Genomic DNA, 71,030 nt, shown 5'->3' on the forward strand with positions numbered 1-71,030 from the left:
ATCACTGCTCCTTACCTAATCAGGTCTCCCTTGTGATTCACTGGGGTAATGTGCAAAGTTTTTACATTTTAACTATTATAAATGACAGTGAGCTTTAGGGGCGTTTTTTTTTTTTTTAAGCTTGCAGATTCTAGTCTTTATGCTAAACAGGCAGCTGCAGCCTTACATTTAGGTCACACAGACTTGTTTACATGTGGGTTTCAGGATTCTCAGTTTCTCAGACTGTCATGTGCACTACAAAAATAAATTTAAGATTAATGCTAACTAAAATGGACTGCTACCCCAAAACACAAGTTTACTGCAAGAGTGCTAATATTCGCCACCATATTGAACCTAAAACGGCCTTTTCAGGTGATTTGTGAAGAGGGAAATGGACTGGTTCCTATATAGTGCTTTTCTACTCTACCTGAGCCCTCAAACACTTTATACAACATATCTTCATTCACCCATCCATACAAGTACTTTTTCTACACCTAAGTGCTTTCTATCTAACATTAATAATTAATAACGTATGAATGTGATCGATTGGGTGAATGAGACTTAATTTTTTTTTTTTTAAATATACAAGTGCCAGCCAATTTAAACTGGCATAAATGTTGCCTTTTTCTCAAAATGTTCAATTACTGTGTTTTGAAGCTGTGTAATAAAGTGAATATCCACACTGCACACTGGAGGTTGAGCCCATCATTTTTTGTCCAGATGTTTCTGCCTCATTTTTCCTGCATGGCCTCCAGTTATCGTGCTCAAACATGCACATAAACCTACTGTGTGTTCCACAAAATTTAACAAAGCAAGCCAAGTGCAGTTGGGTTCAGTCTACTCCGCAATGATAACATGTCCATGCAAACAATGCTGCCTCCCACCTTTTGATGTAGTGCCACTTTGTCCTGTAAAAACTAATGACTGCCAGCTCAAGAACAAAAACACACACCAACGCCCTGTATGCTACCCAAGAGCTTTTATTGATGGTTAAATGAGTGATAGCTGAGGCCTGAAAAAAGGAGGGGAAAAAAAAAAAAAAAAAAAAAAAAAAAAAAAAAAGGTCAGAAATTGTTAGGAAATCAAACTCGAGCATATAAATGAGACAAGCACAGCTGTGTTACTGGTCAGACAGTCATCTTGACTAATTTCAAGCATTTACTATGTTGTAACTGAAAAACAGGAAATGGATCAGTCTGAATTAATAATTCAAAACTTTCCTCATTACTAAAACATTGTCCTGCTGTCATATGGAACTGTAGCTACTACTGGCTTTCAGGCTGTTTTCAGAGAGGAGGCGGCTTGTAAAGGAGTTCATTCATGGCTGTTTTGTTGCGATCTACCAGAGCTCACAAGGGTGCGCTGGGTGATCTGAGGACAGAGACCTAATTATCCTCACCGTCACTGGCCAAAGCATCCTTCAACACAAGGACCATCACGTGGCGAGCAGATTTCAGTTGAACACATGAAGTAGATCTGAGAGGGAGGAAACGTAGAGCAGGATTTAATGTTGTGTCCAGTCTCCAGAGTGTGCAGTGTAATATTACAAACAGCTGCTGGCAATTGAGATGGGGTGAGAATTTGCAGTTTACAAAATGGCTCCTCCACATCTCATTAGGAATGCTGTCTAAGAGATTTAGAGATCTAGCCACAAATGGTCTTCAGACAATATGTTTCCACTAAATGAAAAGATAACTCATCTGAGCAGGCACTAATGGAAAGTCTGCAAAAACAATTTCACATTTGAACAAAATTAAGACAGGAAGCGTGAAAACAGTACTGAGCCACTCATTTCTTTGCATGTCCTTCAAGAAGCTTGGAGAACTATTCCTGAAGTCTGTTGAAGAAGAAAGGTGGTCATACCAGATACAGACTTTTGAGCTCATTAGAATTGCACAAACTGATTGTGCTGTATATACTGTATGTACATGATTCAGTAAATCCCTGCATCCACCCCCCCCCCCTTTTTTTTAAGCAAAATATAAAGAATGAGAGGTGGCTCCAGACTTTTGAGCACTACTGTAGATGTTCACTATGAACTTCCATTACGACTGTGGCACAGTTACCCCCATCGCTTGATGCAAGAGCCTCTGTGGTTGTGTCACTGTCTAACATATGGACCTAACTCTATACGAGAAGTGCGAGCTTATTCTTAAATAACAGTATAAACCAAAAACAGACTGCATATCAAGTATATACACAATCACTGTGATGTCACCCATTAGGTTATGGCCAACTACTTTGAAGTCTTATGATTTCAAGTTTGGGATTTTAACATGCTAATAAAAAATCACTTGTCTACAGTAGCACCACACCATTATGTGCAGAACTCAGAGCCTCCGTTCCTTCTTACCTCTTCATTCGGGTCCTTAAACTCACCATCAGGAAGGAACTGGAAGGTTCTGATGGTGAAGCGACGGGTCTGAGCATCAGGAGAGAGCGGCTGAGGATGAGACAGAATGGCCTGTGGGGGGACTGGGTCCAAAGGGTTGGGACATCTGTGGAATAAGCGTGTCAATGTTAGAACAAGAGATTTTACTTTCCATGTAAAAAACATTTGTGAGAAGAAAATCTTCATTTTTGATACTCCTACAGACCTCTCCTCCTCCTCTGCTGAGCACAGTTTTGTACCCCCACCCCCCCACCGTGTTCTTTTCACATTTTTCAACATACCCATTGTACAGCAGCACCCACACAGCTTTTCCAGAGCGGGGGTAGGCCACACAGAAGTGTACCAGCAGAACTAAAGTAGGATCTGGAGAGTTGAGGAGCCGCACTTCCAGATTGAGAGGCTTCCCCAGCATCATCTTCAAGGGCTGGTGATACTGTGGGTAGTAGCTTTTGTACTGGTCATCTGCCGTGTAGGTGTATAGGAATAGCATTTCACTCTTTCATAAGCATAAAAGACCTCAAAGCTGAGTTGGATATATTCTAAAGATATTTATACAGCATGGTGCTTAAATACTCAATTTTATCATTTGTTATCCAAATATATCTTATCCAAACCAGCACAAACTCGTTTCTTATTCGATTTGACTGAAAAGCAATCGCGTTGAGATGAATACCACTTACCTTCAGCAATCCTTAGCTGGACTCCAAACGCCCCGTGAGACTGAATTTCAGGACCGAGGGTGGGAGTTTTAACCATGTAGCTCACAGTCAGAACCGTTCCTGGCATGTACCTGCACTCCACCAGCAGCCTGAGAATGATGACGATAAGAGGCATGATAAATAACAGCTACACAGTTTAATTATTCATTTATTGTCATTTCTGCACCATTGTTGGTGGATGAGTAACATGTGGCAGACTGTAAATCATGGAGCCATTCACTCCATCTTTCAGTGTGACAAATGAGCTTGGGCTGGACTTATAATGGCAGCAAATTGCCTCCCTAACATGGCAGAAGCTTTCCGTTTCTATTTATTATCATCATCATCATCCAACTTAAAGAGCACTGCTGAGCAGCTGTTTTGGATTTGTACCCCCCCCCCCCCCCCCAAAAAAAGTGCTGAACAAGTGTGTGAAGCTTGATGGGAACAGTATGCATCCACGGTGTGAATCTGAACATCCTAGGTCACGCTGTTCGAGTTACGGCCAACGTTAAAGTTTTTGTGGAACAGACGGCGGTCGATAAGGCTATGACAACAGCGCAACTTTTTCTTCAAAAACAGCTGATCTAAAAATGGTAAAAACATGTTCTAACCTGACAGGAGAATCTCTTGTGATGGTGCCGTAGTTGAGGCTGATAGTCTTAACCATGTTGATGACTTCTACCATGTAGACAACAGTTTTCCCCAACATCTGTTTGGACAAGTGGAAAAAGGATTTTTTTCTTGTTTTTTTGTTTTGTTTTGTTTTTTTCCAAAAATGCAGATTAAAATATTTTGGCTGTCGGTAATATAACTGGACTTACTGCATATTTTTCTGATCATCTCTATAATTAGTTTTTTGTTTTTTTAAAAAGCACCACTCTATGAAACTGTATGAAACATTGCATTAAATATTTGAAGTAAACGTTTACACTCATCAAGTCTCACCACTCTGCGTGTCCCACAGCCATCCATCGGGATCTTAAACAAGGCGTAGTCAGAAGTCACTTTCTGGGGTTTGCAGGTGGAGTTGCTGGCAGCGACAAGCAGGGCGGGGGAAAGAGGGGGCTCCGTGATGGAGGCGGGCACAGAGAAGACAAAGTGCCGGTCAATAGTGCACTCTGGAGGGGGGGTACAAACACAGACAGATACACATGCACAGTTATGTAAACGTCAGATGAACCAAAGGTCAGAAATCTCAGGAGGCAATTGATAATGAGACCCAAGGTATCTTATACCCTTTTCACATTTTGTGTCACTGCCAGCTTGAATCATGCTGTGCTGGCCCTGAATATGCCTCTTCACACATCCAGCAGCTGTAGTGCTTACATTTCTGTATCCAAAACATCTCAAATGTACTCAGCTAAGTGGCGTGAAAAAGCCATTGGGGACGCAGACAGCAGCTCACCATCCATGGGGTAGTAGCAGGCAGGGGGGTGCTTGTTGAAGCAGCAGCCTATGGAGAGGCACTGTGTCTGGGATAGAGCGCTGGATCCACAGGGGAGATGCTGTTCACGAGGAAGGTTGCACTCTGAGGGACAGCACGACAAATGTCAGCCGCACAGTTAAAATAACTCTGAATGGCCAGGAGAAAACAACCTTTGGCAAGTTGAACAGCCTTTCAGAGGAGTAAATATTAAGCCTACCTACCTTGCCTGGGCCCCGGGATGGCAACTGGACAGGAAAACTGAGACTCCCTTTTCCCATTTACTGTCATGTAGATGACAGTGATGATGTACAGCTTATCCTTTTTAGAGAAAAATGTTTATACGGGAGTTAATAGGCACATAAAATAGTCAATTATACAAAAAGGTCATATGCTCAGTGTGAAATCCAAGTCAATACTTGCCTGCACACTCATGTGGCAGCGTGAGTGCAACTGCAGATTCAAATGGATTTTGCCATCTTTGCCTTTGCTTGCAGAGTACCCACAATGCTTTGGGACATCCTTGAGGTTCTTTTGGTTCCCCTTGATATCTGAAAAATACATTTGGAAACACACAATAACTTATTTTTGTGTACACTTCAAAGCAGCACAATTATAGATCTCAGCAGGCCGAGGCGCTCAGTTAAAGTGCTCCCCAGTCACAACAAAAACAAGCCTGCCACCCCCCGTCCCCCTCCCCCCTCACAGTAAACCAAAGCCCCTGAACCATGTTAGCATTCACCTCATGCAGAGATGATGGGAAACATATGCACCTGGAACATACACACCATGATACACAACTGAGCGCACACACACCTTTAACAACTATTTCTGAAATGGGACCAGAGGGGAGCGCCACAGTCATCTGATGAGAAGAGCAGAAGACTTTAGTCCTTGAAGTAACAGATGGGCTGATCCTATCCTTGGTGGTGCTTGGTGGGGTCGGTGTGGTGAGTGAGGTAACTGTAGCTGGATTGTCAGAGGTGCTTTGAAACGGGCACTGCAGGTCCAGAGTCCTATACTGCGCCATGGAGAGATCCCAAAACCTTATAGGTAAGGAAATTGCTGTGGGAGTCTAAAGCAAGGAGAAAAATCAATAAAAATCAGTAAGCACATCCACGCATAGTTTCAAGCTCCTGTATTCAAAAATAAAGTCTGCCAATGGAGGTCATCTCACAAAAAAACAGTTCTCACCAGTTGGGTTGCACAGAATATTTAAAAAGCCCCACACACCACCACACTCCATCCAGCACAGATGCATGCAGAGCAAATGCTGCTTACAGTCCTGTATATGGGATTCAACATAAATATCAGCTGCTGACTAGGAAGAACTGCCCGGCTGTGTTCATTATGCAAGCAGGACTTGTCATAGATACCCAAAAAAAACAAAAAGGGTACAAACAGCCATCATCAGCAATCCAAAATAACTATACTTTGTCATGTTGCTGGAGAGAACTTGTTTTGAAAAGCATTTTTCCACCTATCCATTTAAACAGTAACAAAAATTGAAAATATAATAAAAGACAAATTGAAAGCAAAGCAAACACAGGAGAGGCTCAGAAATTAAGTTTAACACTAATAATTTTCCCATCAGTCTGTCATTGTGATAGTACTGAATATTACAGTACTGAAGAACTTCTTTTGAGCTTATTTGTTTTCTTACATATAGCATTTCATCCTCCATACAATACAATCATCCACAACAAAACTGCTGACAGGTGAAATAAATACCAATGATCATTACAATCCAATGTTCTGCTTAACTTGGACCCGGCAGCGGGCGCCCGGGTGGCTTAGTGGTGAAGCTGTCGACCACATACGTATGCCGCGTTGCGGTGGGGGTTTGAGTACCGGCCCGTCGCCAATTTACCCGCGTAACTTCCCCTGTAACTTTCCCCCCCGATTTCCTGTCTTTCTCCACTGCCAATAAAAGCCGCTGTGGCCAAAAATGAAAAAAAAATTAAAAACTTGGACCTGGCACCTACATGGCTGTAATGACTCATACCACCACCTAAACGTGGTTACAATCTGAGCAGACACCCCCATGAAAACAGCACTACCTGACAGCAGCAGTCTCCCCCAAGCAGGACAATGAAGCCACAAAACCTGCTTGTAGTGTTTTGAGAAACACAAAGAGCCAAACCACCAGGTCCCAGTCTGAGTGTGAAAGACCATCCCACAGGACCAAAAAAAAAGATCCACTGTGCCCAAGAGGTCCTGTCTCAAAGCCATGACAGGTCAGAGCTGTTCCCCGTATAAATGGTACCTACACAATACTTGGGAGGTGGCTTTAATGTTTGGCTGATGTTAATGTGGCATTCTAATTCAGTGTCTGCATGAGTGAAATCACTGCACATTGTATCATCAGCGCCATTAAGTAATTAAAGACAGAAGTGCAGAATGAGCGCTCCATTTTCTAAGGCAGAAATTTGATGCCACAGAACTTTTTGGAAACTGAGCATCTCAAATGCTAAGGGTTATGTACCCATCACACACACAGTTAAAGAAACTACACAAAAACTGCAAGAATGAGACTGCAAAAAGCACCAAGGAGAATCCCACCTGTAACTGGCTGTGGCAAGCAGGCAGGGGAGAGTGGAGAATTACCCCAAAACCTTCAGTCATCTGTAGCATGTACCCACAAAGTGGAGACACACTGGAGAGAAACAGCCATCTATCCGTTCGGTCTGTTGTAGGAAATGATATTAGTTAAATATTTGTAGCATAAATGATCCTAAATTCTCACCTCACCATGGTTAATGAGTGCAACTCCTGCCAAATTAAACCATTACAATAAAAATGTACAGAAGAGTGTTTCATTGTGTTTGAAAGGTGGAACAGTTAAAACATTTAAAAAGGCCAGAGGGGTCTGCTTAGAAAATATATATTTCTAAAGAAATTACACAAGCCAAAGCTCCCCCCAGTTTGCAACCTAATGAACCCCAGTTTTTAAAAAGCCAAAACCTTTATATAAAAAAAAAAAAAAAAAAAAAAAGATTTTGTTGTGCAGTTTTCCTTCTGGGGATTTTTTTTTTTAACTTTCTATAGATAACTATAGATAACTTTAACTATCTATGGATGGAATAGTTTGTTTGCTTTACAATTTAAAAAAGGTAGGACATTTCTATTAAAACAACTTTAAAATGTAATTATTAATTATGTAGCTCAATAATGCCTCAAGTTGATTTAAAAAAGGGCTGTGAAGAGTGTCAGATATTAAATACTGTTACTTGGCAACACAAATCACTAATGGTTTTTTGGGGGGTAAGTGTGGGAAAATATATAAATTATGCTTATATCTGGCTTTAAGGATTTTTTCTTTCCTTCAAAATAGGCAAATATAAAATAAAGTGTCACAGCTAGCCTCCTTTAACACTTGCTAACCAAGAGCTCTTCTGTTTGCACTCGCACTGACCTCTGACCTGGATGGAGTCTGGGTGAGTAAAAGGCAGGAAGACAACCATCCTCCCCGTCATACACTGGAGATTCAGAGTCTGTGGAGAGCGCCAAGCTTGGGTTGTAGAGCTTGTGGTGGGGGGAGTAGCGGTGGTGGTGCTGGTGGAAGGCTTTGGTGTTGTCACTGGTGGTTGAATCTCTGGATACTGAGGCAGAGGGGGGTAGGGTGGAATGTAGTGTGGCGGGTAGAGTGTATGATAAAGATAGTAAGGATAAGAGTAATAGCTACAAATGGTGTGACTGTAGGGCAGGCAGATGTCTTGTGGAACTACTGGTTTCTGAGGTGTTGGAGATGCAGCTGGTTGTGAGTAAATGGGTCTGTGGAAGTTAAACAGACTCGAGAAAAAGCCGGGACTGTCCGTGGTGGTTTTTGCCGGACCAAGTGGTGGAGCAGCAGCAGGATGTAAAGCAGAAGGTTTTGGGTAGGACACTGGCCAATAACCATAATAAGAGTCGTAAGAAGCAGCTGGATAACCTACAGGCTGTTTAGACTGAGGGGAAGGAGGAGGCGGCGGGACAGGAGGCAGAGGAGCAGGTGGCTGGTTTGCTGGTTCAGGATAGTAAGGCATCTGAAGATAGTACTGAGGGTAAAAAGCATAAGATGGAGGTTTGGCTGGTGTTGTAGCTGGAAGAACAGTAGTAGTAGTAGTAGTGGTGGTGGTTTGAGGTGGAGGAGTTGGCGCTGGTGTCACTGCTGGGTAGTAGAATGACATGTGGGGGTAATGTACACCAAATGGATACTGTGGAGGTAATTTAGGTACTTGATGGGGAGAACGATCCTGCGCTGGACCAAGATTGGGGTCAGGTCTGGCCAGTGTCGTGACAGGAGACTGGTAGTGAAAAGGAGGATATTTCCAGGGGATGCCAAGAGAGTAAGGCAAATTTCCAGGTTCCCCAGGGTAGAGGAACTGCTGGTGCCCAAGAATATCAGGCTGGGGTCCAGGAGGACTGTCACCAGTGGGCTGAGGTGGCTCTTTGGCTTGTGGACCAGGAGGGTAGAGCTGGGGAAGCTGTGGGAACTGTAGCCCAGGATAGTTGTAGTGGGGATATTCAGGAAATTTTGCAATCTGCTCCTGGGTTGGAGGCGGAGAAGGGGTTGGCAGAGGAGCGGAAGTGGCTGCAGGTCTAACAGGATCTGGGATGTAGGGGAACTGAGGGTTGCCAGGAGACAAAGGAGGAGACCAAGGTGTAGAGGGGGCGTAGGGAAACTGAGGACTGACTGGGCAGGAAAGAATGTATTCGTTATCATCCAATACAAGCTCAAGCTGGAGACCATCCTGTTTTAAAAAATAAAAAAAGAAAGAAAGAAAAAGTGTTGCAAATGTTACTGCAAACCAGCAGCCTGACAATAATCCATTTAAATAAAACAACCTACTCCACTGGTGAAACAAGGAGCACTGGAGTAGATGAAGAAGGTAAGATCCTGAGACTGGGAGTCGACATAGTACGCACACTGTTCAGATACAAACTGATGCAAAGCCCCATTCACTGTAAGACATCACACACATTTTTATATTCTCGGTCCTTTAAAGATCAATTTAATTTTCTCATCAACCACTGAGGCGTTTCCCCCGGCAGCAAAGTTTACGATCAGCAATTAAAAACCAACCCATGCTGAATATTGCATAGATTGCCTCTATACTTCTGTGTCAGCCAAAAAAACCCCAAAGGATTAGCAGAGGCTTCAACAAAGCATTTAGATATCTTAACTGATAGACTAACTTTATTCTCTGGTTATAATTTCTTTTGTTGAGCTAACTTACTAAATGTAATAAATTTCAATCCAAAAGACACAAAAATATTACATTTCTCCTCTTCTTCAACTTACTTTTAACCTCTTTGGTTAAGTTTTACTGTTTGTATCCTTAAACATCTTTTCAAAATAACTAATCTCCAGCTAAAAGAACTGTGTCAGAGCTTTGCCGCCTTCACAAAATGATAAAAAAGGATCAAATTACATTAAAGTGGCCCTTTTATCCGGCAAAAGTAAGTTCTAATTTCAGCTTCAAAGCCATCTGAGAAATTCTATTGGGGAAAGTTTTCTCTCTCCATTCTTCTACAGTACACAAATTTCAGGAAAACAAATACATCACTGGGTGAATAACTTGTGTTCACAGTGGTAGCTACATCTCAAGTGAGACTTAATGGATTTTAAAGTAAATTAAATTCAGCTAAAGTAGTTATTAATGAAGAAAAAAAAAAAAGTCTAATTTGGAACCACTGAGGATTGAGCTACTGTTAAATCTGGTGTACCTTTCACTCCCAGTTGAGGTATGTCCTTCTCCTGCGCATGTATCTGCACTGCCATGCCATAGGAGGAGCAGAAAACTGAGGGTAGTGGAGGAGGGAACGAGGGGGTAGGAGTTGACGTCTGAATCGGGCAGGAGAGCTTCAGCGGGCTTCCCCACCACAGCAGGGGCAGAATGTAACTGCCATTCTGACAGAAAGAAGCACCAATCAGGGATGGAGAACACTGATCACAAGAGACACTACTGACAGACCAGAATGCTGCTGCTGGTACCTCCTGGGTAATGTAACAGGCCTCATATGGTACCATCATCTCAAGGCCACTCCATGAGGTCCTCACAGAGTAACCACAGTATGGAGGCAACTGAAACACTGAGATCGGAGAGGCTCCCCCTGTACAAACAAAAGATTTCCACTAAGATGTTAAGAACTCGTGATTTTTGGGTTTGTTTTAGATAAAAATGTTTAAAAAGTGGACAAATTTTTTAAAATGCACAAGTCATTTGCAGAAATCACATGTGAGAGCTCTCTGAATAAAATCAAGTAACAGAAGCTTGGGCGATTCAACAAAATAGCAATGGTTGGGAGGAGATAAAGCACACTGTACTGGTCCCACTGCATTCTGAAAGGAAGGCCTGATTCAGACTGACACTGGCTGTGACCCCCCCTGTACTGTCTTGCAGAAGGTAAAAAGACAGATATTCCAGGATCCCCAGCTAGAAATTTTCCTTCCCACACTTGATTATTGTATTTAGGCCCGTTAAAATATATTCTCACAGAGCCAGTACAGACACCATCTTACCTCTGTCCACTAACAGGTGTGTGAATCCTTGACTGGAGGCAGTGAAGATCATGGCATCATGGTCGCACTCCACCAAAGGCCTCATAGCCTGCCACTCAGAGACATGCGGACTGGATGATAGGCCCAAAACTTTCCCCTGAAAACCTGGAGGACAGAAATCAATGAGCAAATAAAGTGCTCCATGTCAGAGCTCTGCGGCTTGTCTTTGGTATTCCCACAAGTTGGCATTGCAGCCAATTGATGTGCTGGGTCTTTTTTTAAATGATCAAAATGTGTGAGTTTTAGTCTTCATCCTAGCTGCTTCCTACATTACCCAGAATGCAACGCGGTAACAGCTTAGTTTTCAAGTGTGCGATAGCAGCCACTGAGGTATGGTACACTTACTTCTTACTGCACATGCGGATTTTTGGTCTTCACACCCAACCCAAACGGACTCGAGTAATGCAGCTGAAGCAGCAAAAGGCTTCATAAAGCACACAGTTATAAAAATCACATAAAACATCTTAAAATAAAATAAGACAGCTGGAGTTTAACCTGTAAAATCTGCTTGATATCCATGTACAGACTCTGGAGCTGAGGACTTTGATTCCACGTTAACGTTCCCAGTAATCCACGAAAAACTCTTGGACTCAGAGTTGAAGCCGGACTTATTAAGTTCTGGTGCACTGACAGGTGGATGTGAGTCTTGGGATCCAGGCTGAGGCTGGTGAAGACCCGGGTCGTTGGATTCGCGCTGATCAGGGCCCCCGATAACCTGCCCAACTTGTTCTTCGTCCTGTTTAATCCTTTCCCGTTCTGCAGAGGCTCGGTGTGCAGCAAAACCATCCTCCCACTGTCCTAAACTTACTGAACAACACAGCTGAAACATGTAAAAATAAGCACTTGCCACAAATAAAAGTATACTTATTCGTCTTTTCTGTTTGCAAGACATCGCCGGAATGGACCGTTTTTGCCCGCGTGAGAGCAGAGGACCTCACCTGAACACGAGGGCGACCAATTAAGTCATCAAGCACGAGCCAATTAAAAATCTATGACTGCATAAAAAAAGTTAAAAAAAAAAAAAAAAGCACCAGCTTGATGGGATATGGGATAGCATTACAGTCTTTGGGTGACTCCTCGTATTATTTTAATACAGTAATAATACGGTATATTTAGTAATTTATCTGAATTATATATATATATATATATATATATATATATATATATATATATATATATATATATATATACATTTGCAAGGATGACCACTTTTTCAGGTTTCTTTTCTCTTTATGGGGATGTCCAAGACAAGATTGGGAACCCCACACTGAAGCTCAGATGTATGAAAATAAAATGCTTAAAAGCTGCAGAATGTTAATGAGATGATGCACTAAAAGGTGAAGGGCATGAGAAGGAGATTCACGAGCACGATAATGGTGGAGTATTTCTTGTCTATTGTATTGCTGCTTAAGGATGGGCCTGCTTTAAGCCTGGGAATTAATCTGAAAAGTTAAATCCTGCAGTGATGGCTGTGTTAATAGATTGAACATCATGTGCTGTGACAGTACTGCAGGGAGCTGGGGAGTGTGGCCTAAGTGGAGCTATGTGAGGTGGGAAGATGGGTGCTGCAACTATTTCATCACATTGCTGCTGTTTTAGTTGGACGAGAAGAGGCGGGGGCTTTTATTGGTCTACTAAAATAACAAACAAAAGACTTTATGAGCTGAACACCAACACTAGAGGATATTGAACTGGGCTTTAGAAAGATTTGTAATTTTTCACAATACTCTGATATTTATAAGGACAAATAATAAACTGATCAATCAAGAAAATAACTGACACATAATTGCAATAATCTTTATTTAGATATGTTTGAAAAGACTGATGGTTCAAAATTTTGCACAAAATACACCCCAGTGAAAGTTAAAGATAAGCTCACATCTATTCCTTGGGATTTTAAATTAGAAGGCGCCACTTCTGCATAATACCTTTTCAGTGGACACCCACTGCACAATGGATGTTAGACTGCACATTCTGCAGAGGCCCACATGTTGTGACAGGAATAGAAAACTCCACTGACTCAGAAGTGGCATAAAATGGGAACCAGCGCTGCTGCGCACCCACTCACCATTTACTGTGAGGATATGACGAACCGTCAGGGGTCAGATATAATGGTTTTGACATCTATTCAGACTTACTGCCAGGAGAAAATGCTTCTCCGAGTTCATTCCCACACCCTCTGACAATAATATAGCTTTCAAATGATTTTCATCTCAGCAGTACTACAATAAAAACAGAGGCCTACACTATTAGCTCTATTATCACCCTGACGGCATTGCAAAAGGTTATGTAACACAGAGCCCGCGAGAAATGTGTTCACTCCAAAGGAGATATTTGGGTTGAATGGCTCTGATCGATGGATACTAGATTTTAGCACTTGGACTTTGTGTCTCTCATGTGTTTAGGGCTACAACTAATTATTATTTTCTGGCAATTATAATCTCAATGAATTAAATGTTCTACAAAATGTCAAAAAGCAAAAATGTCCTACTGACTGATCTATCAGCATCAGTCCAAAATCCAAAAAAATATTCAGTCCCATCTCAAAACTGTAAACACTGAAATTTGTGAAACTTGAGCCAGCAAAGGTCTGGCATCTTTGCTTGAAAACTGACTGAAACCCCATCTGTCATCCACTTTCTTAACATCCATCCATCCATCCATCCAACCATCCATCCATCCATCTTCTTTCACATATCCTAATCAGGGTCACGGTGGGGCAGGAGCCTATCACAGCTGCACACCCTGGACAAGTTTCCAGTCAGTGACAGGGCCACTCTCAGTTATCAGTTATCAGTAAAGAGACTGGTCCAAGAAAGAGAAAACATCCAATGAGCATCAGTTCTGTGGATAATAATGCCTTGTTGATGTCAGAGGTCAGAGGAGAATGTCCATACCGCTTTGAGCTGACAGGCAGGTAATAACCACTCTTTACAACCAAGGTATGCAAAAGAGCATCTCTGAATGCACAACACATCAACCCTTGAAGTAGATGGACTACAGCAGCAGAAGACCACACTTAGTGTCACACTGGGTGACTGGGTACTATCAGCTAAGAACAGGAAACTGAGGCTACAATTCACATGGGCTAACTAAAATTCAACAGGACCTGGAAAAATGTTACCTGATCTGATAAGTTGCCTGATATGCTGAGTCTCCATTTCTGCTGCAACATGTGGATGGTAGGGTCAAATTTTGACATCAATAAGTAATTAGGTTTTATTTCTATAACACATTTAAAACCAAAGCACTTTACACTAAAATCAACAACATTTTTAACAACATGAAAGCATGGATCCATCCTGCCTTGTATTAGTGGTTCAGGCTCCTGCTGCAGCTGCTGGTGGTGTAATAGAGTGGGGGACATTTTCTTGGCACACTTTGGGCCCCTCAGTGGGCCCAAAGTGTTGTTTAAACCCCACAGCCTACCTGAGTATTGCAGCCCATCCCTTTATGACCACAATGTACCCACGAATCTGCAGCAATTGTGTGATGCTGTCATGCCAATACTGACCAAAGTCTGTGAGGAATGTTTCCAGCAGCTTGTTGAATCTAAACCGAGAAGAATTTGGGCAGTTCTGAGGGCAAAAGGGGATCCACCTCTGTGTTAGACACTCATACCTAAAGCGAGTGTATGTATGCAAGTTTCTCCTCTACTCATGAACATGCTGAAAAATTTTCATCAAACTTGGCACAAATGTTTGACTCGGGGCTCAAGGCTGAACTGATTAAGCGTTCAGTGTTGCTCCATGGCAAACTGCATAAAAATATGTCCCCCTCCTGCTCTACTGTAAATTCTCAGCTTTCAACACACGAGCTGTGTAAACTGTCTGAGTTAGGCTGCTCATACGGACCAAATCTATACTGTCAACAAATGAGGGAATAAGTGAAAGAGCAAAGGAAGTAATTATTGTATCTGTCTTCATCGCGCCTCCTGCAGGATAAAGCAGCCGTTGTACTAAGACCAGAACCTCCTCAGTCTGAGTCTGAGTGTGGTCTTTAGTGAGTGACCAGAGCCTGAGGGGAGATAAGACGCAAGCAGATGTGAGCTGCGGCCTGCCAGGAAAACAAACTTCATATATAGATAAAAACGTTCTTTCATAAAGCTATTTTTGTGAAAATGGGAAAATCCATAACCATTTAAGCCTGCTTTAACCCGAGACAAATGAAAGCTTTTCTAGATGTGCACTGTCTGACAAGTAATCCCCTAATTACACGGCTCTATTTGACCAGAGCCAACAATAACAGCTATCTGACAATGTCAGTTTAAAATATGACAGTTTGTCTATAACTGAAGCCTCATGTATGTTAACAAAAGGCGTTATTAATATTCATCAGTGACATTTATTCTCTGCTTTACTCCCACCCTTTTGTTTTCTTTTTTAACAAAGGCCGGAGTATAGAGGAAAGCTAAATCTATCAGCAACTCATGAGTTCATAAAGGTCAGAAAAGGTTTATATAAATTGCATTTCTGATGGAAGCTCACGCTACTGCGTGCCTCATTAAACTACCTGAAAATACCCAGAATTTGAATGTCAATTCTTCAGTATTTTTAGGATTTCGCTGCGTCGTCTCTGTGTCTGGGATAAATTAGTGTCTATCTCACTTCCAGCTGCTTTCTGAAGCAGCTGGTTTCTTACCGGCTTTAGCAAAGAGCAAAACATAACCCCAGTCTGGGCTTCTCTGCACTGGCTTCCTACATGGTTTAGAATTGATTTATTGATTTTAAACATTTTACTGGCCAGTTTTAAAGCACATCCCTGTATGTCACTTGGGGTCTCGAGCCCCTCTGCAGCCTTAGCTTATTTTGGAGCAACTTTCCTGAAGAGATGAGTTTGCAGAAGGGAGTCATTTTCTGTAAATGACTTAATAAAACGCAGTGACATAGACATAAAGATTTGCTTTTATGTATTGCGGTCTTTTATTGTTCTTTTATCATTTTCAATTATATTTTTATTGTTATTTCTTTTATTGGTATATTTATAGTGACATTTTCAGCATTTCTGCATTCTTTTCCTCACACTGTTTTAACCCTATCTTTACTTTCTCCTCATCACTGTTTGCTGCCATTACTGTCTGGCTTTCTGTTTTATTTACCCCCTGAGTATCCTGCTTTTGCTTGCCTGTCAAAGCACTTTGTGCCTCTAAAACTAAACAAATTGAAACAGAAGGGAACATGGAGGGGACAACATAAACTCCATAAACACAAACTAGAACTAAAATCTAACAACTAAATGCTTGCAGCATTGGAGTAATTAAAAATCAAAACCTCAGCTAAGAACATGAAGCCATGAACATGAACATGAAGTCTCACAATGAAGCCAAACAGAAAATACTTACTGATAACCAAGAATTCAAAACTTCAAACACCAAAATACAAAGAATTAACAAGGAATTAACCTCACACACACACACACACACACACACACACAAACACACAAACACACACACACACACACACACACACACACAGCATTGTCACCAATCTTCACAGGTTGGGCATCCCAGCAAACGCAGCCCAAGGTCAGACCTTGCAATGCTCAAAGAAACTGGCCTCAGTTAGCATGTTAAATGTTAAAGTTGACGACAGTACAATGTCCTGGAACAATGTCCTTTGTACAGATGAGACCAAAGTGTAAATGTTTGACCATGATGCACAGTGCCATGTCTGGTAACACAAACACAGCATATCAGCCCAAAGATCTCATACCAACTGTCAAGCGTGGTGGTGGAGGGGTGATGATGGCTGAAAATGAAAATAACCCAGGTGTTGCAGTGGCCGAGTTAAAGTCCAGACCTCAAGAAACTGAAATACTGTGCATTAACACACACACACACACACACACACACACACACACACACACACACACACACACACACACACACACACACACACATGTATATATATATGTTGTAGTAGTACTATTTCTTTGCAAAAACACTTGTGTGAATATAAATTCCACATGGTACAGATGAGTGCAGTGCTAAAATATGGCCTTAGAGAACAATAAAGTGGGCTGGATGCTGATTATTTTTCAGCTGTATTACAACGAACCTAGAGAAACTCTGCATGGCTTTAGTTTCCACTGGAGTTCGTCTACATTTGAAAACCCATCTTTTCCTCTTTGTTTCTGACTAAAACTCAGGGAGAGGGGGGGCAGATGCTTTTTCCAAAACACACTGTGATGTGTGTAAATCCTAAAGTACCGACTGGCTGCTTATGGGATAAACAGAGCTTTTCCAAAACCATGACACAGCCTGGCCCACTGAGAGTTCAAGTCTGTGTGACAGCAAGTAACACGACCTTTCTCTTCCTTTTTTCTTTTCTTCACAAAGAGGTAACAATGTAGACTCTTAGTGAAGAAAGTATCCATGTATTGGAGTCGAGAACCAGTTAAGCCCCCCACCCCCCAATGTTTCTGCACAGTTTCTTCAGCTTTCTGGCAGTGGCACACGAGCCATCTAAGTGTATAGTGTGTGTAGACTGACTAAAGCTTTGGTAACGATCTATTTTTAACTTTTTATCAGTAGAATGATCTTTCATTTCCTTGCACCAGTCAAAAATGCATCTACATGAGCTAACACTATTCTGGTTTTCACTTGCTTGAAGATAAGTCTTAACCATTAGTGTGTAACTGCTGCTGAACATAAGATGAGCTCCCTGGGGGCTCACAATGACTGCAATACTGCATCGCCTCTTAATGTCCCACCTTTGGAGAAGTCATTTTAGGTACACAATGAAGCGGCAAGTGGGTGATAGCGGCTCTGCAAGACTTGTCAGTTGCTACTTTCCCACCGCCGAGGTTCCGGAGCCGGAGCAAGTTCCCGTGCCGATCCCAAGGAACCGGCGAAACGCTTAAGAACGGGCCCGCGTTCCTACCGCGTTTCTGTGAACTGCTCCTTTACTTATGAGCGTGGGCGGGTCCGCGTCTGGACACGGAAGCCGAAGGGAGAACACGCTCCCCTTTCTTGTGCTGCAAATACGTTTTACGGTCCAAAGCAAACTACTGCAGCATCTGTGTGCAGCACAGAGGTAAACACAGACACCGATTAGAGCAAGACGACAAGTACGCACTTTGTGTCCTTTTATCTGTGATATGAGCTGATACAAAGCAGCAAGTTCAGCCTTAGAGTCCAACCTAATCACAGCCGTGAAAATCGCTTCGCTTTTCTCATGTAATACACATGTAATATGGTAGAAAACTTGATGTTGAGACGGCAGAGTCACGCCCCTCTGCCGCTTTCGGCACGCGTTCCTGGTTCCAGACCAGCTAGTTTGCGGGGCCGTTATTGAACCCGTTTTTCGGCCGAGCACCGAGTGCTTCGGCGGTGGAAAACCCGCCTAACGGTTCAAATTATGGCATTTTGCATTTATGGGAGAAAAAAAGTGCACCTGAAGTGCACTTTGAAGCAGCTTGTAGGGAAAAATACTTGAGAAGAAGCAAAAACAATGCATTTGAAGCAGTCGTGTTTTTTATATATACATCGCTCTGACGTTATACGCATTTACGCACCGACTAGAGTTGCAGAAGGAGATCTGCACCCTTTATTTCATAGGGACTTTTCCCTGAAGAAACCTTATGGGTGGGGCTTGGTGAAGGGAAAGATGGGAACGACGGGAGAAAACACAGTGATGTGTGTGCTGTGAATTCAAAGCTGGGTGGGTCTACAAAGTTTCACATTCCCAAATAACTCCCGCGCCGCGCGTTAAAGAGCTTCCAGGTAACATTTCTGCATACTGTGTACATTTAGAAAAGTAAAGTTTTACGGACCACTCTGTGAAACTCTCTCACAGATGGTTGAATTGTTCTTTTTTAGGTCTATAGGGAACATTTAAGTGGGTTTAAGCGCTAGAAATCTATGACTGACCGTGAGCGCAGAAAGTCCTAAAAAGACGCGCAACTGCAAATTTGGCAGATTAACATGGCGTTTAACAGTAAAGAGGGTTTTATTTATGGTCACATAAATTAGAGATGTGCTTGTTGTTTTCGGTCGTCGTATTCTCGCGCTCTTTTTAAAGTTGTTGACTACAGTACGGGGCCTGTGTGTCACGGAGCGGCACCCATTTGGAAATGCCGTCTAAACAAACGCGCCTTTATTGTCGACGGAAACGCTCGAAAGAGTTGAAAAAAGGAGTTTCAAAGCAGGTTTACGGGCGCAGTAATGGATGCCAGTTAACTTGAGCTGTTTAATTATTACAAATAAATGTTATAGAAAAGAATAAAGGCATTGGTGTGTCTGACACCAGATGTGTTTTTATTTAAACAACGAAAGTGTCTGCAGGACTTCTGCGGCAAGCTTGGACTTGTATAAAACGGCTTTCTGTCACTTCTTTGACACAGTATTTGGCGCTCTCTCTCGCTTTGTGTGTGTGTGTGTGTGTGTGTGTGTGTGTGTAATTGATACTCCCTCATGCACGAGTCCGTGTTACATACGTCTGTGCTTGCAAAATAAATAATGGTGTGCCTCCCCCATCCTATTATCAGTTTTCAGAAGACCACAATGTGGATGCTGGCAGGAATCGTTTTACTTCACGTAACTACTATCATCCTGCTCCTGGTTTCCAGCATTGACAATGTAAGATATATATATATATATATTTAGTTTATGAATTAAATGAAGGAGATCAGAAGATTTTTTTTTTATATGAATTCATAAATGCCTTTCTACACCCTGTGTAACAACTAACACATGTTGGAGTTAAATGTCAAAACCGCACTACAAATCTGCAGAGCTCCAAAGATGTGTGTGTGATTAAATAGATCTTCTTTTACTTTGTCATCAGGCCTGGTGGGTCACTGATTCCGTGTCAACTGACCTGTGGGGCAAGTGGGAGTTAACACACAAAGTCTGGCATTACACCAACCTGAAAGACTCCCCAGAAGGTAAACTCTGTGGTATTTTTCTTAATGATGGTGCTTTTTCCTCATAATTAATGTGACGATAAACTGCAACAATGATGAGGAAACAAGTACTGTATTAAACTGTTTGTAGTAAATATTGTCAGTGTGTGAATGAATAGATCTGTGGGTAGCGATAATAATACAAAACATAAGATTATAAAGGCCTAATATGTCCTCGTGCCCGTGTTATTGTTGAACCTTTTCTCTCTGTGCCTGTTTTATTGTCTTGTCACTGCAGATGATTATCTCCAGACAGTGCAGGCCACTTCAGTGCTGGCCTGTGTTTTTACCATCCTTGCCTTGTTTGTGTTTCTGGCTCAGCTGTTCACCCTGCCCAAAGGCCAGAGGTTCACCTTCACTGGCATTTTACAGCTAATCGCCTGTAAGTTACCTGCAGTCCCATGTGACTTGCAGCTATAAGAACTATTGATTTATATGCATGTCTTTTGCCTGACTTTGTATGTTTCTGTGGAGGATGTGTGTTGAATGTGTGACTGAGTACAACAATGTCAAGAAACATCAGTGATTTTAGTCTTTTTATTTCTGACTAACCAAATAAGTTAGTATGACACTACGGGGCCTAAATCTTTCTAGCCTCATAAAGGAGGTAATTTAATAATTAAGCACATTTTTTAGCTCATCCGGCCAACAGACCAATGAAGCTCATTCCATGGTGAGGCATCTGTCTGTACTCGGTTCACAAGAATCACTATTCCCCCTTCAGTATTGGGTAGAATTTAATCAGATTTACACACAATGATCTTATAACGGGTCTTCATCCAAATTGTGCTTGAGGTCAGGATCACATTTGTCATTTCATGGGCATTTTTTCATTTTCACAGCATAAGCTTCACACACGCTACATACAATTTCACCAAATTCTCACTCCTGACATCCACACTCACATTCATGCCTACAGCCAATTTAGAATCACCAGTTAGCTTATTGCTATACATGTCTTTGGACTGTGGGAGGAAGCCCGAGTATCGGCTTGTTGCAGAGCGCGTGTATCCTGTTCAATGGCAATGATCATCATATTATTGGTCATGATCATGGATGCAGTCCTGCTTGTTGACGGCTATATTAGGAAGGTGTGGTTGGGGTTTAATGGTAACATGAGTAAAGTTGCCAGATAACTCAGCTGTTAAAAAAAAAAAAAAAAAAAAACCTCAATGCAAATTTTTTGCTTCAATGCATCGTTTATGGCACTCAGTTGTCACTGTTTAAGTAGTTCAACAATGAAGCTGGAGTCTGTCTACACACAAACACGCGCTGCGAAGAGCAAACAGGTGGAACCGTTACCGAGACGGTGAACTCAGATGGAGCGGGAAAAAATGTTTTTCTAGAGTCCAAAACAGCAGCATTTGTTACTGGAATTGCCATAAAAACCTTTACCGAGAAAAAGCTGGTGGGAGTCCTTCATTAAACCACTTGATCAACAAGCTCCAACATGTAGAAATACAAATGTTGTAGCTGCTCCCATCCACCCGCCGTCTGTTTCACACGATGAAAAATCTACATTAAAGCTACAGTTAAAAGTTAAAATATGCAGATGAGCTGTTAACTTAGTCTGACACACTGTTGCATTAGGCATCCGTCCCACTTTCTGTCACAGTGATACCTGCAGCAAGCAGGGGTGAGTCTAAAGGGGGGCATGTGGCGCACTAGACCGTCCATCCATTCTCTTCCGCTTATCCTGTTCAGGGTCACAGGTGGGCTGGAGCCTATCCCAGCTGCCATAGGGCGAGAGGCAGGGTACACCCTGTACGGGTTGCCATCCTGTTGCAGGGCTAACACAGAGAGACAGACAACCATTCACGCTCACGTTCACACCTATGGGCAATTTAGAATCACAAGTTAACCTAACCCCAGTAACTGCATGTCTTTGGACTGTGGGAGGAAACCGGATCATATTTATTTAGAAATATTTAGCAGATTTAGATTAATATAAAATAGAAACAGGTTATTACATTATATCTTGTATGGATTTTTTTGGCCCCGCAGACCAGTAAAAATACCCATGGGCCAGTAACGTTAGAAAACGTGTTTTCTGCAGCAGAAAATGTTGCATGGATGCACAGGGCAAGCCTCAGTTCTGAGAATGTTGATATGCTTGATTTTCTTCATTGCAGCAAGCACATACCTACTTACATGCTTACAGTTACACATTCTTACTCATTCATTAGCACACTTAAAACATGTGCACACACACACACACACACACGCATGCACAAAAACACATACCACATACACATGAACTTACACCAAATCTACCTCATCCATTCGATCCAATGCTATCAGAACTCTTTTTCCCTCCCAGAATACTCGAGTAATAAAATAAGTGATAGCCGCAGCCCTGTCATGTCATCATAATAGTTCTGAATACAGATACTTTAATTTGGTGGTGAACAAGATTAATTTGCCCTCGATATGACTGTTTGCGAGACTCCTTGACTTCTCAGTGGATTTTAATTCTCATTAGTTTGTACGATACAGCCAACCAATGACAAGAAAATTAATCACTTTCTTTCCGTACCTCACACATTACAATAACCGGTGAACTGTGATGGATCGTGAGCCGAATGAGCTGCTACAACATTGATGTTCTGGCCTCTCAGAGAATGTGAGGAAGCAGATTTATCAGATCAATGACATTTGTTTTATTTTAATCTCCAACAAAGTGAGCATGTTCGTCCCAGACAAAAGAAAATCTATGCAAAATCAGTGGAAGCTGAGGTCAGCCACAGCATGTATAGTGTGTCTGCGTATTGGTGTTAAATTAAACACAGATGGGTTTTCAGTGGAATCAAAATCAAGCTGGTCCAACCTACTGCTCAGTTTACAGCACTGTAGTACAACTACTGTTGGGTCTTATTTTTAGGTGACCTGATGGCCGATGTCACAGACTAAAGATTTTTACACTTCCAGTAGTTCACGGCGTCACAGAAAACATTTAAGGACATGCTCCTTCTGTTAATGTAACAAGGTCTGCAAGTAATTGTCTCCTTTTAGACACTTCCTTTCTCTTTAATATTTCAGAAAATGGTCGAACATTAAAATGATAATTTCTAGTCACCTGCTCCAGTGTTCTCAGGTGTGCTGTATTTGTCAGCAACAGCCCCAAACATTTTCAATTTGCAGGCAATGTGCAAAAAAAGCACCAAATCCTCACACTTTAGAAGCAAAGTCTAGAAAATATATTCATTTGCAGTACTGTGCAGAAGTCTTGAACTACCCCCATTTCTTTATATTTTGCTTCCAAGGAGACAGAGTTTCTTGGAACTTTTTAAAAAGTGGTCTTGAGCAATAGATCTCCTCCAGGCTTTCTGAAGGTCTTTCAAAGTTTGTCTTTGGCCATTGGCCGCATTTTGGTTTGGTCAAGACTCAACATTTTCATTCAGATCCTACTAACAAAGAGACAAACAAACCCAAGTCGTTTTTTTGCCACCATGGCAGACATACAAAAACTTCCAAGTGATTAAAATCTCACACTGTAAGTTAATTATGGATTATCGCAGAGTGCTACAAGTGCACGAGAAACTCACACAAAGTACGAGTGTCATGAGTTCATAACACTGGAAAATTAACAAGGTGAAAGTGTCATGTCTCTCATTTCCTTGTGATTGCACTGGACACATCATGAGCTTTATCTTATAATAGAAAAATAATTACTTTTTGATTGCCTTGTCTTGGTGCGTGTAATAACAATGCCCCCTTTTTCTCCTGCAGGCCTGTGTATAATGATAGCAGCCTCAATCTACACGGACAAGTTCCACGTCAATGAGAGACCCGGAGGTTACGGACACTGCTACATCCTGGCGTGGATCTCGTTTGGCCTCACCTTCGCCTTAGCGATCACCTACCTCATCTTGCGTAAGAAGAAAGAGTGAGGGGGAAAACAGAATGAGGGCAGGGCTCACGTTCCTCTTTTTAAAATTGGGAGAGAAAAAAATTGAACACCATCTGAAGCTACGAACGTACCAAAATGTCCAATTGCTAATGAGAGCCATTTTCTATACTGCTTTTTGAATATATATATTAAAAAAAATGAAATGGAGCAAATGCTAACATTGGAAGTGTGAGACACTTCTTTTTCTTTCAACAATGTTTTTTTTTTTTTTTTTAAATAATGTGAGTACAGTGCCTCAATTATTGGCAGCATAACCCTAACTAATAAATCAGCTATTTTGTCTTAAATAGGAATTTTCAGTCCACAAGACATAAGTACTTTAAAAGGAATAGCTTGGCATTTTGAGAAATGCTTGTAATTTGCTTTTTTTTTTTTTTTTTTTTTGCCAAGAGATGACAAGATTGATGAGTCTACTGTTTTTAAATATAAAGATTTTGGTCAGTTTCAGTTTACTGAAACAATTGCTGAAGAGTACATTCACATTTTTTTGCTGACATTTTTTCAAAAAAAGCTCTAGTGTATAAATTATAAATAACCATTTTTGGCTAAGTTGCAAACAAAATGGGAAGTCCTAGCTTTAGAGGTGATGCCAGATTGATGGAAACCTGTTCTCCCATTTTCAGTCTTTATGCTAAACTAAGCTAGCTGGCTGCAGAGTGCAGTACACAGACTGTTCATAAGAGATGGTCACAGCTTCTGGGATGCATTCTTTCTAATGACCAGCAGGGGGTGACAAAACGGCTCAGGAAACTCTTCATGGTCTCAGTCACTAGTTGAAGTGTTATGACTATAACAAGATATTTAAAATATAAATATATATTGGTCCTCTTTAGAGTGAAAAGTCAAACAATTCTTATTAATTTTTTCATCTCCTATTTGGTGTAAAATTCAATCATATTCCCAAAATGTTGACCTGTTCCTTTAAGATACAAAAAGGTTGATGGGGTCTAAAAAACTGAGTGAGAAGGTGAGGCATGTTGGCAAAATAAGGTTCTTGTTGTAGTACTTGAACAATCAGGAATGACAATCCTTCATTTACAGTACAAGTAGCTTTAATCATGTTAATCATTTTACAGCTAGAAAAAAATACATTATACATCAGTCTATGTACATTGTAGCCATCATATATGTTTTTGTTGCATTTTGTATTGAGGTTTTTTTCTATTGCATTTAGATTATGTGTCTGTAGTGGGCTGCTATCTTAAGAAAAAGTACATGCATTTGTACATGTGAACATTAGGTGACCCAGGGATGGAGGACAAAGGCTTCATTTCAACATATTACAGAACTATGCAATAGAAGATTTTGTTTTTTTGGAATCTAAGCCATGTTATGTCATTTATTAATAAAAATAATAAAACATTCATGTTTTATCTACCAGCTGTAAATACAGTAAATTCTTCTGGATTTGAAACAGTCATTTTTACATAAACACATATGAAGTGGTCCAGTTTTAAAGTCACAAACATTTAGTCTTAATGAAGCACCCTGAAAACAAAAACCTTCACATCTGAGGACAACAAAGACAGTGCTGTTGGATTTTTACAGATTTCCAAACCTACGTGACTCAATAAGGACAAAGTTTAGCATTTCTTCTGAGTGCAAGTTACAACACTGGAGTTTTGAAAACAACCCTTCTTCAGGCCTTAAAACAGACCCACTCAGAAACAGGAATGTTCCATTATATAAAGTATCGTTCCCAGAGGAAGCGAATAAAAACTGGACTTTATTAAATGCCTTGACCAGACGGTGTGATGCGCTCCTGAACCACCAGGTGGAGAAGATGGTTCTGCTCAGCCGTCAAAAGCGGCCTGTGAGGGGAAAACCACATAAAACGTGATCAATATGGAAAATTAAGAAGCCAAAAAAACCCAAAAAATGCTTCTAACATGATGGAAATTAACAATACCATCAATGGCAAGAATGCTTACCATAGCTCAGTCTGAAGAGACTTGAGGGACTCTGTGTCTTTCTCCTGACATGCCATCTGCAAAACAGATTTGCTGTTATTCACTAATAAAAACATGACTGCAGATTCAGAGGATGCTGACGAGGCCTCAGGCTTGTCAGTGTTTATTCTCTGTTGCCAGTCATTCATCCACATACAGACTGTTCTTCTGTTAAGAATCGCTCTACATTAATTTATCAGAATAAATTTATTTTAGATGTATATAAAGCCACAGTAAAAAGAATGTACACCCTCTGACAGTTCTAAGGTCTGATGTATAAGGCCCTAATAAAAAAATAGGTCTTAAAATTACGTAAAGACATCCTGAGATGAGCCGCAGCACGTGACATATTACAGTGTTATTAAACTGTCAATGTTTACTTAACAAGAACTAAACAAAAGTGCAGAAGCAGTGTGTAACAAACAAACTATACCCCACAATTCAGTAGCTTGTAGAACCACATTTAGTAGCAATGATGTAAAGTAATTGTTTTCTGTATGACTGTCAGTCTCTCGCAGTGTTGTGGAGGAATACTGGCTCACTCTTCTTTACAGAATTGCTTCAGTTCACTAAAATTTGCAGGCATTTATTTATGCACAGCTCCCTTAAGGTTGAGGTTTGGACTTTGGGCCACTGCAACACCTTCATTCTTTTCTCTATCAGCCAGTTTGTTCCAGTTTTGCTGGTGTTCTTGGGATCATTGTCCTGTTACATGACCCAATTTTGACCAAGCTTTGTCTATCATACAGATGGCCTCAAATTTGACTCTAGAATACTTTGGTATACAGAGTTGTTCATGGTTGACTCTGACTGCAAGGTGCCCTGGTCCTGCAGCTGCAAAACAAGCCCAAATCATCACCCCTCCACCATAGTCATGTTTGACAGATGATATGAGGTAGTTGTGCTGAAATGCTGTTTGGTTTTTACCAGACATGCCACTGTGCGTTATAGCCAAACATGTGCACTTTGGTTTCATCTGTCCAAAGATCATTGCTCCAGAGGTCTTGTGGTTTGTTCAGATGCAACTTTGCAAACCTAAGCTGTGTTACCGTGTTCTTTTTAGACAAGAGTCTTTCTCCTGGCAGCCCTTCCAAACAAGCCATGCTTGTTCAGTCTTTTTCTAATTGTACCATCATTAATGTTAACATTTAACTTGCTAACTGAGTCTGAGATATACCTCTTGGGTTTTTTAGTTTCTCTGAGCATTGCATGGTTTGACCTTGGAATTGATTTGCTGGAACGTCCACTCCTGGGAAGACTGGCAGCTGTCTTGAATATTTTCCACTTGTAAATAATTGTTCTCACTGTAGAAATTCAAATTGTTTGGAAACAGCCTTATAATCCTCCCTGGATTGATGGGCAGCAACAGCTGCTTCTCTAAGATCACTGCTGATGTCTTTCCTGTGTTCCTGAATGCTGCAGACCAGCAGACTGCCAAAACTTTTATAGAAGTGCTCACACTTATGGACGATCAATTAATCAAGTGCATTTTAATAGCAGCACCTGGCTGCAACTAACCCTCTTGATTCCTGTGGAATCAGTAAGGGTTTTTCACACACTGCTTCTATATTTTGGCTGAATTTTTTGTTAAATAAATACTGACATGGTGCAATACGTCACATGTACTTTATACAATTAAACATGGATCAAAAACTGAATATTTCTATTGCACCAGACTGAACAAGCCAGGGGAAGAAAAACTACACAACTACAAATGCTGCAGCCAGGAAAAAAAAGAATCACTACCAATGGAAAACAAACTTCAGCATATACAATATATCACTGTCATATGAAGGCCGTGAAGACCATTATTTTCCTGTCCGAGACAGGAAGACTCAGGAAATCCTGTGAAATGAAGAAGAATGTATATCATGAAACTCACCACTACAGATTGCAGGAGCAGGAAAACATCCTCAGACAGGAAGGTCACTGAAGCAGAGGACAAAAATCAACATTTACTTTATTTCAAATAACTGCACAGGATTCGTGACCCATTATTATACTGTATTACACTATTATTATATACTATTATATAAATAGTTGAGTGCTGAGGTGAATTTACATTGGCTGTGAGGGTCAAAGGACTCCCATGCATATCTCTCCAGAGTCTGGGCATGTTCTGGTAACAACTTCTGAGGCGGGGGCTGCAGAGAGAGAGAGAGAGAAAAAAAAAAAAAAAAGCCACCAAAGCCAGACCATTAAAAGTCTTCTGCACCAGCAATCCTAAATTTTTCAAGATGCACAGCGTTTACTGCAAAGTGTTGGATAAATAATGTGGTGGTTTAAAATGGCTTAATTGCACAAAAACCTGTTCTGCTTCCTAACAGTTCACCATTTGGCCAGCAGAGGGCTGTTTGACACTAAAGTACTGGTGGGTGTTTATGCTGCTGCATGTCTGTGGATTAAATAAATAATACTCTACATACTGCACACAACAGGTGCTTTCATTATGCTAATGTGTCTCCTCAGCTCTCTCACTCGAGTCTCAGCTCCTCCCTGTGAGAAGTAAGTGTGAGATGCAGTGAATAGATGTGAAAACAGAGGGTCCAAAGTTGCCATATGAGAAATCCTTGCTTTAGTAGCTTTAGTCTTACATCATGTCAAGCTGTGTACCGCACGTGGAGTCAGGATACATTAAGGAAATAAACCAGCATCTCTTCTTACCTCGAGGTGCATTTAAAGTATCTGAAGACTGAATTTATAGGTATTTATTACAACTACCTTTAAAAAAAAACTTGTTCAAGTGTGCATAATACAATATCAAGGGGCAATACCACATCATCTGTCAGACATTTTTATATCTTCTTTGTCTTTGTTGTAGCTTTGTTTATTATTTATTTATTTATTCTAGTATATTTCTGACTGACTATATTTCTGCTTGTGTGCCTATAATGTAGAAGTACTACTGGAACTTTAATTTCCCTGATGGAACCCTCCCAAAGGGATTAATAAAGTTTAATCTAACCTACTTTAAAAAAAACACTGCGTTGAACATGGTTTTCCACTCACGGTTACAGTGAGAGGACTTTTTTTTTTTTAACAGTATTGTTTGTATCATCGGTAGAACTGACAAGCTTACCTCAAGCAACATCAGCAGAAGAACCCGGGATATCTCACACTTTGCTACAATGTCCAGAAATGCACCTTCGTATCCAGGAAAGTTACAGGAGAAATTAAGACACTTTTCCTCTCAGTGTAAATAAAATGCAACATCAATAAAGCAGAAAGCAAGACAGTTATCAGGGAATATTGCCTATAAAAAAAATCCCAGTTTTTATCTTGAGCTGTTTTAAAGCATTTAAGATATACTGGATGCAGATTTAGCAAATAAACATAAACTGCTAAGTATCTAATAAATCCCCATTTTGACAAAAGAGTCCTGCTGATATAATTTCTATCAGATGCTCACCAACAGGGGTGGTGGAGCCTGGTAGCTGCAGTCCTCTCTCCTGGCACATCAGCTGCATCTCTGTGAACACTGACAAAGCACCATCATAATCACCTGGAAAATCAAAGAAACAGAAAAAAAAACAAACATGAGAAATACAAACTAACAACAGAAAGTCAAATCGTGTATACGGACCAAACAAGCTGCAGCTACTCAATCAGAACCAACAGAACTCACGGGTGAGGATTTTACACGTGGCCATTTCTCCCATTGACAGCAGAGCTTCAATGGGTGTTTGTGTCTGTAACTCTGCAGCTCTCTGATAATGAACAATAGCCTCTCCTGGTCTGTTCATCTCCTATTGAGGAAGACATGAGGGCCAGAATTAATAACTTTTCCCATCATTTGCCGGATGGAAACTTTAAGGAAAAAAAAAGAAAAATTCAGGGTCATTTATCCTGAGAGACAGCTTGAAGCTCTGATCAAAAGTTTCACCTTGAGCGCGTTGCCAAGTTCCAAACACAGGCTGGCTGCCATCACAGGCTGGTTCATCTCAATATACACCTGCAATTCATTTGTACATCAGAATTTAGTCACAATACAGGAATGTACTCCACAATCTTTTCTCCAGACCCAGATCTATTGAAATATTCCATGCTGAATGTGCTTTATTTGCTGAGCTTTTTGGAGTCAATTTACTGCATCAGGCATTAAAACTCTGTTCAAAAACTAGAGATCATCATACCTTAATGGCGAAGCTGTAGCAGTTGAGTGCAGCCTGAAGGTGTTCATCAAAGCCCGGAGCCTGCAGGGCCCTGTTCTCCTTCTCAGACGAGAGAAAGAGGCGGGCAGCATCAGTTAACGCCAGCGCCTCTCCAGGAGCATTAAAGAGAGTCTGCTCACACCTGCAGTCAAAACACAGAGGATGTGTAACAGCAGCTGATGGGTGACTGTTATCACTATAAACGGTTAGCTCACCCCGGGGACCAATTAGGATTACTGCTGACCAATAGTGGTGACTCATCACTCTATGGACTGTACCTTTCTAAAACAACCTCACACACTGTTTATTTTTATTTTTTTTTAAACAAGCCAATGTATCCATCTGCTCAGACCTATTAATATTCTAAGCTAAAAATATTAGATTTATTAAACTTAAAAACAATAAAGGATCTGTGTTACGTTTGAGAGGTAAGTTAATAAATTGTGAAAAATATAAAGATGAATGTGTTAAATTTTTATTATCTCATCTATCACAGGAGCAAGGTTATGCAACCCCTACTTTTTTATCAAAAATTATAATTTGTGAGAAAATTCAGACAGTGGATGTAGGAAAAATACCTCCAAATTACTTATCAGTCACATCAGTGTGATGTGGTAAAACTATAATGAGTAACTCCAACATTTTCAAGATCTAAGACACTTGAATCTTGAATCTTTTATGATCTGAATGTAGGACGAGCATGTGAATATTTGATCAATAAACTGGGTGTGATCCTTGAGTATTTCACCCCAAAACAATGATTATGAACAAGTTTCTCAACTCTCCTGTATCTGTATATCTCATGTATAAGTTTCCCCATGCATCCCAGAAATGTTGGAAACAAGCATTAGGGATTTGCTTCCAGTCTTCTACAAGAACATCAGTCAAATCAAGCACTTCTTTACTGACCCCCATAGACAGAAGCAGGCTGTGAAAAATATTACTACTGTCACGGTCCTGGGCCTGTTTTATTATGGTTTCTGTCTTCCCGTGTTTATGTGTTGTTCCTAGGTGTTTAGTCTGTGTACAATGTTAGGTTTCTTCCTGTTTTATTTTGATAAGTCGTCTGTTCTCTGTCATGTCCTGTTTTGCTTCCTCTTGTCTCGTCTGTGTAATGCAGGGGTGTCCTAATTTGCGGCCCACGGGCCGATTCCGGCCCCGCCCACGTCCGGTCGCGAATTGATGTCAAAAATAACATACAATTTGGCCCTTTAAGTTACTTTTTTGACATTTCGCTTAATCCTCTTAATTGGAGGGGAAGGCGAAATGTCAAAAAAGTAACTTAAAGGGCCAAATTGTCTGTTATTTTTGACATCAATTCGCGGACCGGAAGTGGGCGGGGCCGGAAGCGGCCCGCAAGTTTGGACACCCCTGGTGTAATGTGATTCACCTGTGTTCCCACTCTTCTCGTTGTGTATTTAAGTCCAGTGTTTTCTTTGCTTGTTGTTGAGTCATTGGTTGTTGTCCGCCGTTCCTCACATGTCAAGTCAAGTTTCGTAAAGTCAGGTTATTTTTCATCTCCCCCCTGTTCGAGGTTTGTTTCTGAGGAGTTTATTCTTTTGTTAACCACTTGTAAATAAACTGAGTATACTAACACTGTCCTGTGACAACTACACTGTATGCAGTCACGCACACACACAAAAACCTTAATCATAAGAAGGGGGCCTGCCTGAGGAATCAGACTAAATACAAATCTAAGCTAAAAGCTCATTAAGTTTCATGACTGGATTTTTTGTCATGTTTGCAAAATCTGGCCACACACAAAATACTTGTCAATATATTTGAATGCACTGATGACACCCAAACTCACGAGGTGAAAGGAGTAACATCAACTTGATAAGATCAGCTTGATAAATACTGAGCTCTTCTTGGCTTGGAATGAGTTACTGTGCAGGGACTATGCACATGGCCCACAAAGGTAATGAGTCTGTATTACCTTATTTGAAATAGAATAGAATAGAATAGAATGCCTTTTATTGTCATTATACAGGATGTACAATGAGATAGGAGGGCCACTCCTGTTCAGTGCCATGCAATAGAAAATCAAATTCTCTAAAATAAAAAAATAAAAATATTATTATAGTCTAGTATAAATCTATACATTTTCCTAGTATTTTGCAAGTTTGTGTTTTAATAGATTTTATAGACCAACACTGTAATATATGTATAAACAAAATGCCACAAGAATGGCACAAGTGCAAACTGGAGCACCTCATCTCATTACCTCCGCCCACTCAGATGTCAATAGCCAGGACTTGATCGACTTCAGTCAGTCTCTGCATGGTCTTTTTTTTTTTTTTTTGGTGGCACTGGCAGTAAACTGAACCAATTCTGAGGTGTACAAGTGAGTTCATTTGTGTTCAGTAAATAAAGTACCAATCCTACCATTGACTAAAAGGAATCAATCAGAACTGAAAACTACTCACAGAACATGTTTGGGTTTTAGAAGAGATTAAAATAGTGTTATGAGAAACAGATTTAAAACAAAGACTCAAAATGCATTGCACAACATAAAACTTGTTTCTTTTTTGATAACACATATTATGCTTGATAAACTTAAACTCCATCAATTTTCTGCCGCTTATCCAGGAATGGGTGATAGGGGCAGCAGCCTAAGCAGAGAAGCCCAGACCTCTCTTTCCCCAGCTATAACTAATCTGGAGGAACACAGAGGAGTTCCCAGGCCAGCCAAGAGCTCCTACCCCTGGGCGCAGCCCCAAGAGGTGGCATGGGCCCGCCCTCCTGTGGGCTCACCACCCGCAGGGGATGCTGTAGGAGGATGGGCATGATGTGTGTCAGGCAGTGGTCAGGGGTAGTCTGATCCCCGGTTGTTCAGGCTGGCTAACTTAAACTCCAATTAAAGAAAAAGTATTTTATTACAATGCTAGGGATATTTCTGTGGCTCTATCTCTGCAAGACAAATACTGCTGTTGTACGTGGTTCTGCTGGAGGTTTCTTCCTGTTAAAAGGGAGTTTTTTCTTCTTACTGTTGCAAAATGCTTGCTCATGGGCGGTCGCTTGATTGTTGGGGTTTTCTCCAGAATACCACGGGGTCTTTTCCATACTGTATAAAGCACCTTGAAGTGCTTGATGTTGTGATTTGGCACAATATAAATAAGCCTGAATTGAATTGAATACCTATCCACTCACCGAGCCATGGCCAGGTTACAGAAGGCTGCATACTGAAGGCAGTCCTGCTGCTTCAACTCCTTTGCCAGCTGACCTGAAAGCACAGGTGAAGGGAAAGCCTGGTGACGAGTCTTCTGTGCTACACTATAGGTCCTATACAGTGTGTATACTGTTGTGATAGGCGCAACGTTAAATCACAACATTTAGGTAGATGGACTAATGGGGCACTCACCGAACTGCTCACTCGCCTCCGCCACATTGGGCTTCCGGAGAAAACGCCTGCAAAAAGAAAACGAGCATTTTTATATTTGAAGACGTTTTTAGACGCATCTAACTGTGTACCAGCTGGATAAACACAAGAAAGTCGGTGGTTTTAGCCACTGTGGCTAGCTACTCGCTAGTTACGGGTTAGCTGTCCAACAGCACCGGCAACTCACCGGTTTTTTTTTTTTCTTGAGCCTGGACTAAACATCTAAAACTACCAGATGCTACACTACAGAACAAACATACACCCGAGCACCAAAACTGTAATATTAACGCTAGCTTAGCCTATTAGCACTAGCTGCAAACCGTAACCTCGCATTCAGGCCAAGTAATGTTTAGCTAATCCTGATGTTCGTTCGTCTTTCTTTTGAAACAAAGCCAGCTTATAGCCTTACTTCTTCAGTTTATTTGACACAGCTCGGTATCTCGCCAGAAAATCACCCTCCGCAGCCATGATCAATGCAGGCAAACAAATCACACCAGGAAATCCAACTGACAGCAGCCTCAACTCACGATCTCATTGGTCAGCGTCGGCAAGAGCGTGGCGCTTGTCGTAAAGGAAATACCCAAATAAGGAGATAATACAAAAAAAGTAGAAAGTCTGAAACAGGTGACAACAGAAGAGGCACGTTTATTGAAAAGTAACTAGCTGTTAACTACATTTGCTGAGGCGTGAAGACTTTGGGTTATTTCATAAATTTCAGCGGAAGATAGAACACACAAAAACTCACGGATTTTACGTCATTTCATGTGTTTGAGAAATTAAAGTTTGTTTTTGATTAATGTACAAATTTGGTAATCAGTTTTAAGCATATAAAACACAACACACTGGTAAACAGCAATTAAATGCCTCAACACACACACACACACACACAAACACACACACACACACACACACACACACACACACACACACACACACACACACACACACAGATATTTCAGGGTCATGGGGGCTGGAGCCTATCCCAGCTGTGACAGGGCTCGACATATATATCTCTCACTACACAATAAAATGTAGCTAACCTGCCAACAAATCAGTACTAACAATACAGTAGCAAATTAAACTCAGAAAAGAACCATCAGATTTTGATCCACCATGCAATATCATCTGGAAAGCATCTGATTGGCAGTGTCTTCACTTTTCAGCATGACAATGATCCCAAACACACACACACACACACACACACACAATGGAACACTATTAGTCATGATTTGCCCCCCCCCCCCCCCCCCCCCCCCTAGAGCTCAGACCTTCACATTATTGAAGCAGTGTGGGATCATCTTAACAGAGAACAGAACAAAAGGCAGCCAGCATCCAAAGAAGAGCTTTTAATGTCCTTCAAGAAGCCTGGAGAACTATTCCTGAAGACCACTTAAGGAAATGACCAGAAAGCTGCCTAAGCAAGTTCAGGCTGTGTTGAAGAATAAAGGTGGTCATACCAAAAGTTGTCTTTTGAGCATATATTTTTACATTGTGTTTTTTTGTTGTTTTTATTGGAAGAAGATTTTTTCACTCTAATCTGACACAGATTAGAATAAAACAGCAAAACACTGGATTACTATCCCACACTCATGAGATGATTTAAAAGTTCTCATAAACAGACTCAAATATGCCTTCATCCTGGTCTTTTGTCGTTTGCACCGCCTGTGGAGGCAAAATGAGAGGCAGGTCAACAATTACAGGTTTGTTTGTTTTTTTTTTCACACCACATTATTTTCTCTGATAACATCAGATGTGAAAAGACCCAAAGTTTACTGACCTTTTTGTTGACTTCTTTTTTCTCAGGTTTAGCTGTGTTTTGGTCCTCCTCTCTGCCACCAGGTGAGTGGTCCAGTACATCATAAATAGACCTGGGCCGAGGCTCTAGACTCTGAGAAAATTCCTCATGTCAATGTCTAAGAAAAATGAACACATGAATGTAAGGAAGTTAAGGTGAAATACATGGATGAGGAGAGAGGTGCTCACAGCATAGAAAGACGTAGACTGAACAGCCGTTACATCCACGCTGTCGGCCTCCTTGTTTTCCCATTCCTCTTCTTTGCTTTGCTCTGTTTTTTTGCCAGCACCTCCATATTCAGTGAGTTTCTCTTTCTAAAATGAATGACAGGTGAGTAACACACAAACCAGAGTAAAAACACAAGGGTTTACTTGCGGTGTCGTGCTCCCTCACAGCAGCTCTCTTTCCAGTTTTGTGCCTTGTGACTGTTCTCACAGCTAATATCGTTCAATTTCATGTTTGTATCCAATGCTCTTGCTGGATAAGAATGCAAGTCCGCTGGAGCTATGAAAGCAGCGCTGCCACTAACAAGATCATGAAATTGAGTACCTTATAAAGGAAGGTATTAGGTTTTCTGGGCTATCTTGTGGTATTGTGCAGTCAATGTATCAAAGGCAGCACTGTGATCCAAAAAGCACTAGGAGTGAAATTTGGCTTAAATGAGTGTGTAAATGGTTATGATTCTGTAATTCGGTAACAATGGTCCCTGTGCCATTTGTGAGGACATAAAGAAATTACAAAATTCATATCACGCAACTGTTTCCGTTAATTTGGGTTTTGTGGTTGGAAGTCACAGATGAAACTGCCTGAGGTTGGACAGCTGTTTGTTACTTGCAGTAAACTTGTGCTTATTGGAAAACAAACACTTATTAAACTGAAGTATGATCAGAATTTGTGTTGAAAATGTAGTAGGATAAATGCAGTTTTTAATTCAATTTGATGAGAGTGTAGCTTTCACATCATCAGCCTTTTTAAGGGTGACATGCCTAAGTAGTTTTTTCAATCAGCAGCCCAGCACATTCAACTTACTGTCGCATGACTGATGATTAATAAAGATTATTAAAGATTAACCAGATATCAAGAAACTGCCGGTCAGTAAACTATTCTTTAAAATTGTGTGCAGTTAAAACCTTTGTTAAAACATCTCTTATTAAATAATGAAGCAACTCTGGTGTGTTGCAACATGCTATTTCTTAACTGTTGCTTATAACAGGACACATCTTACCCAATGCCCTCTGAAGACATACACTGAGCCGAGCACACTGAAGATCAGCAACACACAAGTAATGATGGCCACAGTGGTGAATTCTGTATACTCAGGAATAACCGGTTCTTTGTAGCCCACAGCTGGAAAGCACGCACACACACACACACACACACACACACACACACACACACACACAAACAAAATGGACTCTGCTTTATTTGATGAAGGCGGGAGATTAAAAAAAAACAAAACAAAAAGAGAAAGAAGGGAAAGTTGCAAAATTGTGGTCATTCTATGATTGGACAGCAATTTATCTGAAACAGCAAAAGAACTGAAGAAATACAATTAATCAGTTTCTCATACTATATCTCAAGGCAGTTCTACCGAGTAACTGCCATAAAGATATCTTGCAGTTTGATCTTTCATCTACGTTTTCTTTTTTTTGTACTAACCTGTCACTCGAAGAAACCAGTGCACCTTGACTGTTTGATACTGGCAGTAGTAATCTCCTGAAATCTTCAGGTTTTTCAGCTGCAGCTGCTGTTTGTCAGTCTTTGCAGAGATGGTATGCTGGTATATTTGATTGTGGTTCGGATCAAAGCATGTCAAATTGTCCTCGATTGATGGTGTCTTCAACTTATATGCAATATTGAGATCTTCACCTTCAAAGGCCACAAAGACTGTGTGCTCCAGACTGATATCTTGAGGGGACATAATGGAAGTTTATATTAGAGCGGAAATTATTCAATGCTGAGCAGCCTTAAAACGAAAATAACAATGACATTTTTCAGTTTTGATTTCTTTCTTTTGTTTTTTTTTTGGAAAAGGACTGAAAAAATAACTTTCTGTGAACCATTATTGTTTTCTGACTTTTATGTAATTGAACAAACTTAATATCTTTGGATTTAGACAAAAAAAAAAAAAAAATCACTTATTTTTGGTATTTATAGACTGAAGGGTCAGTCACACACATAAGCAACAGAAAACATTCATCTCAGTCAAATAGTCAGAACATAGCTGTGGTGGCTTACTTGGTGCATCCACTGCTGAGCACATAGAGGGGAGGAAAAATACAGATATCCAAGTCAACTTGAAGAAAGGGGTCCAAAACTGGTGAGATTCCATGGTTTGTTAGAAGCAGCTACAGTCTTCTTCGATGACAGTGTTTTGTGACTCTTCTGACTGTTAAGTTTCCTGTTTCTGTCAAAAACCACTTCCCCAAAAATGTTTCATGGATACTGATTCACTCACTCGCTCACTGAAGCGAACCACCGAAAACAGCACTTACAACTTCGTTTAGCACATGGCAGAGAATATTTAATCCTGAAAACATTAAAGGTTAAAGACCCTAAAAGGCTTTGTTTTGTGTTCAGAATGACTACTTCTGGTTGTAGTTTGGTGTTACATCAGCTCCTGGAAGCAAAGTGCAGTGTTGGCTTTCCTCCACAGTGAGACAGTGTTGGAGAAATAACAGTGTGAGCCATGAGCGCACACCTCGTCATGTGATTTTTAAATGACAGAAAAAAAAAGACTCAAGCAGGGAGGGGAAAATAGTGTGTGTGTGTGTGTGTGTGTGTACATGTGAGTGCATGTGTGTGTGTGTGTGTGTGTGCATGGCTGGAATTTAGCTGAAGGTGACAAATTGCCTGTTGTTAATGTGAACCGGCTGTCGATGGTAGTGTGACTTCTTCACCGCAGTAACTCTCTGCTGATTCGCTCTCTGAAGCTGCCAGTGGAGATGTGCAGATGTTAAAGTGTGGCAGTTACTGATATTTAACTCCATTTGTCTTTTTGCCTTCACGCCCTCTTCCTTCTCTCCGCCCCGCCACCTGACTTGTGTTTTTCTTTTTGGATAGATTACTGGCCAACTCTGACCTCACCTCAGCTCACAGTATGAAAACAGACATAGAGAGGGGAAATAACATCTGGATGCCAGTCATTAAAGAGTAACTCATTCCTTTCATATGCACTATAATGCACTTCTTTTCTCTTCTCCTTCCTGTTGAGTGAAGTACACACTAAAAACCCAGACAGATTAACGTTCAGGTTTACAGGAGCACAGTACAGAAGGGCACTTACCCTAAATAGTCCTCTTAAATCTTGCGTGCCTCACTGAAGCTTTGAACCAGATGAACTGGAATCACTGTGCTGTTTGTTTCTGATGCTCAGTGTGAACTTGATCATGCTTGCATGCCTTAATGCACTGATTTGATGAGATGTGGTTGGCTGATATGAGCACCTGAACAAGTATATCTGTTAAAGGTCAATGTATATTATTATTGACGATTTCATATAATATCACTTTAATATTGCAGCTGGTAAAAGTGGAGCTAATTTCATACATTTTATGTTCTGGTGGGTAGTTAAATGTCATATTGTTAGTTGGTTTAATCCAAAATAATGCATCACATATTGTATATTTACTAGATGTGTGACTATAAATCTTACAGCGTAACTAGCTCTCTAATACGTTACACAGTGCACTGAAAATGTATAGGCTTAAAGTTTAACAGCAGTTGAAGGGAGTATAAAATGAATATAACCATGGACAATACAACATGTTTCTCTCCTTCACGCAGTTCTAGCGTAAATACTACCAGCAGCTCCTTCTTAGAGTTGGATATCACAGTATAGAGGGCAGAAGGTGTTAAACAGAGACAGATAAAAAGGGTCTATAACTCAAATTTTAAGGAGACCACAGTGCAGGTCTGCAGAAATTTGATCTTTCACGAGAGTAATATTACAGCGTCTAACATGCATATACCTGTCTGTTCGACAAAGGAGGCAAGACAGAAGGATGGAGAGACAGAAAGGACAGGCAAGTACAGGGTAAATCATATCTCATAGAAGAGGATATGCCACACATCTCGCAGCAGCTGGACTGCAGAGTTTTGTGTGCATGAGAGGGAAAGAGAAGGAGTGGGAGGTGGGCGTGTGTTGGACTGTTGAAGATACCACAGTTCCCGAAGCCTGAACTTTTTTTTTTTTAAGAGCTCAGTACTGGACCTGCCGCACTCTTCTCTTAATTATTCCACAGCTGGGAGACGAGGGTGGGGAGAGCATCGGAGAAAGCAGGAGAGAGGGGAGAAGAAGTAAGTAGAGGGACCGTGGCAGTGACGGGGTGGAGAGGCAAGAAAAGCAGCGACATCTGGTATTCAAGCTGCATGGGAGAAGGACTTCCTGCAGAGTCTTAAAGCATCATCATCATTTCAAGTCGTGAGTATCGGCTCATTTGCTCATTTTATCTGAAACGGCTCCCAGCTTGCGATACTTCTGCCACTGCGACATTAGTTTGCAAAGTTGAAAAATGTTATTCCAGCACAACCACAAACCATAATCATGACAGGTGACGCGGTGCTGGTTTGTGTGTCGCTACTGTGCGGCTAATTTTCACTCCCCCTTTGATCAGCCTCCAAATTGAGACCTCCTGAGAAAATTTACAATACCTCACCAGTGAGTCATCAGCTTATTATTGTCCAGTATGATTCACAGATCTGTCATATGGATGCAATACTGATGTTTTGCTTTTCCCTTTCCTTGGCTGGTTTTCTGGATCGCCTGCAGCCTTTCTCCTTCCGATCCCAAAACTGGACTCCAAAAAATTAAAACTTGTCCTTTTTTAAAAAAAATTGAATTGCTGTTTCTCTCCAGACACACAGCCTGGAAAAAGCCTGTTTTCTACATGCCTTCAATTTGACAAAAAACAAGATTTTGGGGGTTCACATCCTGCCCCCTTGTCAAGTGTAGCTGTCTTGTCATCAGTGTGATTTTACTGGAGGCAGAGCAGAGAAGTTGTATAAGAACCCAGTGTTTTTTATACAACTCCTTTTTCCCTCTGCAGTTCCTGAAACTGCATGATCAAAAGTTTTGAAGTTTGGCTCAGTGATTGGGAATATTTCATGAGTCTCCAGTACGTTGACACCACCAATGATCTTTTGAACCATTTACCCAGTTTTCAAAAATAAGGTGCTGTTGGACTCAGTGGATCAAGTTATGGTCAAAACAGCCTTTAAAGCCAGTAATTTAATTTCATGAAAAAGGCTGGAAATAAAGCTACCAAACTGGAAGTGAAGTTATATTTCATTAATACTTTGAACTATCAGAATCATACTGGAGAAAACATACAGGGTACCTGAACCCTTAGGAAGCACAAGCCTGCTGCTCCTCTGAGAACTGTGGAACTGTTGAAAAATAATTAGTTTTTCAGGTAATAAAGTACCAGGTCCCAAGCCTGAGACATTTCAACCTGGATTTCATCAAAGGAGGTAAAATTCTTTCATGTGTACATTTTTATCATTCTTTACCAGAGTCAGCACAGTTAAACTCTAGCCCAAAGCTCACAGTCATCTGATGGAGTTTAGAAATTTTACAAAACCATTTCTGAGCTACAGCAAAGCCATCAAAGAAGAAGAAGAAAGGATCATGTGAGACCATAAATATTTAAGTGACAATTTTAACCAACTTAAAACACCACTGAGTGGCTGCTGTAATGACAGTTATTACTGGCATGTGCAATGAATCTGTAATTTATCCCAAAGACTGTATATATAAGATGGACATAGCCACTGCAAAGTCAGCTATCAGTTGAAATCCCATTGTAAAGCCTCAAACTGAGCATTTTTGCAGTCACCATCTTGCTGTTTTCAATCTGACCAAGAAGCAGAGGGACACTGCACGCTCACTGTGCAGCAACTTGTCAGGCACACATTACCCTGCTTTATCAACACAAAAGGAGACACAATTTACCAAATATATTTTATAGTCAGTAAGAACAATTGTGACCATAAACTTGTGGTAGTAGTGGCATCATTTTCTCATAGACTTCTATACAATCAGACTACTTTTTCCAACCAGAGGAGTTATTAGAAAGTTGCTGGCCATTAGAAAGAAGACATGTTTAAGATGTTTCTACATTGGTTTATTTTTTACGCCCGGAAACTACGTTTATCATTATACTGGCTACAATTTGTCTTTGATCAAATGTTTCCATTTATTAAACAGTGATTTAGCTTAGCACTTACTGATTCCAAGAAACTGTCCCAACTGAGGCAATAAAGTAAAATGCAATTAAACAAAACATGTTAGCAAAGTTGCACATTGCACTGCCAAAAAACTGCTTGCCTCTTCATTAATTAGTGGTACCTGAAGTTGCTTTAATTTCTACCCCTCTTAGTCGGAGGTGTAAACACATTTCATTTTGCTTTTCTTCTACTTCTGCTTTAAAATAAAACAAACAAACAAACAAAAAACATATATGTAGGGTTGTTTATTAGTTTTCAACAGATGACATGGGGATGTTCTCTTTTTTTCTTTATCTTTTAAAAGGGGGAGCGTGTATCTGCTCGACATGGCCCCTCATACTGTGTTGATGACGCTGATGGTGGTTGCCACGGTAACTGGGACCTATGCAGCTAAGGAGGAGAATGAACTGGATTATGGGTACTGGAACTACAGAGAGGGAGGTATAAATCATAAGCCTGTGTTTGATCTCTTCTGTTTGGAAAAATGGAGCTCATAAATCACTGCGCGTTTGAAGCTGTGCGTTATAGCAGCTGAATGAAATGCATCAATCTGAGACACTTTAGAGAAACAGTCTTTGGACAATTAAAACACATGCTTTCTTCATTTTCATGATTCATACAGGATGTTTTGCTGCTCTGTAAATTGAGGTCTGATGGTGTCAACTTTTGGTTTCAGCTGAGAGTGTGAATGTGGCCTCAGTGCGCAGTGTGACCAGAGTTTTAGATGCCTGGGGAAAACGCATCTTCAGTGAGATCAAAACTCTGCTGCATTCACAGCCCAGCACGCTGCTGCCTGACTACTCCAGGTGGGCCTAACCTTTATCACCCATCAACATGATGTCTCATCAGCCTGGGGCCAGTTTAGTTAATTTCTCAGGATTAGATCAAATAGTTGCTTTTATTTGATTAGATGACTTGTTTTTAACAGGAACTGTTTTTACTGCAAATGCTTGTTTCTTAGGCCTCCTATGCCTGCAAGAAGAGTTCACTCTAGTTTTTTATTTCCATTGAGGCTTGTTTTATTCAGCCTACAAGACTTCATATTGTATTATGACCATATACACACATTTCCCATTGCTACCTTGGATATAATACTATATATGCCCACTGGCCACTTTGTTAAGTACACCTGTTTAACTGCTTGTTAATGCAAACATCAAATCAGCCAATCACATGGCAGCAAGTCAGTGCATTTAGGCATGTAGAGATGATCAAGCTGACCTGATGAAGTTCAAACTGAGCATCAGAATGAGAAAAAAACATGATTTAAGGGACTTTGAATGTGGCATGGCTGTTGATTCCAAAAGGCTGTCTGAGTATTTCAGAAATGGCTGATCTACTGGGATTTTCCCACACAGCCAATTCTAGGGTTTGTAGATAATGGTCCAAAAAACAAAAAGAGAAAGAAAATATCCAGTGGGCATCAGTTCTCTGGGTAAAAATGCCTTGTTGATGCCAGAAATTGGAGGAGAACAGCCAGACTGGTTTGGACGGTAACAGTGACTCAAATAACCTTAAATAATCACTTGTTACAGTCAAGGTGTCAAGGTTAGGCAGTGTGGCAGGCAGGATGTGGACCCAAATGCAGGGCTCGGGAGGCTGCACGTGAACTCAGAAATACACAGCTTTATTGCTGCTTACTCATAAAATACAAGGAGACATGGAAAAGTTCAACAGGAGCAAATAATCCAACATACTAGGATTCACAGGAGAACAGAAAACAAACTGTCATGAGACAGAGTGGAAACAAAACTGAACACAATGCACAAGAGACAGGGGGCTGGCAAAATAAAACAGGAAATGACTAAACACAAGAGAAATGCAGACTTCACACGAAGGACACAAGAAAACAAGGAATTAAACATAAACCACAACCAAGAACTCTAGATTTCTGGGACCGTGTTACAGATATGTAGTGAATAGACATGAAAGCTGCAGCTCAAGGTTTCAGTTTGACTGTGGGGACAAAGAGGAGAACCTGTAACAATATTATGATTAGAAATGAAAGGTCTGGAGGGAGTAAAGCAAGATATTGTGACACATGGATCCCATTTCAAGATGAACAATTCTTACTATCAACCTCAGTTTATCTTTGCAGCACCTATTACATATCATACAGTATATTTTGGCTCAAGTATATAAATTTATCTACAGTTAAAATTGATTTCATACAGTGCCTGATAGTCGTCCTCTGAAGTTAACCCTCCTCTGTTCCTCCTGCAGAGTGCGCCCTCTGTCCGAGTCTGTCAACGACCTCTTCAGGGAAGTCTCCCTGCTGCACCGCCGCATCACTGAGCTCTCTCATCGCCTAGCAACGCTGGAACCATTTCTCCGTCGCTACGGCTACCAGGGGGAGGATGGGGAGGGTGAAGAGGAGGCGGAAGGCGGGCGGGCTCAGAGCCTGAAAGGGAAGGTGGCAAGTCTGGCCCGGTACACCCAGAGGACTGCGGTGAGCCTGAGCCCACCGAAGGGGAGCAGGGTGGTGGGGAGGAGGCGGGTGAGAGTCCTGAAGAATGGGGGAGTGAAATTGATTCAGGGTGACACATAGACGGATGGACAGAGCGGAGAGGAGCGACATGAGGAGGGAGAAAGTTTGTGGCTTTTTCAGGTTTACCAAAATAAAGTAGAATGTATGAAATCCCTTTATAAACTGTTTAAAGTCTCTTTATATGCAGAATAACCTCTGATTGTTATTAGTGGGACACAAAGCTTTATTAATAAAGTCTGTTACTATCAGGATTTCATTGCTGTTGTTGCCTCATCAGTGTCACTGCTCACGTTGATCATTATTAATGCACCAACTTCTTTGGATCACCTCGCTTTATGGATCACCTCAACCTGGGAAACAACCTTCACTCAAAAAACTGCTCTCATAAACATAAAGCAATAATTTTGAATAAAATGCAGCTAAAATATATAAAATCAATGGTTTATTTATTAAAATAATTAATCATTAAGGAAAGTATGCTTGGTATAAAATGAATTTATTCCACTCAAGTAAATTTGATTTTACCAGATTCCACTCAATTTAGCATTTTACATTGTGTTTATGTAACAAAATTTCATGGAAAATTAAATGTAATCAAATCACTTAAAGTCAGCATTTTGGGTATAAATATTTTTTTGAGTGAACACACTTAATGGCTGTGTCAGAAGTGCCCAACTACTTTACATGGCCTGTGTCTAATCCATGTAGATGGATTAGATAGAAATAATGTGACAGCAGAATCCAAAAATCTATCTGATATTATGGACTATTCAGAGATAAAGAAAATGATTCATAAACCAAATAAGCCCAGATTGATTTTAGATGTAAATGAATCAGCATCAAATCCGTATTGAATTGTCTTCTTGCTGTTAGAGACTGTTTTATATGTATTTACGTTTGACTTTGAAAGGGCTAGACTCTTCTGAACATTTACCTATCAGAAAACTGGGGTGCTGAACTAAGCATACAGGTAATATTAGATTAGAAATTGTGCCAAATGGTTAAATCTACACCATAAATCCAATCAATATCAGTGGGCACCAAATCTACTAGTGTATTAACAAGTGGCACAAAATAAAATGTCCATCCCTTTTCAAACACACGTTTCTGTCTGTTTTTATTAAAGAGCATTCCCACCCTACAAATGAAGCAGCACTCCCACACCACCTGGATTAAATATAATGTCATATTACAAAAGAAAGTTTTAAATGGGGTGGTGTGAAGTCGAAAAAAGACTCATTTCATTTGAGCAGTGATGGTCAAATCCTCTGGCATGCACCCCGCCATACTCACACACACTTAAAGAAGCTGAAAATAATTCACAACCCACAATTTTTATTAATCACTTGCAATTAAAAAAAAAAATCCACATTTAATTTTACTTAAATAAAGGTGCATGTCATGAGCACAAGTGCCATGAGTGTTGCTTCAGGTTTTTTTTCCTGGTTGTCTACACCATACCTGTAGGACTGTTTGAGAATCACTGCTTTAGTGCAATGATAACCAACATGGTGATAGCCTACAATGAGACAGGGTTCAGGGTGCTTTAAATTCAATCAGGGAGAGCATTTAAAGGACAAGGACAGTTTTTTTTTTTCAAATATCTGAAACTAGGCATGGACAAATGATTTCAGGGAAAGTGGTTAGAGTGAAAATCCACAGTCCCGTAGAGAAGTTCTTATGTGAGGAGAGCATCCAAACAAGCTGAATAATTACATAATGGTTTTAATGAATGAGAATGATTAGATTTTTCATGTTTCTTCAGCACCAAAGTAACTCACTGAGAGTTGCTCCTGCATGCAGAGCACATAATAAAAAGAAAATCAAACTTTTTTTTTTTTCTAATAGAATTCAATACTGCCTTAAAGTGTGGCTCGTGTGGCAGCCCACAGTGCAACTCACTGTATTCATGGAAACGTTAAGTATACTTTGTTTGATTTAATATGCAAGCCTCTATTTATTAAAAACATGAAGCCATCCTTCAAGCACTGCTGACAGGACGACATTCTGAAAAGTTGCAGATGAAGGCAGCTCTCCTTCTACCTGCGCATGTCCTAACGAGGTGGATGCCGTGTTTTTGCCACAGGGTGTCAGTGCTTGTCTGCTGCCGTAATCACACGCCGCTTTACACTGACTCACGCAGGCTGATTTTCTTTCTTTCTTTTTACTCAGCTGAAGTCCGGGAACGATCCTCGTGGGCCCAATAGGGGGTGCCTATTATCTGCTAACATAATTATACTGTTTGTTTGCGTATGGTGATCGTGTGTGTGCGTGTCTTGAGCGCAGACAGTGAACTTCATGCCTTCATTAAAACTTTGCCAAGTGTTTCTACAGCAACCAGTTTCTCCCAGCTCCTCTTCTACAACCACACTTATCATCCTCACCGCATACTGCAGAGTGGCATGTCCATTCTCTTTTTTTTTTATCTCACTTTAAACTTACAACTGCACCTTAATTCCCTTAAAAAACAAACAAACAAACAAAAAAAAAAACAACTCTCCCCGCTGCATGGGTTTCTTCCCACTCTTTTTCATACTGTAATCTGTAATCTGTACATCAAACCACCACACCCCTCTTCTTCTTCCTCCCCCCCTCCTCTCTTTGCATTTCTGTCTCCCCTCTTTCCTGCTACATGTGGGCGTTCAGCTCAGGCTGTACTTTCCATTTTGGTACTGTATTGTCAATGCATTGTTGCATCCAATCCAGTTAAGATGCTGTGGGAATACTGTATAAATCTCCCTCCCTGTCTCTCTTCCTACACCCCTCCCCATCTCTGGAAAAAGAGCCAGTTGCTAGGTAACAGTTAATTGTCAAGAAGTAGTTACATGTGTTGCAATGCATCCTGGGGTTGTTGGGTTGACGGAGGGACCGAAGAAGTAAGCAAAATAAATGGCTGATTTTTTTGGTGTTGTTGTTTTTTAAAAGCTGATTAACTGATGAAAAGGATATTTCTTTGCCTCACCTCGTTCTGTTCGACCATCCAGGACTGCAGCTGTTAAAAAACTCTCCCTCCAAATCTGTACGCAAGGCATCGGTACATTTTCAAACCGGCTGGTTTCTTTAAATAACTCCTGTTGCTGGACAAGAGTAAAGAGAGAGTCTGAAGAGTAAGGGGAGGGGGAGAGAGAGGTTTTTGGGGGCTTTGATCTCTGCTGCTCGGTTCAGTTTGCATCACTTCTCCTTTCCCTCAATACATCTCCCATTATTTTTTTTTCCTTATCGCCTCTGCCTCGCTCATGCCTCTTCATGTTGTTTCCCCCTCTAGTCTATAAAAACTCTTGTCCAACATGGTTGAATAACATCATCTTGACATGATGAGAGCCCTGCTTATTGGAAAACAGAGAGGGACAAACAAAAGATGCAATGAAAGAGCAAAAGATGGCATTCTGCTGCAGTCATAATTTCACAGGACTACAGAGGACACAATAATGCAATCCCTTAGAATAGTGCATATGAGGTATAAACAAAACAAATATAAAGGCCAACCTACAGACAGACACACACACACACACAAACTGCAGAAGAAAAATAAAAGACCGACTAGCTGAAATTTCTTATTTTTTATTAATACTTAACACTTTTATTCCAAAGAGACAGAAGAATAATATTTCTCAGCACTTATTTTCACATTGACTGTGTTTAATCTCATTTTCAATATTACTAAATATTCAATCAAATTTGAAATACTCTCTGCACACAAGTAATTTCTCTCCATACAAAAAAAATGCAAGGATGGAACTAGATTTTTGTCGTATGTACATTTTTCACAATCTGTACAGCTCTGGGAATAGAGTTGTTCGATCTTCTGTGACCAAACACAGCAAAACAGAAGATTTAGCTAAAGAGGGACAAAAAGAGACTACCTCTGTAAAAATGCAATAGATAAACTATTGTGCTTTCTGGGTACCAATTATTGATGGTGCTTTACAATTTCCCCTTGTGAGAAAAAAAAAAAACAACCAAAAAACAGCCTTCTTAACTGGTTGAAAACAAAAATAAAAATACAACACTTGTTAAATGTGTGCACTATCTGTGTAATAATAAATGACTGCACATATCCTGGCCTGAAGTCATTACAAAAGCAATTTTGCATGGGGACCTCAGAATGAAAGATTTATCCCAAATAGATGTACTCTTTGCTGTTGTTTTGTACAGATTTTTTTTATCAAAAGTCCATGAGCGTGAGGTAAAGTATTTACATACAGCTTTATAGTACATGTACAATAAACGGCTATATCTCTCACACACACTCTGTCTCTCTTCCATATGAGCACATACAGAGGTAATCAAGCGTATGTTTTCAGGCACATACAATAACAGAAATAATGAGCTATATATAAAAGGAAATAATAGTCTAAATAATTTTTAAAAAAGGCTTCTTGAAGTGACAGTGAGTGTAAAGCAAGAACTCAGCCACAAAGTATCAAGAATATGATATAAGGTTAACAATAATTCTATCTGTACCTTAGTGAAAAGTTTTACTCAATTTAGGCTTTTGAGTATAACCAAAAAATTTTGACCTTTTCGATTGCTCTTCTCTTACACAAACACACACACGCACACACACCTAGAATACTACATGGATCATCAGTACCAGTGAAAGTGATAAAATTCCAAATATCATTCAAAAACACACACGTTTTTGGGCTAAAATTGAAGATTAAAAAACAGAAATAAAGAAAAGTGTATACATGCAAGTGTTTACAAACACTAGACAACCCCCCCCTTGTATCATACATACTGACTTGTCCATCAAGAGAAGGCAAGTCTTCTAAAGATATGACTGGGATGTTCTACAAACTAAGTATTAGCTCCATTCAGTCAGGATTGTGCTTTAGAGATATCAAAATTTGGTTTGGCAACATGACTTAAAGTCAAAATGGACAAGTGACTTTAAGTAGAATATATACTTTTCATGAATAATAATACAATTTAAAAGGCAGAGAGCAGGAAACTTAAGAAAAACACAACTTAGTTTTTGTCTTCAGAATCAGAGCAGAGATCGTCTGCGTGTCTGATGTGGATTTGGAAGCTGCCTTTTGAGCAGCATAACAAACAAATCAAGTAAATAACAAAGGTGGTGCATTTTACAAAATGTCCCCACCTTATTCTAGTGCGCTTTCATTTCTTTATTCCTTTGTTCCCCTACATTAATCTGCAGTTGGCACAATCCACACAGGACTTTGAACTTGAGGGCACATTTTCTTCATCAAAATCTCAGCGTGTGAAACAGATTATGGCCTGGTGGAGGGAGAAATCAAGGCTACGCTACATAATGAAATGACTTTTTTATGTTTTATTTGAGGGATTTGTCAATGATGAGGGGAGAAAGGATGACTGAGTACACAGAGGGGTGGATTTATTGTATCTCCAGGTCCTCTGCATGATAAGAACCTTAAAAGTTGAAATGCTGCTGATTTAGATGAGAAGTTTGATACTGTCAAATATGAGGCTACAGTCAGTTAGCTCAGGTCAGCATAAAAGTGGAGAACAATCAGCAAGCCCAGGGCTGAAAAATAAAGCTAAATTTGAACTGTAGTTCTTTCAATGGCCTCTTGAAATAAATTAATTCCTGTAAATTAGCTTGGCCGACTTTACATCAAAAATAAACTTATACAAGAAAACAGTTTTTGGACTCTTTTAACTTGTTTTATCTTTTACCAGTTGTACGGGATTCTTTTGTATGAGTCACCCTTTTAGATTTAATAAAGGTTTAAAGTTAGCTTACATATAATTTGCAATTTTGAGTGACAGGTGGAGCTAGGCTAGGCTAGGCTACTAGCTCTAGCAAGCTGTCTCCCGATAGTACAATTATACATCCTGTGACTAAATTCATTTTGCTAACCAAGCTTACTAATGTTAGCTGATAATGTAATGGTCCCTTTTGCTTTAAGAAATAAAAAAAAAAAAAAATAATAATAATAAAAAAACCAGATGGTGAGTGCCATAATATTAAAATTAAGGCTTGAAAACAGGATTTTAAAACAGTACTCACCTTTAAAGTGACTGATTATCACCCACTATCACATTTCTTTTGCTCAGTCTAATAAACCATACACGATCCCTGCAAATGTGACGTTGGGCACAGTTCGAATGAAGACCCATTAGGTGATCATTGTGTGCACGGTTCACTAAAATCCGACTCGAAGGAGCAGTGATTCTTTTGAATTCTGAATGGACGCCTTGCGATGACGGAAGCTTATTGGCCTTTTGGCTGGATGAGATAAAAATTGAAGTTTCTAGCATGGCAACAGCTTACAAGCTCTCTGAAAAAAAGTGTTTTATTTTATTTTGAGCTCATTAAACTAATAACATGCCACATGTTTATCAGTGAGTGTAAGAGGTGCTGATATGTGGATTTTACTATCTTAAGACTGAGCCAGGTTAGCCATTTCCTCTTGTTATCGTCCATCTTTATGCTCAGCCAAGCTAACTTCAGTTTTTTTTTTTTTTTAATGTGCCGACCCTCTGCAAGGTGTGAGACAGTGTTATGAGTTATGAGATAATTACGTAGGACTGTGCATTTAAAAAAAAAAATCACAAGCCTGCTGTGGTCCTTGACACCTGCACAATACAGCAATAAACCCTCCTGCCATCCCTCAGATGCGACTATCTAATATGGCAGGCGAGGCTTGTAACAGTAATCATGAAAAAATTAACTGCTCATCCCAGAAACAGAGGCCTGTCTCTGAGTCCATTATGTCCCAGTCCTGAACAGCAAAACTGTCACGGCCAATTGAGCCAGACCCAATGAAACACCACGACAGCAACAAGCGGACATTAAATATGATTTACACATAATTAATGGATAGTTGACTTCTGGGTCAAGTGTTAGGAGGAGGTGAGGAGTGATGATGCTTGTGGGGGTAAATGATTTCAAGGAAAATTACTTGTGGTTAGATTAACTGTGGCGTTAATACAAAAAGATTCTGTATTTTAACTGCAATCTTGCCATTGCTTTCTTTTATTGATCGGGGATTAAAGTGCAAATTTAAGAGTCCTCTGTGCCTAGCGTGTTATACAATCAGCTAAACACCTCAAACTCTGCTCTCATGTCGGACACGATCACGTGGATGTTCAGTTTCAAACCAATTAATTGTTTGTGGGTGAATCTGTCTACCAACAGAAGATAGATGAAGAATCAGTATTAGTCCTTTAAGGCACATCCAGCTCAAAATGTGAGACCCATTTGGAACTGCCACGCAGAAAAAAATGACAGGAAAACGGCAAATCAGTATGATGATGTTGCTTCTGCGGCTGAGGAAAAAAAAAAGACCTTTGCAAATTTCCAAGTACATACAATGTACTCAGCAAGTCATGCCTTTCACATACACTTCACGGCAATAAAAAGTGAGAAAAGTAAAAAAAAACAAACAAACATGAAGAATTAATAGCAAAGAAGAGTCCAAATTACAGGAACCCCCAAAAAAGATCTGTACCGACATCAGGTCAATCAGTCTCCTGTAAGTTGGTAAGCTAAGAAAGAATTAACATCATACAAATATGTAACGTGAACTATTTAAATAAATAAACTTTAAAAACAATCCAAACCGATCATCATTAAACACTGGAATAATATTCAATAATATTATTAACATTATCAATACAGTTATTGTTAGTGTACCCTGTTACTTCAGCAGAAGTGTTGATTTCTCATTCATGATTGTATTTCCATTGCTAAACAAAATGTTTGTTTTGGTGTTGAGGAACTGCAGGAGGGAGGGAAAGACAAAGAGCATGTGACGAGAGCAGAGACTGAAAATTTGATTTCACTTTTTCCCCCTCCCTACTTCCCTCCCATTCCTCCTTCCCTCCCTTCAGATCTTTCACTGAGCATCGGAGCAGCACCAGAATCCTCTCTTCTCATTAAAAACTTGTCTCCCGCTGGACTTCACCACAGCTTAGCCGGCAGTGGCCTGTGTGCATTGTCCAAATTCTTTCCATTTAGTGATGTGAGAATAGCACACGCACACACACACACACACAATTGTGCCTTGTCGTTTTCTTCACGCAGAGAGGTCATCAGCCTGTGCTGTTTCTCTTTTTTTTCCCTCTTCCTCTCATTTTCTCCACCCACTTCATCTTCTCTCTCTCTCGCTCTTGCTCTCTTTCTTCCACTGTCTTCGCTCTCAAACGTCTGACTCAATGCTGGAGAGCTTTTCATAAACGTGTCCATTGCTGGCACCGTTGAAGGGTCTCTGTCCCTGCCCCAAACCTAACGTGTCCCTGCCCCCAGGCAGTAGCTTGTTTCCCCCGTGGTGGTTCCCCATGGGCCCTCCCACCCCGCCCAGACACAGCTCTTGGGGGAACCTGGGGGCCACATTGGACATCACCCCAGCTGTGGCGGACGCGGGCAAATAGGAAGTCGCTCCCATGGAGCTGCGGAAGTCCCCTCCTCCTCGGCTGTTGTTGAGAAGCTGCTGCTGCTGCTGCTGTTGCTGCGTCTGTGGCTTTTTGATGTAGTACGGTTTGGCACCGTGTAAAAGACACTGGTCATCGCCGAAGGTTGGGATGAAGGGGTTCTGGTTCACCTTATCTGGGTAGAGAGATTTAGACAAGGAGTAAGTCCCGGCCCCTCTGCTACCACCACCACCACCACCACCACCACAGCCCCCACCTCCCATCATAGCTCTATCTCTGTCCCTCAGGTCTCTTTCCCCCACTGACCGCCGATGCAACCCACCTTCTCCTCCACGGAACAAACTGAAGGAGGAGCCGCCCTTGGCCCTATCCCCACCTATGCCTCCAAACAGGGGAGACTCTCTGTCACCTGAATATCTCTCAAACATGTGAGCGTAAGGGCTGGGGCCCTCCATGAAGCGATCTCTGTCTTTCAAGCTTACACTTCGGGGCTGCTGAAACTGGCCCCCAATGCCCCCACCCATTCCCATGCGACCTGCCCCCTCCCTCTGCAGGTCCACAAATGTGTCATATGAGTGCTGCCTCCGTAACACCCTCCCACCTGGCCCTAGCTTCCTGCGCTGTGCCTGAGTTTGTGTTTGGCTGGGTCCTACGCTACTCTTAACTCCAGTGAACACCATGTTATTATCCTCACTAATGTTGTAAAGATTGCTTGGCTGGATCTTACAGGAGTCACAGCGTTTGGATGTAGCAGAGCTGGGGCGACTGCTGGTCCCCCCAACTCCACTAACTGGACAGGTGCTGCCTCCTCCACTATGGTGACATACACTGTGGCAATTACGACACTCCCAGTCACCCCCTGCTATGCCACCCCCTCCTATCCCAGAAACTCCCTTTTCCCAGCAGGTGTGGGCCTGCTGCCCTGCTGACACTGGGCCAAGCCCATCCGGTTTCTTTTCTTTACCTTTGAGGAAGTCTTCCACAGGTACTAAGCTTTTACAGATACCACCACCGCTACCACCGCCCACACCACTTCCTCCACTTCCACCCTCTTGCTCCCACATGGCCTTGCCCTCCTTGGAGCGGAACTGGTCCGCATAGAAATCCCTCAGGTTCTCTTTATCCCTGCGGAATAAGTAAGGTGAAGAATTACCCCCTCCTCCTCCCCTCTTCCGCTCCAGGGGAGGTGAGACCGTGCGGTGTGCCAGGGGCCCGTGGGGGAAGTGGTGGTGGACGGTGTGGTGGTGGGGTCTCCTCCTGAAGCCGCTCAGCTCTATTTCGTCCTGCTCCCGTCTGCACTTGGCAGAGGCTGGCCTCTTTTTCAGGCTGTCCCTGTACTGCTTACGCCGTTTGGCATTTCCTTCCAGGTTGCCGTAGGTGACAGTGTGCGTGGAGATATCCGACACATCAGAACGAATGTTCCCATCGTCACCCCCTGAGCCCCCCCCACCCCCACAGTACCTGTCATGCCCCCCGATGAGCCCCGTGCTGGATGCACCTCCTTTGAAAGAAAACCTGCCGTACACATTGCTTCCCTTGAACCCACCCTGGTTGGAATCCGCAGGGGTGTGGCCAGCGATCAGGTCAAATTTACTGGTATTCCTGTGAGTCATGGAGGGGCGGGGCTGGGTGGTGAAGATAGGCGCTACCCCTCCCCCTAAACTGTCGCAATCGAACATGCCCCCCTCCAACGAGCTAGCGCTCCCTAAACTACGTGGCCTATTTGGCGGGGGGCCGGACATACCCAGAGCCGGGTGGTGGTGCCGGTAATGGTCCTGGTACAGGTTGCTGTCCTTCAGGGGCAAGTTGCCAAAAGTCCTCTCCACCTCGCTGATGTAGTCACTGAACATGTTGTCCTCTGGCAGGTAGGGTGGCGCAGACTTGCAGTCTACAGGGTGACCCACCAGGCTGCGCCGGTGCTCCTGGATATCATATATAGCCGACTCACGGCCGCTGTGGCTGTATTCCAGGGCGGCGTGTGGAGAGCCGTTAACGCCTGGGACGGCGGTCATGTCCTTGGCAGTGCGGAGCAACCGCAGGATGTTTGAATGGGTGTTGTTCATGTTCTTCTTCATGGTGGATGAGGGTGAGTCTATGGTCGACTTGTTTTCCTCGATTTGTACTCCATGGATGCAGCTGTAGATACCCTGTAGAGTGATAATGAGAAGAAAAGGGAGGTAGAGAGAGAAAGAGAGGGTGAGACCATGGAAGGAAGAAAGGAGTGAGTGTGATAAGGTATGAGTCCCAATGTGAGATCACAATATGAGTAAAATGTGTGGCAGGAGTAAAGAGTCAAGAACCAGAGGGGGATTTAATGTTAGAGAGCCAGAGCCAGAGCCAGACACCAGACACAGAGACAGACAGAAAGAGAGAGAGAGAGAGAGAGAGGGAGGCAAACAGAAACAGGCAGAGGCAGAGAGGTTAATGCATTGCCATGTTCTCTATGACCACCCTCTTGTTTACACACTATTAAACAGTAATAGGGTCTGAGTTCATAAATGAATTTTCTCTGGGGAAAAGCATGGACCCTCACAGCTGCTGCTCAGCCCTCCTCCTCAGACACAGAGAACTGAGTGAGAAGGGACAGAGCAGATCAGAGCCTTAATTGATATAACAAGGAGAGGTGTAAGCTCATCGATTTGACCACCAATCAATAGGTTAAACCAATGTCATTGAAATTTAGCTGACACTGGTGCAGCTGTCTTTCTACGATGCAAATGCTTTACTTGTTTCATTTCATAAACTAAAAAAAAAAAAAAAATAGAATCAATCACATTTTTATCCCAGGTACTAACTTCTATTCATATCGTCATCCATCAGTGTGTGTGTGTGTGTGTGTGTGTGTGTGTGTATGTGTGTGTGTGTGTGTGTGTTCACTTTGGTTGGTTAGCAGAAGCATGTGAGTGGAAGATTTTGCAGGCAGAGTCAAACAAGCGCATTTAAATGGGGGCTGAGGGAATCTCCGGTTGAAGCAACAGCCAAATCTGAAAGGTCGAGGACACACTACCCACCAGCCAGCGTGCAGGCCAGTATTCCTCAAAGGCGTCAACTTGTCAGAAGCAGTTTCCGTCTGCTTCTTAGTCACTTTCATGAATGTGATTCGTCTACCCCCTTTCTTTTATGCCTCCATTCTGTCTTTTTGTCTGCTTTATCTCCGTTTCCGGGTGCTTTGGTGAGCGGCAGCCGCTCCGATGGGATTGTCTGTCTTTATCTGTCTGCATCTATTGCTACTACAGCTGCAATGAAAGGTAATGGAACAGAGGTTCCCAGCACATTGGTCTGTCTGTTCCTTGCTACTCTTTCTTTGTCCTGTTACCAGTTTTATTCTTTTATCACGACTATTGCTAACTGATCATTTTATCTGTCTCTGAATCTTCTTAGCCCTTTGCAGTCTCATCACTTGTTGCCTTCTTGCTTTATGTGAACTGCCATTTGTAAATATTTCTCCTTTCTCACACGGTAACGGCAATCTTTAAGCAGGCATGGATATGTATGAAAGATATCTGCTTGACTGAACTGCTCTTGAGTTGTAGGAGGTAATTTGGAAATTTGTCTGCACTTCAAATTGATTTAATTCAACAAGTAAAAAGCTCTTCTCGCGCTTTGTTAAACAAAGAAAAAAAGAAAAATCAAAGGCAGATGGAGGTTGCTACCAATTCAGAAACACAGAAGACAGTGTGCTTCAGGAGAGCTCAATGCCATTTCTCTCATTTATGGTCCTTCAGGTCAGTCTGAGTAGGCGTAAACCAAATTACATTACCATTAGAAACACCTTCATCCTTAAGACCAAACACAAACACTGGTGTCCTTTTTCTCGTGCAAATAATAACTACGACAATTTTCATGCAACAGCAACCTGCTTTTTTAAAAGGTAACATTATGCAAATGCTTTCACCTCAAATGATTATTTATATGAACCCAATTTACATGGTGAGGAGGTGACAAGGTGAAAAGGGTTCAGCTTTTCTCAGGTTTCATTTATCGCACACTAACTCACTTCCTTCTGTTTGCAAACAAATGCAGCACAATGACCGACTTTCAGGAGAGAGGGTCTGAAAATGTGCCCACATCTTAATGATTTCTGGGTCTTGTCTCAATGATGGCATGCTTTTCACCCCGGCTCCAAGTGTAGCTATTTCTAACAGACAGAAACACATTTGCTTTCAGATGTGGATGACAAACAGTTTGTGTCAAGCACATGAAACATCTACTTTGTGTGGACATTTGTTATTTCAAAGAGCCGATCACGAGCCAAACAAGTACCCCCCACCCCCCCCCCCCCCCCCACCCCCACCCCCCCCCCCCCCCCCCCCCCCCCCCCCCCCCCCCCCCCCAAAAAAAAAAACAGTATAAGCCATTCATGTTAGAGATGATAGGCATTATCAGGCATTTACCAGAAGACAAGTGTCTCAGTACTTTTCCACAGTTATGTTGCAAATTTTCCTGGATTTTTTTCTTTGTACTTATCCCTGCCCTGCTGAATAACACCTGTGGGATCAAACATCGGAGCACTGATACATACGCAGCAGAGGAGACAAGCATATCTACTTGCTGTCACAGAAAAGACCAAAATGCACCCAATTGTACTTGTCTCACTATATCGATCATTTGAATTATCGTGGCATTTGTTCGATGCTCTTTAGGATGAGCCAGTGTGGTTGCTCTTGAGCAACTAGAGCAACACTGTAATCTTGTGTAGCTTCGCACACGTGTAGTATAAGTGCTAAATTTTGAAGTGGTTTTTCACCATTTTATTCTGTACATGCAGTTCTGGCAACCATTAAAATTAAAGTTATGGCTCTCTCCCTGTTCAATTAGACAGGAGTCTCTAATAACTGCCAAATAATTTCCCCGGAGGTGTTACCAAGATGGCTGCAAGGTGGCAAGACTTGCTTCTAGAAAGAGTTTGTTTTGTGTTATTTATTTATGATACAGGTGTTGTAATATACAGTATATGATTGCTTTCATGAATCAGTTATGTTACTGTCCTGCAATGAACTCTTAAGCAATTCATCAATAATCTTCAAAATAAATATTAACATAAAATATTTCTTTTTCTAGTTGCAGTAACTCTGCTAAATAAAATATGTAATAAATCTTGTGCCATTAGAAAGCCTGGTTAGTTCCCCTTAAATGGTGCCACATTTGTAAGGAAAATGCATTTGTGTGTTGAGCAGCAGAGTTGAGTCTGTAGGTTGTGCCCATGTAAAATTTGCCAAATCTTCTCTGCCAATGCCAAACAGCTTATTCTGCTATTAACTCTTCTTTGGTGTCATTTATTGGATTGAATGATTAAAGTGTGAAGAAACAAGACATAATGGCAGTTTAACAAGTTATTATGTTATACACAGGCACAACAGCCTGGCACCAGCTTGGTCACCACTGCTGTGGGATGGCATCCCATTCTTCAACCAGCATTTGTTGCAAGTCAGCCAATGCAATTGTATTGGTCACTCTAGCACAAACAGCATGTCCAAGCTGATCCCACAAGTGCTCAATGGGGTTGAGGTCAGGACTGCAGGCAGGCCATTCCATCCTCTCCACTCCCAAATGCTGGCGGTAGTCTCTGATAAACCCTGCTCTGTGGGGGTGAGTGTTGCCATCTTGGAGGACAGAGTTCAGTCCCAGACTGTGGAGATATGGGATTGCTGCTGGTTGCAGAATCTAATTTTGACATCTCTCTGCATTGAGATTGCCTCCAATGATGACAAACCTCACTGTCAGCACCTGGGGTACCAGAGGCTCAAAACAAGAGTCAATAACAGAATAAGCTTTTAGGCATTGGAAGATAAGATTTGGCAAGTTTTTCATGGGTGCAACCCACATGCTTAATTCTACTGCTCTCCCACAAGTACATTTCCCTTACAAATGTAGCACCATTTAAGGGGTAATAAACAGGCATTCCAACAGTATAAGATTTATTGCTGATAAAAACTGTTACAAGAAAGAAAGAAAGAATTGACCAAACATAAATTGTCTTACTTTTTGTGCTAAATTAAAAAAAAAAAAAAAAACTATATATATATATATATATATATATATATATATATATATATATATATATATATATATATATATATATAACTTGAAACTCTTGACTTGACTTGTATTTGTTGTTTAACAACATCCTGAGCAAAAAAAAGAGCCACAGGTAACTCAGTTGAGTCATCGCATCTCCCTGACTGACTCTATATGCATCAGCTACAGCCAGTGGTTTTAGAACAGCCACTCCTGTGATCTTTCTGTCAGAAGGACAGAGGTCAGACCTAAAATACAACACGAGCACACTCACTCTGCTAATGGAAAAGGTGACCCCAGGCTTTCCAGAGCACACGCCCATGAAGCAGAAGCGCAGCTGCCAGTAGAACAAATGTTCACAGATGAAGGTGATGAATGACAGAACCATGGCAGCCCCGAGCATGTAGAAGACCCCCGCCATGTTGTCCACGTCCAGCTGACTGCTCATCACCTCGTTCTTCTCATTGTGGCAGATGCCCGTCAGCCAGAGGGCCTCCAACTCCTCCATCTCACCTGGAGACACATAGACATCAGTCAGAAGTGCTGGTCCAGTGAGATGTGATGATGGGTTTGTTGGTGTCTAAACGTATAAATATGTGTACAAAACATGAGGCACATTTTTTTAGATGGGCCATTGATGCCAAAAACAACTCAGGTCTCATGTAAATGCAACAAATGTCATGTTCTATTATTTTGACTGAATGCCCCCCAGACAATCCTCCTCATTAAGAACTGCTTATGCAAGGCTAACCCCTTTGTTGTGAGGGGGACAAAAACGCTACTGCCTGCTGGGACTCAACAGTCCTAGGAGAGGAAGTGTGCATGGTCATGTGATAAGTGCTTCCGTCTTAAAATGTGTCGCTGCCAGTTTTACTAAAGGGGAGGACATGTCCACAGAGATTTGTTTGATCTGTGTGTGAGATCATGGGGTAAATATATATATTGTATTTCCCCAGCACTTACGTAACACTATTTTGTGTTTGAATGTTTGTACAGATAAGTGTGGTTGCGTTCACTGTATTTCTATCCTAAAGCATTAAATTCTGCTTTTCTACCAGATTCTATGGGTGTCACAGAAATATGCACAAGTCCTTTGTCACTAGTGCCCTGATGTTCTGGCCATTGCAATATTAAATACAGTGAGATAATGGTTCTGTTTCAGAGAACAATAGAGTCTGAATCAGGAGGTTGGAGTGGTGACAGGAAGCAAGTCACAAGGCTTGTCACATTTGAGATAGGGTTGACACAATATCAGATTTTCTCCACGATTACTACTGCAGTGCAGTTGCTGTAGTGTTTTGTCTAATGACAGCGGACACTATCACTAAATTAACCCCAACAAAGTCCAAAACACATCTTTGTAATTCACTAATGTACCAAATTTCTTCTGGAGAAAAGTTTTATGGTCAGACGAGACAAAGATTGAGATATTTGGCCAAAATGACAAGAAGTATGTTTGAAGGAATAAAGGTGAGGCTTTCAAACCTATGAACACTGTTTAAACTGTCAAGCATGGTGGTGGTAGCATCGTGCTCTGGGGCTGTTTTGCTGCCAGTGGTACTGGTACATTGCACGAAGTGGATGGAATAATAAAAAATCTGGAGCACGGCCTCCAGATTCTTCAACACAAATTCTTCACTTCAAATCAACAGCTAGATGGTTGAAACTTGGACACAGTTGTGTGTTTCAACAGTACATTGATCCCAAACACGCATCAAAACAGGTTTTGGAATGGATAAAGCAGGCTGACATTAAGCTCCTGGAATTACCTTGCAAAGCCCTGACCTCAAAACTATGAGAAATTTGAGGACTATGTTTAAAAATTGGCTCCAGGTCTGTGCCAGAAAACCTACCAATTTAAACGAACTCTAACAATTCTGCCAAGAAGAGTAGTCAAATATTCATCCAGAATTGCCAAAAGCTTGATGATAACTACCAAACTTAAGGGATATTTAACTAAATGTATTTATGTATGTATACTTTTGACCCTGTGCGGATTAGAGAAAATAATTCAAACTTGTGCACCTAATTCTTGTTTTTTAAAATCATTAAAAATGTATGTTGTACAGTCATTCCACCCTGGAAAAAGAAAAGGTCAAATAAAGCTCAAAATTACACAAAATGCCCCCACCTCCTTCACTTTTTTCTCACTTAATTTATTTCCTTTTACTTCACTTTCAATATTTGGTCGGGTGTATCGACCAAAATTGGTTTAGCAAAATACTGTTGCTAAGGAAAAAATATTAATCCTGCACTTTGAAACTTATGCCTGTCCTTTGTGTCCATATTTGTTGAGGCAGGAGTAAGTATTGCCATAAAGCCGGTGCATCACAGTACCAATGGCAAAGGGCACTTCATGCATGTCTATGAGACCCTATAGTCAAAACAAGATTATTAAACTTGCTAGGAAAGACAGCCAGCTGGTATGTTAAGATGTTCTTACCAAAATAAGCCTCAGTGTGGGATGAGGAGCAAAATTTTAGGTGGTAGTCTTAAGATGGCTGGTTTTTAGCTTTTTTCATGCTGATAAGCACCATGCAGGTTTTTTTAGTCAATCTATAAACTTAGGGAAATGCGATACAATGCAAGGTGATTTATTTTGGTGATTAAAGAAATAGTTCTGTCACATCAACAGAGCTGAAATAATACAATGAGTGTAATTTAGCATTAAGGCAGAAAGTTTTGGGAAATAAATGGCCTCAAAAGAGAATGTGCATAATTAAAGTGGTGCAAGACTGCCTGAGAAATATTTGACAATTTAAACCACTTTTTAGATTGACTTCTATCTACAAACCACAGATGGGAATTCATTGGTTCCCTTTAAACTTCCTAACAGATGTTCAGCTCCTACATGATTGATTCATCTAAACTGTTCACAACAGTGATGAAGACATAGGGCCGAGCTCTCCAGAATGAATACTTACTGCTGTTAAATCTGCACTTTTTTTTTTCACAATGTGAACTAAATTGACAAAGAATGACATAATAAGCAGATTATGTGAAGGAGCTCTATATTATTAAAATTATTTTCCTATTATACCGCTTATCCTTATTTATCATCTCTCCCTCTCCTCCACCTTTACCTGCTCCTCCCCTTTCCTCCTGAATCTGCATCATTCCTGGGTGCTCTGTATGCAGTGCCACTGTTTCCCGTTGCAAAGCTAGGGTTGACCCCCTTCCTCTCTGCATACGTCACGGTCATATTTTGACTCCAACAGGAAGCAACAGATATGAGCAAACATCGATGAGTCTGATCTCTTAACCTGTATGTGTGCTGACAGCCAAACAATCTGCGGGAAGTAATCAGAGGTAATGTCTAATGTATTGGCCTCATGCACACAGCTGACGGAACAACAAGATTTTACTTCCATTTGGTAAATTTGCGGAGACATGTCACAACACTCAAGCACGCACACGCACACAGCCACATGTCACAAACACGTCCTTTCACTAACCAGCACTTTAATGTACAACACTCGAGAGGTTCCCAACAGTGTGTGTAGCTGTCTGAATCAATCGGATTCCGAACTATCTAATCCAAGGTGAGTGTTCTCTCAGTACTGACCTCTTTATCCATCTCGCACGACACAATGGAAAGCGATAGTACCTCGAAGGCCACGTCTGTGTGTGTGTGTGTGTGTGTGTGTGTGTGTGTCGGCATGCTGTAGAATATAGGATCTGGCAGGTAGTGAGCAGCATGGAGAACATGCTAGCTCTTGAGGTGGAGGTGTATTGTCCGAAGGCAAAGATTCACGTCAGGAACAGTTGTCTCTTTTATATGTAACAAAATGTAACAGTGCTAGCAAAACCAAGGTTGGCAGTTTTATTTATTTATTTTATATTATTATATTTTTATTATTTATTATTTATACAGTGCTGTGCAAAAGTCTTGAGCCATCCCTTGTTTCTTTATATTTTGCTTGGAAAATAGGAAATAGGTGCAGCAATTTATTGAAACACTGAAATAAACATCAAATTCTGGTGGTACATCTCTGTGTTCCCCAGTGGTTGAAATGCAGCCCCAAACCATGACAGAGCCTCCACTGTGTTTTACAGATGGCTGTAGACACTCTCTCCTGACCTCCTATGTACATATTAACAGTTTGACCCCAAAACTTCAAGTTTGGATTCATCACACCATGTTGCCACTGATTTTCAATCCAGTTCTTGTGTAATTCAACATATCTCTGCCATTTCTCTCCATTTCCCTTCCTTAATGGCTTCTTCACAGCCACCTTTCCACTGAGACAATTTCTGAAGAGGCTTCAGCAGAATCTTTGCTAAGCTGTCATGTGTAGAGTTGTTATGTGTAGACACAATACCTCTGAAAATGGTCCAATGCAACGGCTAGACTGAAAATGAGTGATAAAGCAGCCAATGTCCAAAGAAACACTTTGAAAGTCCTTTAGAGAGCATGGGGAACTATTGCTCAAGACCACTTGAAAAAAAATTACAAGAAAGTCTTTTAAGGGCCAGATTCTTTTATTTCCTGTGTCACACAAATATCACTTCCTTCTTCAGGAGCAGACAGACCTCTCCTTGCTTGACTGCATTGTTACGTTCATTTAAAACCTTTTTTTCTTAATGATCAACAATTCAGTCTCCAGTTCATTAGGTAGTCTAAAACATCAGCCCTGCAATAATCCCTACCACCTTGGGGTGGGGGGGCAGCCTGGAGAAAGGCGAAAAGAATGAAATGGAAAAAACATGTTTTAAAAAAGCACAGTGTGACAACCACTGCTGTGTTTTGCTGTCATTTCTTTGCTCTGTTTCACTGTGTTAAAGTACCCTTTGTACAAATAATACATACTGCATATGGCAATTGTAATTGAATGGAGAAAAGACCACTGCTGACAGGTTACTAGCACGTCAGTGAGAGAAAGTTTGACTCTACTAAGTGCAGAAAGCGTATGGTTGTGATGTAATCTTGGCAAGAACATATGATGTTGGTATACAGTACATACAGTCATGTGAAAAAAGTTTTCCCAGGACTCTATGCAGCCCTGGAAACAACTAAGTCAGTGTTTCTCAAACTGTGGGGCGCGCCCCACTGGTGGGGCACAGAGTCATGACAGGTAGGGTGCAAACGACCTGGGAGAGAAGTCGTGCACAGCAAATGTTGAACATCAGATTAATTCTCACGGTGGAACAAGGAAACAGAGAGAAACTCTCCACCATCACCTTCTGCTGTGTATAAAGAGCCGCTGCTTCAGCACCAAATGATCATAAGCAAATGTGAGCACATCTATAAGGTCAGGCCAAAATTCCTCCACAGTGATGTGAGACTGAGAAAGACACACAGAAAACATTTAATAACATTTCATGTTACTGCTGCTAAATTGTGGTTCTACAAGCTACTGAATCATGGGGCGTACTTGGTTTTTCACAAGACTGCACAGAGTCATGTGAAAACTTTCTCTTTCACATACGTTTTTATTGTAGACAGATGAGGTTAAGTCATTGTAGTTTCACTATAGTTTCATTTGTCTAATATCTGACTGCATGAAACTCTCTCAGTAGTTTGGAGCCATCACTCATCCAAAAAAAGTGCCAAGTTTGCAGTGTCACCATGTACCCAAACTTAACTGGGCCAATACTCTGATCATGTCGAAGGCAGCAGCTCGATACTAAGGCTCTTGTGGATCAGTGCTCTCATCATCGTCATTCTTTCAGAATGACATCAGACACCCTGCTGACTTCTTTCAGTCACCACCCAAAACACACAAAAAGAGCTGGAGCTTAAAACAAAACCAAACCAGCAAAGTGAGAGCATTGCTCTGTGATGCATGCAGTATCACATTTCACAGACAGTGTCAATACCAGCAGGTCCTCTGCTTTGAGTCCAGTACCCAGGACTCAGCCTCCTTTATATTTAAATAATAACACAATGGCGTTGTAGTGCCACCATAAAATATGGCGAGGTTATAGCATCAGTTTAAAGGAAGATAAATCAGCTGGTTATAAGCACTCACTATTGCCTGCTTCTGAATCCCTGCACATATCACTTATCACCCAGTGGAGGTGGTAAAGGTTTTAAAAAATGTATGTGCTTTTCATTGTAGACTGAGCTTTAAAGTTTTTATGTCTGTATCTGTTAAAGTCTACATCAGTCAGGAAAATGGAAGGACTTTACTTTAAAGTGGACCCTATTACACACACACACATGCACACATATATATGCGGATGCTCACATAAAATCCGGGTAATTATTTTCTATTTTTGGATTTTTGTGAAGTCAGTGACAGGAGACATCCCTATTCATAGCCTTCTGAGCCTTCTGTCTGAGATGACCATAACCATCTTAATGATACATGATGACCATACCCACCTGAGATGACCATACCCACCTACTATCAAAACCTTCTGTGTACGAGGAGCAGTCGATCATATTAAAGGAGGCTTAAAGTGAGGGTAACATTAAAAGGGGAGGAGCTAAAACTACTTATTTCAGATCGTTGATGAGCTGAGGGGCTGCAACGATACAAGGTAAAAAACTATAAATAAATAAACTTTTTGAAAACTGTGATGTAAGCAAAGCTACTCTATTTTTATTTTTTGATTCTATTAGTTGTCTTATTAGTCTTATTAGTTGAAGAGTGAAAATATGATGTTTTAAATCAGCATAATACATCCTCTTTGATACAGTTGTGATCAGAAGTTTACATATACTCATCACAGGAATGAATGTCATGGTAATTTGTGTGGATTAGAGAAAATCCCAAATAAATTGAAACTTTTGCACCTCATTCTTGTTTTTTAAAGTCATGTTCAATCATTCTACCCTGGAGAAAGAACAGTTCAAAGAAATCATTAAAAACCATGACATTCATGGCCGTGATGAGTGTATGTAAACACACCTGTAAGTCAATGCTGCAGGTAAAGTCTCTCAAATCATGTCACTGACATATTTATAAGACCACCACTGCTGATGTGCTTCAGTCCCAGCCTGACCAAATCAAAATATATTTACAGTTTTTGAGCTGACTTTAATTTTTTCCACCTGATCACTCTGCCGATCCAGAGGCAGTTAATGAAACCAATGTGGAAAAATAAAATGATCACAACAATGTAAGGACATTCAGAGGCTTCAGCATTTCAAGACCAATTTCATCCAGCAATTTTGAGTGCAGGTCAATATTTAATTTTTTTTTTGTGCCAAAACAGGCTTTGTAACAACTCCTCCTGAGCTACCAAACAAACAAACCATCCCCCATTGAAGCTTTCACTTCTACAGCCACAGCAGCTGCATCCTTTCAGGCCTGCTGGTACCGCACTGTTGATTAAGGCCTGCGCTGTGCCAACCTGGCTCAGGAGGCGTCATCCTGCAGCTCGACAGCCTTGCTGACTGCTGGGTTTCATCAGCAGGTTCTTGAGTTGTCACCGTAACGAGCACAGACCACCTTCTGAGTCAGTGCTCCTTCCATGACTCCAGCTTTACTACCCTGATGAGAGCATGACTTCACTTTGTTATTTTCATTTTAAGGTTGTAGCAGAAGTTTCTTAGAAGTAATGGATCTGTTTGATCTGTCTATAATGTAGCTATCGCAACATAATACTGTTTGTCTAAGCCCTATCTTAAAAAAAAAAATTATATATATATATAGCATTAAAAACTGATCTTAATGAGATACTAGAATATTTATTAATTTCCTGCATTGTCTCATTTAAGTCCTTACCATCTCCAAACAGCATCAGAATGGCCAGATCCACCGCACGTTTCCAGCCTGAGTCTTTCTGGATGGCGATGCCGTAGCCAGTGGAGGCAAACACTTTGCCGCTCCCGATGGTGACCAGTTTACACCCCTCATCCCTGCCAGCCATGTAGTTTAGCACTGCAGCGTCATAGATGAAAGCATCCAATTTGCTGTGGAGCATGATAGATGAAAAATAAGCCAAGCTGTGAAGCCACTATTACTACAATTCTTCATAGTGACAATGTCCAAATCACTGCCTCATTCACTGAGTCAATATGAGAAAGAAAGATTTTAGGACACTTCTGAATCACAATAGTTTGCATCACTGCTGAGATGTAGCATAGCCTGAGATGTTTCCAGGAAAGTATGGTGCACTTTGGTGGTAAAGAGAAAATGCAGGCAAAGTTTTCCAGATTTACAAACTAATTTTTGAATGACATGAATGATATGAGTGATATGTTGCCTCTACATATTTTTGCATGGTGGACTGACCTACTATGCAATGACTACAAACTCTAGGCTATGCTTGCTTATGATTTAATTAGTATTATTTCTCTATTTTAGGTAATAATCAATGGCAAATTGCAAAAAAACATTTTGAGAAAAATTAAATGGAAATTGAGGGCCTGTGATATGAAGTGCTTCAAGGCAAAACCTGTAGTAAAGCATACTGTGCATTTTTTATTTTTATTAATACTGTGAGATGTGAGGTGCTACTAGCACAGATGCACTTCATTTTGAATTCATTAAATAAAACATAAATGAGTACAATAAACCAGGTAGTAACTATCCTATAATGATGGCATAGAATCTATTTTAGGCTGCTCAGTTGTCATGGCAATAGCTTAGGTGTTATCACGTGATTCAGGTCATAGAGTTAAAATGTTAATCTCTCTGTTACAACTGAGCAGCTCCATCCAGATGTGAAGAAATGTAGGAAATGACAAGTGATGACTTTTGTCAAATAACTAAGTCTAACCAGTGTCAAGAATTAATGTTTAAGTTCATTTTGATTATTTTTGTTTTTTAGGCCTAATAAATACACTGACCATGTGACAAGGTGTTTCAGGGTCTGGAGTGGAGAACCGTCATCATTCCTGTAAAAACCCTGCATTGTGTTCTATCCATATTAACCCTGAGTTGATAGATAAAGTGACATGACGGTCTCCAGATTGGTGACAAAATCCCTTAAAGGCCCAGGACCTCTCTGTTCTTCATCGGAGGTCATTGTTCTGTATTCTTCAGCCGTGGTTGGTAAAAATGTTTGTAGACAGGAGGAAAGAAAGGATGACGAAAAATAAAGATATTACCTAGCTTTCTGAGCAAATGCATGCTACGCTGCTATTCTGGGTGCCAGTGGCAGGCATATGCTGCCCACCCACATTACCCAGAATGCTCTCTTTTCCTCTGTCTCCCTCTCCTTATTCCTTCATCATCTTTTCTCTGTATTGCATCAGTACAGGACCTCACAGCTCCATAACACTGCCTCGCTTCTCCCTGCTGAAAAATTTTCAACTCCCTTCTTCCTAATGTCCCCCATCAGGCTCGCCATCCTCCCCGCTATCTCTCTGCTCCTCACCCAGTCTTCAGACTGTACAAGGCTTCATCTACATTCTTCTGGTGGAAGCTTGTCATGTAGGCATGCATGTCCCGGTAGTTGTTGCGGATGTTGCGTTCTGTGCTCCCATTGGGCACCGTGCCAAACCGGAATGGTGGTGAGAATTCGTTAGGCTTCTGGAACTGTGGTGGGGATTTTCAGGAAAAGAAAAAACACAGAGAAAATGACAGAGGGGTGCTTGTTAGCATGGAAAAAGCAGTGAGCTGCATCAAATAGCCATTTAATGCACTGATAAGCATGACTACGCTTTAGAAAGCTTAAACTAACTGCTTAGAGTTGCGAAGAATCGTGGGACACGTTTAGACTAACATGTACTCCACATCAGACCAAGTTCAGAATAAAGATCCACAATTTGTGTCAGAAGCATCAAAGTGCTGAAAAGATTAGGTCAGCAACTAATTATTTTCATTTCTAATTTAATATCTCAATTAAATGATTAATTTTCAGTAGATTAAATGAAAAATTGCAAATGCACATCATAAATTCCCAGTTTACTTTTAGATCCCAATCGCATCCATCCATCCATCCATCCATCCATCCATCCATCCATCCCTCCCAGCCTTTGCAGGGCAAGATGCATCTCAGACAAACAGAACCAGATTGATTCAAATCAGAATTTTTTTCAAATGTACTGAACGTTTTGCTGCATTTGCTTTTTTAAAATAAAGATTTACAAAAGGCATCTTTGGGCATTGAACCACTGGACAGACAAATAGGTCATTATGATGGTTTTAGTTTTTATCCGCCACTCTTTCTTTATGCTTCTAAGTTGTTGTTGTTGTTGTTTTTTCCTTTTTCCTGTTTTCTATGTGCCTCTGTCTGTATCTTCTTGTGTTTGTCTTGGTGTGTGTGTGTGTGTGTGTGTGTGTGTGTGTGTGTGTGTGTGTGTGTGTGTGTGTGTTTGTGTGTGTGTGTGTGTGTGTTGCCGGCCTCTATTTGCATTACTTTCCACTTTATTTTGAAATTTACAATATGCGGACAAAACTACTAAGACACCTACACATGGAACAGGAGCTGCTCGGTCAGGGAAACCCATGTCATGAAGCTCCCAGCACACAGTTTTGTGCTGATGTTAATGCTAGAGGAGGTGTGAAGCACTGCAGACATTAAGTCAGCAGAGTGTTGGTGACTTTTACGCACTATGAGTCTCAGCCACGTGGTTTCCGGCTTCTATTTTGCAGTACTAATGCTTACAGTGATTGATTTGGTAATAATTTGACTAAAAAAGTGGCCACATATTTTCAATCAATGGACACATAAAACACATTAACAAGACTACAAATTTGTATAATCTATAATCTTCAGTACATCTATAATTGTACAGTCACACTAGAGAAAACAGTGGTTGGAGAACATGGCATGAACAAAACTATTGTGACTGTCGGACAGAGATTACCATCCTATTTTTATTGTAATGTGACTGAGCCATTGCATTAAACTACCAGTTTCAACAAGCTAACTGTGCCATTCTTAAAACCACATGCGCAGCCTGCATGTAGCTACAAGAGCTACAGAAGCACTGAATGTTTGCAGCCTTCAACCTATCAAAACACAGAACATTCATCCTCAACCAACCTGTGCAAAGAAAAGGTTAGATTACAAATAAATAATGAAAATAAAATAATCATTAGTTGCACTCCTAAATACGTACCTCTCTCTCACATGTTCACACACACACCTGCTCCTTCACCCCGTAAACTATCACACTGTCTTAAATTCACACCTTTTTGTCTGACAGGCCCGACACCTGGTCGACATACTCCTCCTGGATCATGAAGGCAGCCAGGTTGGCAGTGTAGGAGGCCAGGAAGATGACAGCAAAGAAGGCCCACACTGACACCATGATCTTACTGGTGGTACCTTTGGGATTCTGCACAGGGACAGAGTTGTTGAAAACTAGACCCCAAAGCAGCCAGATGGCCTTACCGATGGTGAAGGAGGGGCCGCCGGGCTCTGGTAGACAGAATGACAGGGGAGGATGGGGGGGTGGGGCACAAAGAGAGATGAGGAAAGGAAAAGAGATCAGTTTCACAGATCACAGGTATTACCTCACTTTATCTGCATTTACTCTTTGGGGGACATTTGATGGATGGGAGCAGCACAGAATAGATTTATTCCCATCCTTTAGTTTGTCAGTGATCGCAGGATGCGCTGTACAGTCAACATCTGCTCTTCCAGCCATAACAATGACAACCCACTGTTACACACTACTAACTCTGCTCCACCTACCTCTATGGGAGTATGACAAGGTAGCAGGAAGGAAACACTACCTACCATATCTTTGTGGTATCAGAAAAAGGGGAGAAAGAGGGAGGGGGGGGTGGAGAGATGGGCATGCAGCAGGCTGCAATTACATATGCTACAGCTGCAGCAGCAGTACAGGACAACAGCCTTACACAACCCAGCGATTAAGTGACACAACCCATAAGACATTCAGAAAACAGCACTGTAGGAAACATTACTCCAAACTATTTTATCCCCTGTGGTCCTTGATAAAAAAAGACTGTGAGCAGCAATATAACAGTTCTCTGATTTTATCTTGAGCGGTTGCTGTGGTGGCAACCTATTCTCAGAGTCAAACAGAGCTGTGCATATAAAAGCTAGAGGGAAAAAACCCCAGAATGAATCTGAACCACTGATTTTGATACGCAAATTGATATGAATGGAGTGCTGAGACTACATTTGATTCAACAGGGTAGTGTTGTTTGATACTGCCAGACATTGTTAAACCTGACATACATTTTCAATGTAGGTAACAGATCTTCTTAACTGTATTCAGTGGTTTTACAACCCCAGATGTAGTGATGTAATGCTGGTGTAATATTTGAGAATAAAAATGATTTTGTAATGCAAGAACAAAGGAGTCTTTGTTTTGCACTGCGATGCTAAGAATACTTAAGATCAGCTATCTGGTTCTTGCCAGTGATCCTTTTCATTAGTGAAAGAGCTTAAGTGACTATAGATGCAGATAAGCACTCAAGACATCAAGTAGGAAGTCCCAGAGCTCCAGTTGAACTCATTCAGATGGGATTGTCAAAGTAATTTAGCGCCTGGAGGGCTCAGTTTGAATGCTGTATTCAAGTTAACAAAACCTATCACCACATTTGAGCACACCAGACTGCCTAAAAATGTACCTCATTGTAACCTTTTAGCAGCAGGAATTGAGTGGGTCTTGGTTTGTGTGTTAATGGACATGCATGTCCTCTCACCTCGTCCGTCTGCCAGACAGCGATTGTAACCCACCGGGCTGAAGTACTCAAACACAAACACAGCCACTGCCGAGACGATCAGCAGCATCACAAACATCATTACCCAGACATCGGCACTGAAGGGCTCTGAAACAGAGAGGGGGGTGAATGAGGGAGGAAGTGAAGGGGTAGGGGGGGGGGGGGGGGGGTTGTGGGAAGACAGAGAAAGGAAGTTCATTAAAGCAAATGAAAGTAAATTATAATGTCACCCCCTGGTAGCAACATGCTTATTTGTATTCAGACGTTAT

The 71,030-nt window shown here is 41.1% G+C and overlaps 5 protein-coding genes across 5 annotated transcripts in view; 1 reads left to right on the plus strand and 4 right to left on the minus strand.

Moving 5' to 3' along the window:
* Window positions 1-959: 959 nt before the first annotated feature.
* LOC115787369 (uncharacterized) lies at window positions 960-11,934 on the minus strand. The gene is made up of 18 exons (XM_030740053.1): window positions 11,535-11,934; window positions 11,001-11,144; window positions 10,473-10,591; window positions 10,205-10,388; window positions 9,327-9,439; window positions 7,911-9,228; window positions 7,058-7,182; window positions 5,312-5,570; window positions 4,919-5,046; window positions 4,720-4,816; window positions 4,478-4,600; window positions 4,018-4,190; window positions 3,684-3,781; window positions 3,052-3,179; window positions 2,653-2,833; window positions 2,333-2,477; window positions 1,379-1,455; window positions 960-991 (listed from the first exon to the last, which is right to left on the minus strand). The coding sequence occupies exons 1-17, from the start codon at window positions 11,929-11,931 to the stop codon at window positions 1,381-1,383; spliced, it is 3,807 nt and encodes a 1,268-aa protein (XP_030595913.1). The 5' UTR covers window positions 11,932-11,934; the 3' UTR covers window positions 960-991; window positions 1,379-1,380.
* A 6,694-nt stretch (window positions 11,935-18,628) lies between these two features.
* LOC115786041 (epithelial membrane protein 1) lies at window positions 18,629-25,230 on the plus strand. The gene is made up of 5 exons (XM_030738052.1): window positions 18,629-18,762; window positions 19,527-19,617; window positions 19,826-19,925; window positions 20,182-20,325; window positions 23,673-25,230. The coding sequence occupies exons 2-5, from the start codon at window positions 19,543-19,545 to the stop codon at window positions 23,831-23,833; spliced, it is 480 nt and encodes a 159-aa protein (XP_030593912.1). The 5' UTR covers window positions 18,629-18,762; window positions 19,527-19,542; the 3' UTR covers window positions 23,834-25,230.
* Window positions 25,228-33,862, minus strand: f8a (coagulation factor VIII associated). The gene is made up of 12 exons (XM_030738040.1): window positions 33,742-33,862; window positions 33,315-33,361; window positions 33,104-33,176; window positions 29,936-30,095; window positions 29,686-29,754; window positions 29,428-29,548; window positions 29,212-29,304; window positions 28,882-28,946; window positions 27,865-27,946; window positions 27,685-27,731; window positions 25,785-25,840; window positions 25,228-25,664 (listed from the first exon to the last, which is right to left on the minus strand). The coding sequence occupies exons 1-12, from the start codon at window positions 33,798-33,800 to the stop codon at window positions 25,583-25,585; spliced, it is 954 nt and encodes a 317-aa protein (XP_030593900.1). The 5' UTR covers window positions 33,801-33,862; the 3' UTR covers window positions 25,228-25,582.
* A 737-nt stretch (window positions 33,863-34,599) lies between these two features.
* Window positions 34,600-37,703, minus strand: nfam1 (NFAT activating protein with ITAM motif 1). Its single transcript, XM_030741773.1, has 6 exons — window positions 37,366-37,703; window positions 36,787-37,035; window positions 36,353-36,474; window positions 35,316-35,441; window positions 35,110-35,220; window positions 34,600-34,994 (listed from the first exon to the last, which is right to left on the minus strand). Exons 1-6 carry the CDS (start codon window positions 37,457-37,459, stop codon window positions 34,932-34,934), a joined length of 765 nt encoding a protein of 254 aa, XP_030597633.1. The 5' UTR covers window positions 37,460-37,703; the 3' UTR covers window positions 34,600-34,931.
* Window positions 37,704-51,972: 14,269 nt separating this feature from the next.
* Window positions 51,973-71,030, minus strand: part of grin2bb (glutamate receptor, ionotropic, N-methyl D-aspartate 2B, genome duplicate b) — a 122,515-nt gene continuing 103,457 nt past the window's right edge. The window contains exons 11-16 of the mRNA XM_030734496.1: window positions 70,744-70,869; window positions 69,258-69,487; window positions 67,496-67,656; window positions 65,899-66,086; window positions 58,497-58,735; window positions 51,973-54,351 (exon numbers count right to left, since the gene is read on the minus strand). Of these exons, the coding sequence (XP_030590356.1) occupies window positions 51,973-54,351; window positions 58,497-58,735; window positions 65,899-66,086; window positions 67,496-67,656; window positions 69,258-69,487; window positions 70,744-70,869 (3,323 nt within the window). The remainder of the gene's footprint in view (window positions 54,352-58,496; window positions 58,736-65,898; window positions 66,087-67,495; window positions 67,657-69,257; window positions 69,488-70,743; window positions 70,870-71,030) is intronic.

This window comes from Archocentrus centrarchus, chromosome 1 (genome assembly GCF_007364275.1).
Source record: "Archocentrus centrarchus isolate MPI-CPG fArcCen1 chromosome 1, fArcCen1, whole genome shotgun sequence".
NCBI classification, from domain to species: Eukaryota; Metazoa; Chordata; class Actinopteri; order Cichliformes; family Cichlidae; genus Archocentrus; species Archocentrus centrarchus.

What these genes read in the sequence shown, in the direction of transcription:
- LOC115787369 (XM_030740053.1), bottom strand. Translation starts at nt 11,931, where the DNA reads ATGTCTTGCAAACAGAAAAGACGAATAAGTATACTTTTATTTGTGGCA. An exon ending in ACACCTGTTAGTGGACAGAG is followed by an intron (nt 10,592 to 11,000) that starts GTAAGATGGTGT and finishes TTGTTTGTACAG; the next exon opens with GGGGAGCCTCTCCGATCTCA. An exon ending in ACAAGAGATTCTCCTGTCAG is followed by an intron (nt 3,180 to 3,683) that starts GTTAGAACATGT and finishes CATCATTCTCAG; the next exon opens with GCTGCTGGTGGAGTGCAGGT.
- f8a (XM_030738040.1), bottom strand. Translation starts at nt 33,800, where the DNA reads ATGGCTGCGGAGGGTGATTTTCTGGCGAGATACCGAGCTGTGTCAAAT. An exon ending in GTGTCAAATAAACTGAAGAA is followed by an intron (nt 33,362 to 33,741) that starts GTAAGGCTATAA and finishes TTCTTTTTGCAG; the next exon opens with GCGTTTTCTCCGGAAGCCCA. An exon ending in TGCTCCTGCAATCTGTAGTG is followed by an intron (nt 25,841 to 27,684) that starts GTGAGTTTCATG and finishes TCTGTTTTGCAG; the next exon opens with ATGGCATGTCAGGAGAAAGA.
- nfam1 (XM_030741773.1), bottom strand. Translation starts at nt 37,459, where the DNA reads ATGGAATCTCACCAGTTTTGGACCCCTTTCTTCAAGTTGACTTGGATA. An exon ending in CTCAGCAGTGGATGCACCAA is followed by an intron (nt 37,036 to 37,365) that starts GTAAGCCACCAC and finishes TGTCCCCTCAAG; the next exon opens with ATATCAGTCTGGAGCACACA. An exon ending in AGTCTACGTCTTTCTATGCT is followed by an intron (nt 35,221 to 35,315) that starts GTGAGCACCTCT and finishes GAATTTTCTCAG; the next exon opens with AGTCTAGAGCCTCGGCCCAG.
- LOC115786041 (XM_030738052.1), top strand. Translation starts at nt 19,543, where the DNA reads ATGTGGATGCTGGCAGGAATCGTTTTACTTCACGTAACTACTATCATC. An exon ending in TGGTTTCCAGCATTGACAAT is followed by an intron (nt 19,618 to 19,825) that starts GTAAGATATATA and finishes CTTTGTCATCAG; the next exon opens with GCCTGGTGGGTCACTGATTC. An exon ending in CATTTTACAGCTAATCGCCT is followed by an intron (nt 20,326 to 23,672) that starts GTAAGTTACCTG and finishes TTTCTCCTGCAG; the next exon opens with GCCTGTGTATAATGATAGCA.